Genomic DNA, 72089 nt, shown 5'->3' with positions numbered 1-72089 from the left:
GACAGACTGGACTAAATATTGCCCTATTGAAATGAGCAGAAAGGGCACTAATGAGAAAGAATAGCCTTTTAATAAGGGGATACAAAGAAATAATTAGGGATTAGAAGAGGTAGGTAGATGCATCACAAGATTTTCAAAGTATTTTCAAAAATACTTCAGTAACAATTAAGCACTGAGCCTCCTATTGCAGTCTTTCTGGGTACTAAACTAGCACAGTTATAATGCCAAGGCCTTGCACTCCATACACGTGGTTTGCATTAAACCAAGTTAAATAACTGGTTGAGGTAGCTCTGGCAGCACTAACTTTTCTTGGATTATTCCACACAGTTTTACAGAAAGTCACTGCCCTAGAGATTTGAGAGGCTGCCTAGTGCTGCTTCCTTAATACTGTTGTGAATGAAAACACATGATGCTTGTGTTCCATTTCTCTCAGTTCTAGAGTATTTTTGTTACTTTTTCAAGAACATAAGTTCTGCTCTTACAAGTCACCTGGGACCCCAAGCAAATGCATCTCTGGCCATGCCTGGCTATGCTGTGACTAGGCAGTTCACAAAGGGTGAAGAGCATGAAGGCCAGAAACAGAAAACATTCAGAGTTAGACAGGGTTAGATGCAGTCAGCTTTCAGAAATATCTGACCACCATCAGAATGCATGAAAAATTATATTCTCCAAGAAAGCTTTTCCACTATAAACAGCATGAGGAAGACCTAGCAAGTAAGAAAAATGAAGAGAGGGGGGATCCTGAGCACTGGCTCTCTACTGGGAAAAGAAAAAGAGCATATGATTTAACTGAAGTGCATTAACACCTCCACAAAGCAGATTTAAATTACTTAGGGTACACTTAGGCATTACAGTAATAAGGACTACAGGAAACTCTAATGCAGATATATAAAACATTAAATAACTTAATTTATTTCTAATTCCTGCTTTTACCCTGCTACCTTATTCCAACCTTTCTACCACATTTAGGGCAAGCACCAAATAACACCAACCTCTTCCAACAAGCATAGCATTCAGGAAGCTGTATAACCATTTCTTCTGCTTTACTTCTGTCACATTAACTGCAGTATATCTAGCTCTTCAGCAAGTCTTACCACAGTTATCAGACATCAGAATCATGGTATTACTTGGAATCTCAGTTTACATTAAATATAAAAGTTTCTTCATTCTGGGAATCAGAAGCATGAATTCTAAATACACCAACACTAAAAGAAAAGAGAAACTGCTCCCAAGCTTAGTTTTTTAAGCCCTCTTTTTTTCTATTTACTTTAAAAAAAAAAAAAAAAATCACTCTGGTAAATTATTAGACTGGTTCATGACTTCCGAATGCTTGAGATTCAAAATCCCACAAGAGAATGGCATGTGAGTTAGTAGGTGGCACTGATCATTGCAGAGGGGTTACTGATGCCATTATTGACATCTGAACTAAGATAACCAGCAGTGAAGTTCTGGATCTTCCACAGGAAAATGGTAGGGTTTAAGGAACCTGTGACCTGAGCACTTCACAGACTGTGGGATGCAACAGGGGAGAGCACCTAGTCACCATGCTGTGGCTGTAGCTAGCCCTGTCCTGATTTCTAGACAGCTAGAGAGAAAGCTGTCTGTTTACACCACCTCTTCAGAGTTTCAACACCCAATATTCAAATGTGATTAATATTCTTCAGATTCCTCTTACATTAATTTTCACATTGTTTGAATGTCTACAGACAGACTTTTAAAAAGTCTTTATGTGAGTCTTTATGTAGAGCTTATGAAAATGCCAAAATACCAATTTTGAGATTAGCCGAACAAACGGATGACACAAAAAGGTACTAATTACTGTGGACTCATTTCTGAATTGTGAAAAACTTGCTAATCTCTTTAATCACAAAAAGAGTGAGAAGTGAGATACTGAATCTTTCAAAGATCTGCTAATGCTTAATGAGATTTAAAAGAGAAATCTGAGAGCTAAAAGTAGTAGTTATCAGGCAAGCATTTGTCATCTGAGTCAAATAAAAGAAAGAAAAATCGTTTTAAAGTATTTTAGAATTTTTACTTTAAAGCTGCATGTTGATTTGTTTTCAGCTACCTTGTCACTTTGTTTCTGCAACAATAGAAGATTAAGTAGAGTCAAGGTGGTGAAAGCTTGGTATATTAAAGGTCCAAAATAATGCATATATAGAATATCATCAGTTAATAACAGTGTTTCTTTCTCGGGAATATTTATTAAACAAATACAAAATAAAGCCTTTTTAAGGCTTTCAGATCTGCATCATTTTGCAAGAAGCATGACATGTCAGATAACATTTTTGCATTAACCGTGCTGAAAGTTTGACTCCTTCATGTTAAGTATTACTATTCCTGGCCTTGGAGAGGGATACTTTTATCAGATGCTAAAAGACTCACTGCGTCTTAGAGGACTCTCTAAGAAGTCATGGTGAAGAGGATCTAAGGCAATCAATTCTGCTCTTTCCTCTGCATCTCTCCTAGAGTAAAATGCTGCCAGCGCAATCCCCCTTCGTCACACAATTGGCCAGAGCAAAGTGGCACCAGGTTGTCCCCTCTCTAGCTCCACATACCAGTAGCAACTTGGTCCCTTAGAGACAGCATCTTATCACTTGACTGAAACATATGAAAATCAGAAAACCAGTGCAGCTGTTCAATATATTTAAGCACTATCTTTGCTTGTGGGACAGTTTTTTCTTCTTTTTGGGGGGATTGGGTTGGGGCTTTTTTTTTCAATTAATTGCTGAATTTTTTTATTTGCTTCAGAAAGAGTAAATGTTGAAGTAGGACAGTTCACTTTCTCCTTATGAGGCACTTGATTCAGTGACAGATGTGAATATTTAGCATTAGATCCTGAATCACCCTTTTGCTCAGATGGGCTGCTGACTTTATTCTACTGTCTCTAAAGGTTTGTTTGGAAAAAAGCAGGCACAAACAAGGTAGTTGCAAATTTCCCAACCAGAAATGTGTGAAACAGGAGTAGCTCTGAGAAACCTGGAGCTCCACTCCTTTAATTTGCCAGCACAACAGCTACTCAGGCAAAATCCTGCAGAACATTATTCCTTGTTATTCTCCAGAAGTATGTAAAATCATGCTATCCAAAGACCAAACAGGTGCTAATTCATTCCACTTGCCCTCTAGCTTTTGCTTCAGCATGTCACAAACTCCAGTGAAGCAGTAACAAGTTGTATTTAGCAAATACACTGTTTAATTTAGAAGGTAGATAACTCTAAGGCAGGGGAGCTGGAACTTGCTGTGTGCTTTAATTAGTTGTCTCTTCAGCTCAAAGATGCTCTTGGCCCTGCAGTCACATTTGCACAAAACAACAGGTACTGCATACTGCAGTTTTAAGTGTTAGCTGCTTGCTCTTCCCATTTTTGAGAAAACTCAGGCTTCAAAAAACATCATTGTTTTTTGAAAAAGAAAGAAAGAAAAAGTGTCATTTCTAGAAGAAAAATAAAACCAAAAAACCGCATGAAAAATAAAAAAAGAAACTGTCTTTTAAAGCAACTCTATAGGATTATAATACCTAAAGAAATACATTCTGAGCACTCATTCTTCAGATATGTGTTTGTGATAAACTACTGTAAAGCCATTTCCTAGAGCCAGAACTATCATCACAACTTGGGCTTGTTCCATCGTTAATTTATTTTTCATGAAGAACTACTGCATATAAGTGACTTAGATTTGTTGCTGCTTTTAATATTTTCCCGGATGGAGGCACAGCCAAGACTCGTTATGCTTTTTACAGAACAAACATAAATGGCGAGGTTCTCAAATCCTTAACCCCAAAACATCTAGCTGTCTCTCTCTCAAACTGACAAAGGGGATTTGTCTTGATTCAGTGGGTAACATACCCAACTAAACTAGAAGTATGCATATATATGGTACACAAATATAACATCTACATACATACACACATTTTTCTCTATGTATGTAAGGAAAAACTTGTGTTTGGTCATGACCATTGGTATGACCAGCAATGGTCAAGTCTTACACATAAAATTGTACCTGCTCACCCCAACCTGTACACTTCAGCTTGTCTGGCACAGCTTTCCAGAGTGTTGTTACAGACAGTGGACTTTATTTGCTATTAAGGAAGCTGAAGTTTGCAGAATATGCAAAATTCAGAACTCCCTCTCTGCCTTGTACCTTTCCTAGCTGTAAAGCTAAAGGAAACAGCAAGGTGGAAAAAAATTTTTAGAAAGGCAAACAGACACCATACAACCCCTGCTCCCAGACTGCACTATTAAAGTGAAAATAAACTCAACAAAAAACCAGCAGAAGACATGGACAGCAGCGCACTGCAACAGCTCTGCTGGCTAAAGGAAATAAACTGTGAAGCCAACAGTTCTGAAAAGGTGGAAGATATCCTAAGTAAGCCAACTGAAACTGTGGCAGGAAGGTTAGAAAGCTCCTTTACGTCTAGAAGTAGCATTCTTTGTCACAGTCTATCATTGTTCAAACGCAGACGGAAATTAAGTACCACACAGCAACTCACTCACCACAGTAGGATGGGGAGAGGAGGAGAATCAGGAAAAATGTAAAAACCTGTAGGTTGAAATAAAAACAGTTTAATAACTCCATCCCAGCCGAAACTAGGACACAGTCATTTTTGCCCTTAATAAAAGCTATAGTCATTCCGGAGAGTCAGTAACTCTGTGTGCTAAAAGCCAAGGGGTATACCTCTAGGATGTTGTTAAGGAAATTCCAATAAGTTTTTCTTATTTTGATACACATTACTTTTAGAGTAGCTAATCTACTGTAAAATCAGTGCTGTGAGAACTAGGTTCCAAGGGAAGATGAGGTGAATTCCTGATGTTCACTCACTCTTTGCTAATAGGATCCATTTACTTTTTTTTTTTATATCTGGGGCATTCCAAACAGAGGAAAGATCCAGAATCATTGGTCATATGTAAAATCTGACTGTTACCCTAGAAACGTCTGTTACAGGTGTTCCCCCTGAAAATTTATTCAGAAGACATTTACTGAATGGGTATCAAGCTCCAAGTCATAGAAAAATATCCCATCTGCAATACAAGACTTCAGAAAGTTTCACAGGTGTATATTCTTGTGTATATTCATATATACACAAAGGGGAATTCAGTAGCATTATTCAATTTATGGTTAACTGGGACTTGCACAGCAGATTTTTATTCCTGATTACTAGTGGTGGCAGGAGTTTAAAACTTGACGTAATGAAAACGACTGATATAAAGTGACCATTGGTCTGTCATGATCACGAAGTAGATTTATTAATATTTGTATTTAAGAATATTTGCTCACAAATGGATATGCTTTGAAGAGAAAGCATAATATTGCAGGAGTGCCAGCAGTAGTTAGGAAGGCTCATAATTAAAGTTTTCATGGAAAATAGGAAGACATTATTCTTGTTATGTTATCTTTGTTTTAACAGTCCACTTGAGGTAAAAAATATGTACCTGCACATCTCTGGAACATTTCTTGGGTCACAGGTGAAAGGAAAAACTGCTTGTTTGCAGATCCAAGAATTGCTCCTGGAAGAGCTCTAGCACCTCTAAGGACTTGGATAAAGACCTTTGTTTCTCACACCCCGAAGGAATTTTTTTTCCCCACTAGTTCCTCCTTCGCTGCGACCTGTCAGTGTCACTCTGCTTCTGATGCTTCTGCAGTATTTTGAGATTTCCCTTCAAAGATTTCATACAGTCAATTAGGGCAGATGGGAACTTCTGCCACTGCACAGCTTCTGATTCACTTCACTGAGATATGAAAAAAGCTGAAACAGCACATGCAGTCCCAGCCAGTACCTCACAAATAGTGTTAGCCTTATTCCACTTTTGCAGAAATACATCTAAGTCCTCCCACAAAAGAAACCAACCCAAATGTGCTTTAGGTCTGCACCCCTAATTACCACTGAATTGCTGTGAATACACATCATCTCTAAATTCAGCTTCATGGTCTTCCAGAGGAGTAGACTTTTGGGTATGAAGATTTTCATAGATTTAACATCAATGTTTATGACATGCTCCATTTTAAGGAGGTGTGCAATAAGAGTTTGCTAATGAATAAAACAGTGTCTTCATCTCCAGACTCTACAACTTTTTTTGTTCATAAGTGCTACGACACCCCTTTGGCTCAACATAATAAAGGAAGCACCATCTGTTGTGACACAATCAAGAGATGAGCTTTCCAGGTGTTGTTTCCACCAACAGTGTGGCACTCAGAATAGTTTATTTTTTTAATCAATGCCGTCTTTGAGACTCTAAAGAGCAACAAGGGCCTCTGAGGCTTTTTCTGTCACTCCACAGACGAAAACAGCATTCCTCTCATCAGTACATTCTTCTGTGCTGTGGGAAGTTTAATGTGCTTTCTTTTCTCCTGTCGAACATGCTTTCCAACATTATTGCTGATGGCTTCTATCCAGTGTGACGGTTTTGTAAGGTTGACATCCCAAAATGACAAAATATTGCCCATAAAGACAGCAAGGATGGCCTTTAATTTCTACATGAGAGGCTTTCTATTTTCTACACTCCCCACCTACCTGGGCAGTCCTATATGTCTCCATCGCTGTCCTGTAAAACTGACCAGAGAGGGAGGGATGATGCGTTTCTGTACATTACATAGGTCCCTACATCTGAAGGGGTGTTTTCACAATATGAGACTGAAGGTATACACAATTGCCCTAGAGCAGAGAAGAAGGTATGTCTGAGGGTACAAAGCCTCCTGACACAGACCTGTGGGATTGCAGAGAGAGGAGGGAGCCAAGCCTCATGTAGTCTCACCCATCCTGCCTTTTGTTAATCCTTAAACCAAGAAAAAAGTGCATGTATGTGCGTTAATCCAAATAAATCTCCAGGCAAAATAGTCTGTAAACCAAGCTCAAACTCTTATGGCATTTACAAAACTCCTGAGTTTTAAACAAGACATACATGCCATGAACAGTCAGCCAGATGAAATATATTGCATAGGACAGTTTCCATCTGCTCCACACACAGTTGTTACATACAAAAGGAGAAAAGTTAGAAAGCATTTCTACTGCCTATTTTCCCATCAGCAAAGATAAGGGAGAATGGTAAGAAATCAATGTATGCAAAAGAAAAAAATGAAACATCCATACCAGGGGAGAAAATGTTTAAAAATTACTACAGAAAAATTTTCAGTTAACTTCAAAGGAAACAATCCATAAAATTCAGACTGTATTTGGCTGAGGGGATTTATCTAGTTATAGACTGATCTCTTAGTTCCATTATTAATAATTGTTTATATTAACATAGCTAATTAATACCAAAAGCCTACTATGTTAGATCCTAGAATACACAGGACAAAAAAAAATCCTTTCACATCATAACAATCAATCTGTTTCATTCACAACTATTAGAACACAAGGAAGTTAAGAGTAGGTTCCTTATTAAGAAAGAACCAAAGCAACTTCAACAGCTAAACCTCTTTCTCCCTCTTCTACTTCCCGCCCAGCCTGCTTTTGGAAAGACTATTTAAGATCTCATTCATCACTGTGATTGTTCATGAACTTGTGTGCAGGGATAATTCAAAGGAAAATATTATTACATGATGTTCTGAGTTTTGTTCAATAATTATTAATTGATGCATTCTTTAACCATAGCTGATAACATATGGAAGCTCTTTTCCATCACATACTTCTTTCAGTACTCCAGTCCTTGATGAGTGCTTTACCAGCATTGTCAAGAGGGTGAGATCTCTTTGCCAGCCCAGAATTCAGATCTCTTCAGTAGGTCACCAGACTTTATCTGGTGTTCAGAAAGACAGCATCTCTACTTGTCTTTGCAATAGATTTACAGCTTTTCTGTCTGTTTCCTGCACAAACCTGACAGAAAGCATTTATTAGCAAAGTCTGCAATTCCTACATTAGTCTTTGCATAGCTCTGTCTCTCATGTGCTGTTGTTGGCCATGCTATATGACCCCATTTCCTTTAAAGTTGTTTTTCTGCATAATGCAGTTTTGGTGGGTCATATGGTTTTATAACTATGGCATGAGTAAGATGACGATATTTCATTGCAATAGTCATATCAGTTGTAAATGCACAGTACCTAGTTTCACAGTAGTAAAGACCAAAAGTACTTTTAGTTTCATTAAGTATTACCACTGGGAAAATAATACCACATGTGGCTTATTGAAGTATTCTGCTGGCAATACCTGGAGTACTAATTCCCAGGAGGGGATGTGAAGTCTTTGGCCCTGGGTCGCTGATTCACTTTCTGGGAATTTCTACACAGACAGCATGTTTGTTATTAAACTATATATCTCTTTGACTTCACAACTTGAAGAAATTAGAATGCTGTGAGTTAGGGAGTTTGGGAATTGTGAGTTCCTTCATGCCACTCCCTTATCAGCTCATTGCAAAGATCAACTTTATGCTTGGAAGAATAGTCTGCTAACACTTCTAATAGGGAACGAGAGAGAGAGAGAAGAAGAAGCATATCTGTTACACCTATCTTTCTTAGTCTCCTGTTCTGAATCAATTTCAGGGATTAGAGGGACTCTGTCCCCATGAGTATAGCCCTTAGACCACACAAAATTAATTCCAAACTGCGAGAATTTGTCTCGCAGACAGCGGTAAGAGGCAGAGAAGGTGAGAGAGAAAGTTATCACATCAGTTGAACTGGAAGTTAAGCTCCCTGAACTCTTTTCATACTCATTGAGGGGGGGCTGGGTAGGGGAGAAAGACGAAAAGAGAAGGGAGGGCAGGAGCGGGGGAAGAGGAAAAGAGGTTTTTCTGGAGTGAAGATCACAGTATATGTCTAATTTACATGCTCTGAATCTCCCTTTGCTTAAGACTCTCTACTGGCAGTGCAGAAACCTGGGGACACCTGCAGTTAGGCAAGATGGATAGTTATGCTGAGAATGCCCTCACCTGGAGCTAGTGCAAAGTAAATCATACTGTAAATTCACACTGTAAGTTATTTTTCACCAGCTTTCCACATAGACAAGTCATTCATGGCAAAAAAGGTATCTGTGGACATGTTCTTTTGTAGACAATCCTGCGATGTTAAACCAAACTTCTAGATGCTTTGTAGCCATTGATTTCAAGGAATTTACGAAAAGAGATGAGCACAAGTGCTGGTTTAGAAACTGAGACTGCAAGTGATACAATTCAGAACTTCAGTCAGAGACGTGTGACAACCCCCAAATCTCTGGGTTTACAGTTGGAGTTTAGCGTCAGTATTCAGCTCAGTCTCTGTAACAAGGAAAATTAAGCAACACTTTATAGTGTTCACTCCTTTAAAGGAAATTACATTTCAAGTATAATTGATGATGGATGTATGCTCTATGTAACTCATATTGGCTGTATGAAAACACAGGAGATTCTGATAGATGATTAATTCTTTTGCCTATGTTTTTATACTACATTCGTAGTATACATATAGTATACACATAGTATACATATAGTATACATATAGTAGTATACATATAGTACCCGAGACCAGTAATCCCCAGTAAGGGTTCAGGATTGATAAAATCTTACAGATGTATGGAACAAAGTCTTGAAATACTAACACTAGACGGCAATTCGCACAGAAGAATCTTTTAATGTCAACTAAATTCAAATTAGGTCATGAAATCAAAACAATGTGAATTCAACAGCAGAACAACAATTTTATATTTGCATGTGTAAACCATGGCTCAGTTTGTTGCTGCAGTAGGCAATTTACAGTAAAGTATAATTGTCTTTTCAGTATCAGGCATGCAGATAACAAAATAATGCCTTATGTCATAGCCAGTGAAACTTTGTTCAAGAATTCAGTAGCACACAAAGTCACTAAAGTACAGAGGCTGAAGACCTAAACAGGCAAGGAGGAGAGAACAGTACGGCAGTAAAACCTTTCTTTCCATCAGTTGCTTGTCAGCGTTATGCTGCTGTAACAATGACCAATGATGGCTTTGAAACTTTCACACACTGCTTTGATAACATGCTACACTAAATCACAGTGTAAGAACTGCAGAGAGGTACGTGATAGCACTGACATCACATATTAACTTCTGTTGAAATAGCACATAACTCTGCTTCCCAGCTCACTGAAATAAAGTTGTCAGGAGTATGAACAGGGTGAATCCTTGCCCACCCTGAGGCAGAGCACAGCCACTCACTACCACCAGCATCTGTACATTTTGCTATCAAATAGTTATGTCAGACACAAAAAATCCTGAAGTTTTGTGCAGACTGGAAAGTTTCCTGAACATTTCTTTCTTGCCTTGCCTTCACTGCCTGCACATATGGATATGCAAATTGAATCCCAAGTCTCTTAGGTGGTCTACCCAAGACAGGACAACTCCAAAAACTGGCTGAGATATCCGAGCATTTTCTTTTATCTGCTGCTTACCACCAACACTGTATTGAAGCAGAGGTTTGTGACAAGCTTCCACATTCTGTGCTTGTTAGTATGTTTAATGATAACCACTGAACTTCAGAAATGAACCCAGCACAATTGCCACAGTAAAGACAGACCTGCTGGTGTACATGATCTCTTTGTACATGATCTCTTTGACTCCCTAATATACACTCCTCAGTGTAGCTCATGGCCTGCCTAGGAAGAAATGCCAAGTATGGCCATAGACCTCTATATGGATTATAGGCGCCACGTACCTGTGCATTATATCCAAGAACCTATCCTTTTCTCCTAAATTTTTGACCTTTGGACACGTATGGGTGTTCACATAGCAAGAGCTACCATTGCAGAAACACTCTTTGCAGGAATAGGCCCTTTAAATTAACTTAGCGGTAAAAACGAGAGAACTTTTAATTAACACGAACTGTTGATGACCTCTCACTGCAACCTGTACCCCGACTGTCAAGGGGTTGGAAGCACCTCTGGAGCTAGGAAACTTGGACTTAAGTGTGGAAATGCATGGTTTAAGAAGTGGAAAACAACAGGCTTGATTTTTTACTAACTGGCAGGCATTTTATGACCTCTCTGCTGCAAAGTGGGGTGCTTCTAGCATCTCCCTACTCTGAAGACTCGATAAATTTCAATGAACAAAGTCCTTGTCACAGAACACAACTGAATTATGTTCTTCAGGTCAGTGTAGCCTTGAACTAAGTGACTACAGCTCCACAGAGGCATCTCTTTGTTTACTGTAGACCACTATGACCACCACGTCCCATAACGCCTAAACAGTTGGCTACACATTTTCTGAATATTTTAATATTTTATGGCACTTTGTGAGAATAACAGTGCAAAATAACATAAAATCTTCGGAGATCACTGCAATATTCAATATTCTTCTCAGGGGTTTTTTCCATGTTATGCTACATCCACTGGTATTCAAATCACAAAGCTGCACTCCTCTTATCCACCACTGCTCAATAAAGGATAGTTGATTCCCACTTATGCTTGCTACTTTTCCACTAAGCCGAAAGAAAGTCTTCACCACTGACCCTGACATATCCTTAACCACAACCTCATCTTACACTTTGCTCATCTTTTCTCACGGTGAGCACAGCTGTCAGAGTTTGGAAGCACACTAGCTCCATCTGCTGAAACTGCTTCTGCGGAGCTTTACTCAAATACCAGTATAGATAAGGGATTTATTTGTAGCAGCCAGCTGATACGAAGATGAGTACTGAGAGCAGGTAAGATTGCAATGAAAGTCCCCTTGTCAAAGCTAACTCAGTAGAAACATATTAACAATGTCACCTCACGATCTACTTACTTTTAATTCAGAAGATTGTGCCTTTTCTATGTAAGATAGATTTTATGTCAAAATGAATAATTTTCATGTTACTCATAAAAAATTTGTAAATCAGCATTTTCACTTCCTATGCCCACGAAATAAAATGATCTGAAGTACTGTTAGGATGGGAATTTTGGATAGAGGCTTGTGAAACATGTATTTTACAGCTTCTTTCAAGAAAATCTGGTGGGTGCAGGGGGCAGCAAACTAAACACAACCGATGAGAGAACTCTTCTTAGGAGACCTCAGGTTGGTATGTAGCCAGTAAGTCATCCAACACTGAATCCAGTTCAAGAGCTATAACACCAAAGATGGAGAAAGCATTTTTCTGACCAAGTCCTGGCAGTTTGCAGATATGTTAAATAATGATTTTTTTCCTGCATTATTAAGCTTTAAGAGGTCAAACTGGACAAAAAAAACCAAACCAAAAAAGATTAAATTCCAAAGTAAGGCTTCTAAAAGCTTCTGAATCATAGTATGAATAATTTAGAAGATACCTGGAAGGTACTGGGAAGTACCTCCATCAGGTAAAACCAAACAATCCTACTAACATTGTTTTTACATGCAACTGTCAATGAAACCAACTTTGTGCTAGTCTTTCTGTGCAGTTTAACTTTAACAGAAGATGTGTGGGAGAACTTGCAGTTTTCCAGACCAGGTTATTGAAGAGCACAAATCAGTCCTAGATCTTGCTGTGGGTGTCCTCTAACCAAGTCCTGGCTGGCTGCTGCCCCCAAGGGCAAAAAGAAAATCAAAAGTGGCATAGATCTACAGGGAGGGAAAAAACCAAAACAAATCCAACAACATGATGATCGCAAAGGCAAAGAAAATAGCGTGCACACAGAAATTTAATAACAAAGTTTTGTACTACTTCTGAGAAATGCAGTCTTAACAATAGACTCTTTGGATGGAGGTTCCCAAAGCTTTACCTTTGCTAAGGGTACATGAAGTGCTTTTTTCCAGTATCATCCACTGGTGCATCTCTGAAGGCACAGTGGCTATTAATATTAAACACACCCCACATGCAGCAGGTTGTCTTATTAGCTCCTGCTGTACTTACTCAGGTTTCTAATTACCAACATCCCTGCTCAGAGTCTTCTGTTAGCTGTGAGGGCTGTGTCCCACAAGGGGTTGATGAGGAACTTCTTCCTGTGCTTGATCTCAACCAAGTGTTAAGTGTCAGTTTGCAAGACAAGAAAAAGGAACTTTTTATTTTCTTTTTTTTTTTTAAGCATACTCCAGTGAAATGTTTGCTATTTTGTGCATAAACTTTTAATGGATACTGGCTTCACCATCTCTGGGACTACATGCATACTTCTCACACCCCAGCTGTTAATCTGGTGGAAAATCTAGGGCATTCAATTACAGTTACTTAGCATATTTTGCCTAGCCATTGTGCTAATTCTAATACCAACGAAGCTGCATCTGAGGTTGTGGTGAAGCTTCTCAGTAACCTCTGGGTGTTTCCTTTCATGAATATCTCCTATTTAAGATAGAATATGATTCCACACAGCAGGAGAGACAGCCTCTCCTGAAAATACAGTACAGATCCCTTAGGATGCAGTCAAAGGAAGGGCACAGAAAGGAAAAGGAAATGAAAAGAGGGGGGGAAAATAGTATCAACCAAGCATCAAAAAAGAACACACTGTAGTAAGTGCTTTAAATATTACTTCAACAACTAGAGTTTTCTAAAGTTCACAGAGGAAGACCAAAGTCTGTCTCACTTTCCATGACTGCAAAGGTGAGAGCAATCCCACAACATTACCAAAGGGACTGAGTTCACCCCAGGAATAGGTTCGAAGTTTTAAGGTGTTGCAAAGGCACAATGAATTTACTCTGCTGTAACCCACAGACTGCAGAGGCTGCATTTATCCCACAGCACCACAGAGCAGCAGGACAGCAAGCTGAGGGGTGAGAAAGCAGTTTTTTTGCCTGTACCACTTAAGGGAAGATACATGGGTTTATCAGCTCTCAGCAACACAACCCTTCTCCTAAGGATATGACCTTTCTTTGCTGGATTGTAAGCAGGTACTAAATGAGTTGAATCAGCACTTAGGCTTGGTGGTATCTCAGCTCGGAAGTAACTGTTTGCAGCTGAATATATTTAAGCTCAAAACCATTTTTAAATAGAAGCCTGGGATACACATTCAAAAGAGAGAATGAAAAAAAAATTAAAATTAAAAGAAAAAGAAAAGAGGGATAACACCAGAGGATTAGGTAGGCTCTGTTAAGGCAAAGGAGTGATTTATTTTCCTTCTGTGTCTGCTTGTTTTCAATAGTTTTCAAGCTATATGTAGGTTACCAGGCTGCAACTGGTTTGTTTGGTCTGCTTATTTAAGTAGAACAAGCTTTTAGTCAGGTAAAAATAAACATCTCCAAGCAGTGCAGTCTAGCAGTTCATTTTGTGGTTTACGTTGAGCTTTCTTTTATGTTTCTCTATTGTGCTTGTTTATAACCTAGGCCTTGCCAGGCATTTGTGTGGCCCTTACATTCTTGAAGATTTTTCTATAGTTGGTAGAATTTCTGCAGTAGTAAGATCCAAATACACAGCTTTTTAAGGAATGACAGACAAGGCCTAACCAGCCTGCCTGCCCAAAATTATTAAATTTGTGACTGAGACAAAAAAAAAAAGAGAGATCTGCAGAAAACATGATGACCCTTTTCCTAGACTGTTGTTAAAAACCCATAAAAAATGGGTCCACTTTAAGAATTGTATTTCCAAGACTAAAGAAGATCTTATTTAGAAGACTTGGATCAACACTGAAGCCAAGGCAGCAGTTTCAATGGGGGGCGAAATCAGTATCTAGCAAATGCACATGGAGAGGGGAAAATAAACATAGAATCAATATAGCTTATGAGCAATCAATTTGCTGTGAATGAAAAACCAAACCTAAAGATCTCGATGAAAAAAATTGATCTCTATGCCAAAGAGAATTAAAAAGTTTAAAAATGTGCTAAGAATAAAAAGAAAAAAAAAAAGTTAGAAACCTAAGAAACAGACAGTACAGCCAGTCAGGCCATGGGAAGTGCAAACATGTTCATAGCTAATCTGGTATTCTTTCTTTAATGTTTCTTTTTTTTTTCTTGTGATAGTATTTTATGCTTCTACTCCAGGCATTATAAAGTGTTTTTTTCCATTAGTAAGCAGCAGAAGTGTTAAAATATTTATCCATAGAGAATAGAATAGACAAGTGAAATTGTGGAATACTATGTTCAGTTCTGGGCCCCTCACTACAAGAAAGACATTGAGGTGCTGGAGTGGGTCCAGAAAGGGCAACAAAGCTGGTGCGGGGTCTTGAGCACAAGAGGAATGGCTGAGGGAACTGAGGTTGTTTAGCCTGGAGAAGAGAAGGCTCAGGGGGGACCTTATCACTCTCTACAACTACCTGACAGGAGGTTGTAGTGAGATGGGAGTCGGTCTCTTCTCCCAAGTAACAAGCAACAGGACAAGAGGAAACAGCCTCAAGCTGAGCTAGGGGAGGTTTAGATTGGATATTAGGAAAAATTTCTTCACCTAAAGGGTGCTCAGGCATTGGAACAGGCTGCCCAGAGAAGTGGTGGAATCACAGTCCCTGGAAGTGTTCAAAAACCGTGTAGATGAGGCCTTCAGTGACATGGTTTAGTGGTGGTCTTGGCAGTCCTGGGGTAATGGTTGGACTTGATGATTTTAAAGGTCTTTTCCAACCTAGTTGATTCTATGATTCTATGGGGAACACAGGGACAATGGCAAAAAATCTGAATAGATTAACAGGATGATTGAACTAGATTAGTATTTGAGTAGACACTCAAATAAAACATCTAAGCAACCTTTTAATGCTAGAAATCAAGTTCAGGCTTCAAAAAAATAAAGGACCAGGTATCATATTGCTAATAAATAAACAGCTTCACATAAGCTCCCATGTGATGCAGCACTAAAAAGGACTGGCAGTCACGTGATACTTAAATTAGTAGTAGGTGTATGAGAAACTAAACTAATTTATTTTTATCTATGCCATGACTGACACTAATACTAAGAAACTGTGTACAGTTTAAGTGCCTGCATAATAAAAAGCTAGCTTGGAAATCTCTAGATGAAAACCACATAAACAATTTAAAGGCTGAGAGAAATTTCTTTGCAGTCAGAGTCTGAGAGCCCAATCTGCTCAGCCCAAGAACAGGGGGCTGAGAGGTGACTTGATTACTGCTTGCAAGTGCCTTCACAGCAATAAATCATCTATTAAGGGGATAATTAATATAGTAGGGTCATAATAAGAACATATGAAGAGAAAGTAATGCCAGACATTTCTGGCATGACATTTTTCTAGCAATGAAGATGATTAATTTTTATAGGGAAATCCTAAGGGAAATGGTGAATTTGTAATTGTTTCATGTCTTTGTATCAAGATTAAATGTCTCTCCTGGAGATACGCATTTGTTAAATGCAACCTGTTTGGTGTTAACTAGGTGAAAGAAAATTATTCAAGATCCTGTAATGTCCATAAATCCTGCAGATCTATATGCCAGTAACCGTTTCTTCTTCTGAAGCTATTAACCTACATAGAAGGAAGTATATGGCTATACTCCTGTTTCTTTAGGGATGTCTGAGAACACCTGGTAATGCTAACAATTCACATACAGTACCAATGTCACATTTTATGTTAGAGTGAAGTCCCCTTTTCTATTTGTGAGCCTCCAACTCTCACTGCTTATCATAATAAAACATTTTTTGTGAGTTAATATATAACAAACTTTCAGTTTGGTGTTTTAGTAAGCCTGGAACTTCAACAGATAGAGGTAGATTATCATCTTTGCTGGTTACATGAATTTTATGGGGAGTTAGTAACTCTTCATTATAACTTTCATTTTTATGTGTATGGACTTCTTGTGTGTTTTTTCTTCTGTTTCACAGTGGAGCCTGGTTCTAGGGTTGCTGCAAAGAGCATGAATTATTCTGCTCCCTCAACACCTTTGGATTCCACAGATGAAGAAATTTGGACTATTCGTATACATTTTCAAGCCATCTAGAGCTCCAGTGGAAACTTTTGTTGTTGACCATGTGTTGGAAATCAGTCTTCAAATGCTGATCTTCACATCTTGTACCATAGAATAAGGGTTATCAAATTCATTTCCAGTATGGATCCTGTGGTAATGAACAGCTTTCTCTAAAATACCAGTCAATTAAATGAGAAGTATCTTTGCAGTATCTTTGGCAATGCACAAGGCTTACATGGAAAATAAATGCTGATGGCTTGACTAAATATGATGGAGCTCATACAACAATCACCCTCCTCCAGATCACGACTGGCAAGAAATTCAACTACACAGCTTGTCTTCAGGAGAAGTAGGAGAAAACGAGGAAACTGTTTCTCTGACAATAAGAGGAATAATCTAAATCTTCTACTGTCAGATTTGTTCTTTAATAGATGCAGTGTTCAACACATTTCTGTCCATGTGAAAGAGGCAGAGTACACAGACTAACTTGCATAGGGCAGAGCACTTCTGATATCTTCCCTGAATTCTTTAAAGAATTGAAAGGGTGCTGTATATGTGGAGTTTGCTGTAGTACAGCTGGTTTTGATAGATATAAGGGGAATAGGAGAATCCAAAGAAGAAAAGTAAGCAGAATCACCTAGATGAGAGGTCTAAGCTCCTGAAAAGAGTGATTGTAGAGCTGTACAGCTAAAGAAACAAGGTGTTTTGGAAATTGCTTGCGGGAGGGGAAATGAGGAGGGGAATGTTGAGCTAGATATAAAGCAATGTGCTGCCCAGCAAAAGTGACGAAAAATCCTGAGCGTGTCGTTCTGAAAGGAAAGCATTAGAGTGCACTGGAGATATAAGACATTGTGAATGTACAGAATAGCCTCTTTTTAAAGCCTTGTTAGTATGTAAACTGCTGGTGCTCTCGTTCAGTTAACTGAAAAAGACAACTTTTTATCCCTTCTTGCATGTAGAAAACAAGAAAGTAGCTGCCCCAGGGAAAACCAGTGCATTCCTAGCTCTGCTTGCTGCAAGCAAAGCTTGGTTGGTTAATTGGGCTTCTGAGGATGCGGAACACACCAGTGGGAAATTACACTATGACAATCACATTGCAGGAACACAGCCAGCCCTGCAACATCTGTCTTTTCCCAAATTTTGCCGAAGCCAATTAAATTTCCTCATTACCAGCTGGTCTCAATGTGACCACACGGATTCAGTCAATGCAAGCTGAGCTTTCCACGCTGGGACAAGGCAGCTTTCATTGCCACCTCTTTTACACAACTTGTGTACAGAAGCCTCAGTCTTGCTCCCATGGGCTTCCTTCACCAAAATGCCATTGCCTTCAGGGTAAGGTCAAAGCCATCCTCAAAATGTTTTCAATCTTCCCTTGTGTTTTACAATGTGACCCAGATAATCTAATGTACACAGCCAAAAATACCTGTCTCTTCCTGTGTTGCTATAATGATTGTCATATTGATGTCAGTATCTCCCAGTAAATGCTAGGCTGACAATGCTTTCCTAGTGCTCAGAGCCTGCAAAGCCTCATTTTTCAAAGCAGTGTCTTTCATATGAACCCTGCTACTCATGAGAGCAAGGGCTGGAATGACTGACCACCCCCAGCCTGAACAACATATTTCACTTCAGGTGCCTTTCTAAAACATCTTTGTAGATCTCTGCTGGTTAAGGTTGCTTGCCCTTTAGCTTATGGTCTTTTCAAAGGCCTGTAAGAATTGTTTGCAAAGGTGCTGCCTGTCATTTTATTCCATGTTACTGAGAGCAGAGGGCAAAATAATATGGTGTCATATTTCTGTTGTCTTTCTGCTCCTGTATATCAATCAATTAAGAACACACAGTAAAGAAAGTTTTACAGTACAGTAATTTTCATGAAAGTCATAGCCATACACTGATGAGGCTGTTGACAGAAATATAAGTGAATTATATTCTGGCAAAGGATGAAACTGTTAAAGGCAAAATGTCCTCCAAGTCATCCCTAAGGATCAGCAGGTTTTATACCTGACAGCTTTTCTTTATTCAATGGTGTTTCAGTCAGAGTTACAGGAGCCCAGTGTGCTTTACAGTACTTTTTATCTCACATTTGAAGTGCTGTGCTTGGTCAGTGTGGGGTTAAAAGGCGCAGGAAGGAAAGAAAAGGAACATGAGAAACTAGGAAATTAGGAACTGAAACATCTTTGTTCCCTTCATATAACCCAGCCTAAAATCTTGATATACCCCAAGCTCAGTAATTACTATCAAAACGTTTATCTGATTGATATGAATTTATCATCACTGCCAAATTAAAACTATATTATCAGGATTTGATGTTACAGGAGAAAAATAGAAATTACTATAAATATTTTTTTTTCCATACAAACACATTTTATTTTACATTTTCATTCACAGTTCGTAGTATCATCAGTGATCAATATATTTTCATGCTTTATCTGTATGACAGGAATTATTTTTTTATTCAGAGACAGCTTTACCTTTATAACTTCCTACATGAACTCATCAACATCTTTATAATCTGCCATCTCTTGCCAGAATGCAGAAATGCCCTGTAAAGATCATGTTTTAGTTTGGTTCTGTTTCAGAGCCAAGTCTGGAGGGAAAATAATCTATGTCTTACTAAATCATGAGCAGTCTTGTTTATTGAACTCTCAGAGGTGCTGGAAGACCTCAGAAAAACTATCAGATCATATAAAAATAATATTATTTGTAAATATTCTTGTTATTTATTGTATTTTCTCCAATAAAAGTGTTTCACAGAAAGCATAAGGGATGATTCAGCATCCTAAAGTGCATGCACTCTAAATACAGGCATGATGAATAGTTGATGATGCATATCAAAGCATGAAAGGAAAGGCTTACAGAGACCCATATGGTTGCTCATGGTGTAAACATTATTGTTTCTACATATGTGTATACATACAGATGCTATATCAATAGTATATATATTACACACACACACACATACTTGTGTATAATGAACATGCCCATGACCTACTTAAGATATTCTGAGGCATGATTTCAGTTTGAAAGATATTATCTGCATATATTTACAGTTGCCAGAAGAGTATAGATCCGCTCTTACATTTTCAAACCTGCTTATATCATCCAAAAAACCACAAACATTTTAAAAATGTATTTTCATGTATTTTTACTAGCTTAAATGCAGTAATATTTTCATGGGTCAGAAGAGGAAACACCATGGCAAGAATCTATTTGTTTGTTCCTCTGGGTTGAAAAAGACTGACTTGCTGAAGAAGCCTATTTCTTTGAAGAAGATTCTTTTAAGCTGTGGTTTAGACATTAGAGAAAAATAAGTTGTTCCCTTTTATGTTAGTACGTAATTTGTCCCTTTAATTTCATTCTGGGGTGCCTCTATTTCTGTGAATAAAGGTCTGTGAATAAAGGTGAATTGCCTGTGAATAAAGGTCCACAGCTTATGCTGATGCTCACCAGACATCTCCTTGTCCACCAGTAGCATGGTCTGGATTGTCTCTGTGCAATGTATTTCCTGTGAAAAAGAACAGCCCTTTTCCACTGGCAACTAATTATTCTTGTGACAACACAAACCCACTGTTCCAGAGCTGGAGGCTTTGTCCTTCACTTTTAACCTTACCCTGTCCTGAAATTTCAGGAGCTGTCATGACCTTGTTTCTTATTCAAACAGAAATTTTCTCTCATATTACTGTGCCTTCTTCTTATGATTCATTTTTGATCAAAGTGACAGAAACTTCTGAGCAACAGAATAGGGAAACAGGGAATTGTGCTGCCAGCAGAGAAAGCAGCAGGCAAGTAAACAGATCTTTCCCCCTTACATCACTGTACACAGCATTAGCTGTGAGCCCTCAAGAAGCAAAAGCAGCTCTGGGAAAAGCAGTGACACTTTTGCTATCATGATAAAAGAGAGCTTGAGGCTGAGGTTGCAGAGCTGCATTGCCTGGGATGGAAACAACTGGGACTGCTGAAAACACTCCCAACCAACCACCAAGTTCAGCTAGCTTCTTGGCATTTTCTTATTCTTGTGCATTTTTTTATTACCAGAAAAGGCAACAATATGACAAAAGCATATTGCAACACTGTATAATGGCATGTCTGTGGTATCACTAGTTGTCTCAGTGTGCCTACAAATTTTGCTCAACATGTGAACAGTATGGTCATTAAGGAGCTTCCCAACTGTTTTGAATTACTTCTGATATCTTGTAAAACTGCTGACAGTGAAATGCTTTCAGGACAAAAGTTCACTGATAATATACAGCATATCCCATACAGGCTTCTACTTACTCTGCTGGTTTTTCATTTACAACCATATTACGAAGAACATTGTCCTCTGATGTGCTCCAGATGCCGTTTCCATCGTTTTTATCAAAGTTGTGACATCACACAAAAATCTAGTCTAGTGTGTGGTTGGCGATACTTCTACTGATCCCTGCGGTTCATTGCCAGTATTACAGTGTATGTCATACTTCCAGAAATGGCTGTCATTGGGATGCGAAAGTTCAGAGCACAAACCACACATAGCAGGTTTTGACTGCAATTCTACCTATGCATAACTGTGTGCTTTCTCAGGGAGGAATACTAAGCATGGGGCACTCATAAGGAATGGTGCAGATCTAAAGGAGGCATTAGACTCTGGCCTGCCACAGGCAAGTTCTTTCCTGTCTTTTGTCCACCTTAATCAGGATTCAGTACAGCAGTAAGAAAGCAAAGGAAACCATTTCAGCTCTCTTACACCGTCACTTTGGACTTCTGAGTGGTGCTTCAAGAGGTCCTCCAAAAGCTGCTTAAGCTAAAGGCACTCAGCATCTCTGCCAGCAGGCCTGGATTTGTCAAAAAAGACTAAAGAAGTGAGAAGAGAATAGCAGCTTCAGCTTTGAGAATCTGGAGCTTCTTGGGGCGTGGGGGATGGTGTATTTATTTATTTATTTTTCACTTTCTTTAAGCCTGTCAACTTAAGCAGGATATTCCAAAATGAAATCTGAATTTCCTTTTTCCCATGAGCAACCAATCTCTCATATCGCCTTACTAGTAAAATCCTATATATTTTTTCATTATTATTCCTCAATTCGAGATGAAGAAATGGACTTTACTTTGAAAATCTGTCTCTTTCACAATTGTCAAGTATTTAGCAATAGTCAAATTATCTATCTTCATTCCCTGATTCATATCATCTTATCTCTGAGGATGGAAAAGTAGACAAATACCTAAAATATTCTAAAACTTTCTTGTTGACTTCCAGGCCTATAATAAATGTGTGCCAAAGCTGCCAAGGTACCTTCCAAGCTGAGACCAGCATCAGCATTTTGGTTTTTGACAGTCAGCATTTTATTCACCTTCCACAGAGATAATGAGTTGCTGAGATACTGGTTCCAATGTGTGTCGTATTACAGAGGTTACATAGTTCCCTTGCGTCAAATTTCACATTGGCATACCGGGTAACATGATAGGTTCAGGCCTGTTGTCAGTGCAGGTACTATGGACACGTGTGATATTAGGTGTGAAATATCTAAGCAGAAAGTATTTTCTTCCAAGAAAAATACAGGATCAAGTGATGCTAAGGAATATTTTTGCAGCTTTGGCATCTGAGCTATTGCACTGGCTCACCAGGAACCCTCACAAAAGGGATTTCTTCCACCACATTAAAATTCAGCCAACTCATCTAACTGATCTCTTGTGGTATATGATATGCACTTAAGTCATGAGCTTAGAGCAGCTTAAATTAGAGTGAGTAAACCCCTGGAGTAAGAGAAGTACATTAACAACCAGCATCTACTTTTTAGCAGGAACTTAAAATCCAAAGGAAAGCAACATTTCTTTCAAAACAGGTTTCACTGCCTGTTCATTCCTGCTCATCCTAGTTCACATTTACAAAAATCCCCATCTTATTTACGTCATTCATATAGACATATCGTTAAGCAAGGTTAGAGAGAAGCAATGACATCTTTTGCCTGATCTTTGTTTCTCAAAGGTATCCCTACTTTCCCCAGAATGAAATAACACTTCTGCCCCTCTATTTGTAATACCAATTACCTTAGAATTGCTCTCAAAGTCAACACCCCTTTTGCTGTGCCACAATTTCTGTTGCATTCAATCATGAAGACATGTCCTCTTCTCATGATTACTACTGGCGGCCTGTCATTTTCCAGCAACATTTTTCAGGTTTCCATGACCTTTCCCAATGAAGTAAAAATAGAACCATGAATGACTGCCCCCAGGTCACACAACTGAGCACATCTAGGCAACATTTCTGCCCAGCCTCTGGCTTATCTACAGCTACTACTGTGTACAAGTCTCAAATATTTTCTTCTTTTAAAGAAATCAGTGTTGTAAAAATCTATCCAAAAAATGCATTAACAAGTTCAACTGCTGCAGAAGATGTCCTTCAGTAATACAAAGAAGAATTTGCAGCAGAAGATACACTGCTAAAAATCCTAAACTTGCTAGAATATCTACAAAAGGCCACAGGGCATAAGTAAAAGAAACTACAGTATTATGTGTCATTATATTTTTCCTGTCACAGGTCTCACAGTCTTACTGTCTACTCTGGCTTGCCTACTACTACTACTACCCAGACTACTTCTGGGTTAGGGCTATTTTGCTCAGTCCTTTTTCTCCACAGAAATAAAATTTATGCATAAATTATGTTATATTAAGAAGAAAGGACATGGCTTTTAGTGTAGCTATTATGAATTTCTTTGTGCTGGATGGTGATTTGTTCCAATATCACAGGACAGGAAAAAAAGAAAAAAAGGAATATACTAATTTCACAGCAAGGTTGTTCACATTTTATGCTAGAGTGCAAGTAGTTTTATTGTTTCTTACAGGCAACATGAGACCAGAGTGCCATCAGAGATCTCTCTGACTCCTTTAGTGAAGTTATACATTAGTACTACTTAAATACTATTTTTGGGATTGCTCTTAGTTTCAATATATGTTTAATATGTCCATTGACTTTGGCTTGAGACAGCAATTTCCATTTGTTATAAGGCTCTAATAGATTTAATCAGGTTAATTTTCCCTGCTATTTAAAACAAAACCAATTAATTCTAAAGGAAAGAAAAAATCTCTCCTTACTTGCACTAGAAGACTCTAATTCCAGAAATGCTTTGTATCAAAATAGCTTTTCACTCTTCAAATCATTAGGAATTTACTGTTATATAATGTAACTTTAATACAGGACACACAAATTTTGCTTATTTAATTATCTTAGCTGGATTACTGACACAAGGGAAATTAAAGGTGAATCAAGCAGACAAAAAAGGAACTGCTCAAGATGCCAAGGGATGATTTAACTTTCATCCTGTACTTCAGAGGGCCAATGTTCAGAGTAACAAGATAAGTGGCTGCTTTCCAGAACACAAAAATGTCCAGCAAACAACAAATTAGATGTGATTTCAATATTTCATGTAATTCCCTATCCAAGGAGTAATGAGTCTGTATGAAGTTCTTCTGCCCCAGCTCAGACCAGAAAGGTAGCTGTTTCTTTTTATTTTCTTTCAATAAGGAAAACCCAGATTTCTGTGAACAATGCAAGGCTCTGGTATAAAAGAAAGAAAACAAGTGAAGAATTTCCATAATAGAAAGAAAATCTGAGAAGTTAGAAGACACAGCAAAATGTAGCAAGGAGCCTTCCAGGGTTGAAGAGCGGAAGATATGAGGTCTATGTAGGTTTTTTAGTCAATAACTGATGTTACTTGTGGTAAATAACACTTCTATTTTTTCCATAATCTCCCTTTAAATGAAAGGAAACATACTGAAGAGAACGCCCATGTATCAAGCTATAGAACAAAAGTGCATGAGAGTAGGAAGCTAAATTGTAGTTAAGTTAATAATTTTAATTTGGTTGATTTAATTTAATAGCAAAACATATAAACTATTTCATCCATGAAGGGTGGTTGTTACCTTTCCTTCAATTATAGGAAGTATTCAGCTAATACAAATGTTATCATTAAGACAGGTAGTAGGAAATCTCCTAGACAGGACAATAGGATTTCTGGCTGAACACTGGGGCTATAAATCCTACAATAAGTAGACATACCAAGTTGGCTGAAGGTAAGCGTAAAGTGCAGCATGACATATTTGGCATTATTGAGCATTAGATGTTCTGCAAGAAGTATAGACCGCAATAGGAATGAGTTACTGCCATCATAGGTCTGATAAAGGAGTGGAGAATAAATGTGGAAAAATATTGCTCATGAGGTATGTCCTGGAAGATCAGATGTGGTTGCTATAAAAAGAGGAAAGGATTTTATTGTTAAATTTTCTCTGATACAGGATGTGAATGTCTGGTTGAGAATGTGAGAAAAGAGTGATAAACTTCGGATCATTCTTCCCCAAGCTGGTAAAAGAATGTGGGACATGGAAAAAGGCAGCACAGCACCAGTCATCTCAGTGCACTGTGTGCATTGTTGGGGGTATTGCAAGAATACAACACCAAATATCTAGAAGCCTGGTTGTGAAACTCTGCATCCCACAGAAAGCACATTAATGGGTCTCTCTAAAATACTGAGAAAGAGAAGAGTACAGATTAAACTTTCTGATAGGTTTGTTTGTCAGTCTTGCTTTAGTTATTCTTGCTTCTCCTAAGATCTTAACTAGTGGAGGAATATTCTACTTAAGTTTAAAAGTACAGTTCTGCCTTTTGGTAGTATTCTAGTAAACTTTATTCTGTCTTTATGATGAAAAGGAAAACTTATCAGCATCAGCTATTACCATTAAGCTGTAATGAGAGGCCGCTTGATTTTTCTATTATGCTAAAAGCGACAATTGTATTATCTCAAATATGAGATTATTGTTTACTGTATGTGTGCTTATATTTAAGAAAAAAATGACAAGTTTTCACTGAGTCATTTAATTTTGCAGACTGAGATATTGAACTGTCCTCTCTGTCTGATTAGATCCCTGAGGCAGTATAAAACACTCATTGCCAGTGCAGTTATTTTAATACATAAGGTTTAACACAAATATATCATCCCACAGGTTTAGAGGCCTTTTGCTGGAGTACAATGTCTCTGTCATACTGTGTGCTATTCTTACCTGTCATATGATGGGAAAAAGTAATGTGCAAATGAACTTTGGGGGTAAGACAGAGTCTAGATGTTCTTCAAAGTCTCAGTCAGTGGCTCAAATGAGGGGCAGAATACCAAACAGAAACAGTATAAAGTTGGTACCAGGGGTTAGCTCAGAGAGTACTCACATTTAGATGATGCTTCTTAGATTTATCATTGTCACTCATTTATAATTTACCTGACTTGACATCAGAGAGGAATTTCTCCCATATCTGACAGGCAAAAATGCATCCACCAGATTTAATACTTATAAAGTAAAATAGCCCTTGTTAAGTGGCAATTTGATGAGCATTCACATTTAAATGATGACATTTGATGATTTTCTATTGATCATTATTTGTCTACTTTGAACAAATCATGGTCAGTAATGAAAATAATAACTTGTAGTCGACCCTTCTGACTGATCACATAACCCTTGCTTATTTTGTACAGTTACAACAGTTTTTTTCTCCAAATCAAAATATAACTCTCTGTCAGCTACCAGAGAGCAGTAACCTGCAGCATATTTCTTTTATATACTTTCAATTTTCAGGTCACTAAAGGATAATGATTTTTATTGAACTTAGTATCTGACTGGGGGGAGGGGGTGTCCTTTAAATAAACCTTAGTTTTCAATAAGATGATCCTTCACTCAGTGGAAAAAAAATGAGGCCTCATCATGTCTTATTGCAACATGGTTTTTCTCGAATGGAAAACTTCTTGGCTTTCATAAATCTTTTAACTAATTTGAAACCAGTTTTTCAAAGTAGAGCTTATAAGCTAAAAGCAGCTTAAGCTGCAAGTATTTTTAACAGCCATTTCCTTCTAATGCAATTATTTCCCAATTCATCACCCCTAAGCAAATTACTGCAAGGAGAAAGAAAAATAAGATTAAACATAAAGATTCATTTCTAATAATTTTTACTTTTCAAATTATTGTTGGATTACAATATCCTTTATTGTCATCTCTAAATTATTTAAAGCTAACCAATCTAAATTCTTTTCCTCACTAAGTTATTTAGAGCATAAATATTTCCTGTTTAAAGATTTTGTGGTCAAATAATGTATCTCAGGCTAAGTGAATAAAATTATTTTTAACGCAATAATACAAAGGCAATAGCTAGAAGTACATGCACTGTCTTCCATTATGTATTTACTCATGAAAATTGTAAAACTCAGCTCAGTAAAATTCATTTCTTATTTTCATTAATAAACACCCAAAACTCTCAGGAATTTTTTGTTCATTTTTTCATGTGACACTGAGGTCAAAAATAGTAAGTTTTCTTCCAATACATATTTCCTTCCAGCAGAATGAACTTCTCTTCTTTCAAGACCTGTCAGGTTTTATTCATCCATAATTATGAGCTCCCAGGTGCAGCAAAATAACTCACAGAGCGATTGAGCACCTTGGAGAGCTTCAAGGTACACTGCATTCCTATTTTATAAGAGGCATTTATACTATACACTACATAGCATTAATTATGTAACTTTGTGTTTCACAGTGCTTCACTTGTACAGGGAAGATAGTCTAGACCAAATCAACCAAGAATTTAAACCATTAGAATGGTTCTTATTGATTTAAGAGGACTGTGTCTGAGATCAGCAAACTTTAGAATTAGGTAGGGGAGTCAGTAAGCTCCATGTCTGATATAGTTTTTCGATATGAACTGAAAGGCAACTTGTTTTTGTAGCATTGCCTGCAAAAACTCCTATCATACCAAATGAATATAAAATACTTTATTGCAGTAGGCTGCTGGCAGGTAAGACAGTCTTTCATCTCTTTTATGCATCTTTAGAAATAGTACTCCAAGGAAACAAGCAGAGATTGAATGGCAATCAACTCCCAGATGCACTATTTCTTATTGAAAATGGCTGGATTTTTTTCACAGCAAATGAATGTCCATTAGTGTGTTAAAAAAATAAGCTACTCCCTAACAGAGCAAACCCAAAAATGTTTATTAAATAGTGTAATATTAAATAGTGTAATATTAGATCAAATTTATAGTCACTAGGCTCTTAAACTGTACAAGTGAGAAACACATTGCTCTGAAATACCCCAATATTACTGCAAAGAAAATAAAGTGAGGAGGATGAACACTGCTTAAAATGGTTCTCCCTATTTAGAGTAACAAATTTGCTTACACTCTACTCTTACAAACAATAAAATCATCTGCGGAGTGGAAGACCAGTCATATACTCAGATGCCAACGTGAGACTATGTGAAATTAAAGTACATGTAGGCTTGTCAACATGTGATCGTCTGTTGAAATTCAATATATCACTAGTTTCTTCAGTATGACATGGCTTTTTACTTGGAAAGAAGTGCCACATGCATTAAAGACATTCATTCTTTTCTTAATATTCATCAGATCAATATTAATAACAGGAAAGGAAGAAAAATATTTTAGGTCAAAACCTACAGAGGAAAACCTTATACTTCAGCCTTGAAGCCAAACTTCAAGAAAAGAAATCTCAAAAGAAGCTCCTAATCACCATCTGGTCACTAAAAATTCACATACACAACTTCTCAGAGTACTTGTTTATCTCAGATGGGTCTGAACTCACATGAGTGAATGTGTGTAGATGCTGAACAGACATCTAACTTCTGCAGAGATCTTGGGCCAGGTGTGAATTCGGTTGCTAGTCCCTATCACATCAGCATTTGATTTTGTTTTAGAAAGTACTCATCTATGTTTTCCTCTGCCTCACAATGGGCAGTTACTTCCGTTCCAAAAATTAGTCAGAAAAATTATCCATAGCAGCCTAGTGTTTTCTGTCTAACTCTGTTTCGTTTCCCCCTCTGTTTTAAACACTCTTTTTAAGTTTTTCTACTTAGGTCAAGTTAGTTCAAAAGTTTTCTCCTTTCAAAATTGTCAGGAGTCACCAAAGCATGAGTATAGGAAGAAGTTCTTTACTGTGAGGGTGGTGAGGCACTGGAATGGGTTGCTCAAGGAAGTTGTGAATGTTCCATCCCTGGCAGTGTTCAAGGCCAGGTTGGATGGAGTCTTGGGTGACATGGTTTACTGCAAGGTGTCCCTGCCCATGGCAGGGGGGTTGGAACTAGATGACCTTAAGATCCTTTCCAACCCTAACTATTCTATGATTCTATGATTCTATTCTGAAGGTCATTATATACTGCAACATCATATTTGTCTAGCCAGTCAGAGTAATATATACAATCCCCTGATCAAGGGTCACAAAGTGTTTGTTGCTTATACCTGAAACAATTTCTTTATTCGTCAATCAGTAGGAGCCTTTGCTATGGCAGGGCATGCATTTAACCATGAAGTTTCAAGCACACAGGACCTCACACACCCCTGACGTGGAAGCCAGTTTCCTGTATTTCAGTTTCTACTTTCCAGTTCTTTTACATGAAAGTAACCACTAGCTAAAGACCATGAAAAAAAGAATGAAAAACTAAATTTATAGAAAAATCAGAAAACAAGTTGCATCATGTCAGGTCCTAGGATATGAATCCTGATAAAGCCAAGCCACCTGATGGCTGTAGCATTTCAGTATGGAGAACATAGACCACTGGAAAGCATGCTGCAAACTACAGGATTGAGAACTCAGGAGCTCAGGATCAAAAAAATTATTTTTCAAAGCAGACAGCCTACGGATTATCTTGCTCTCTGATAGTTGCTGTCATATATGTTAATATGCTGAGCTGACACCAAAAGAATACCTACTTGGATCCTTACTTCAGTGTAGATGAGGGACAGAAACAAGAGGAGCAGAGCTTGATGAATTTACAAATAGAAAGTTTCCTATACAAAGATGAAGCTGAATTAATCTTATTTATCATCTCAGAGGAGATTACTGCTAACTCCTTGAAAGCAAAGCTGCAATACTGGTGTAAATCAGACCTGAGCTGCGCTCCTTGTCTGTTGTCAGACTGGCTTGAAAGTTGTATTGCTAGCTTCCTGATACATACCTTATACCAGAAAGTGTCATATCCCTGAACTAGTTCCTGGGTTTGCCTTAGTAATGATGTCATTCTGTCACGTTCAGTGCTTGTAGGATAGAGCAAGCTGAGAAGCCAGACCCAAAACCTTAGCAAAGGTGGCAAACCATGCAGCAAAAACATCTCTCAAAAAAAAAAAAACCCAAAAAAAACCCAAAAAAAACAAAAAAAAAATTTTTTTTTTTGTGAAGGCTGTTACAAGGAAAATAAAGCTGGAGAGAAAAAGATGGTAATTCAGTTGCTGACAGAGGAGAAAATAGCTTCTCCAGTACTGGAAATTTGTCATTGGTTTCTTGAAAAATATATAGTGCCTGAAGAATGCTCTATTTGCGAGCACTACGTGTCCTGTGTTTTATTTTGTTATCTTCTAGTCTCCCATAAAAACCATCTGAAAAGAAGATTCTACAGAACATGACCTTTTGCTTTCATCATTTCTCCTGCTAAAAGGAAAACTAACGAGGTTTTGCAGTATCTTTGCTTGCAGGAATTAAGTGCCTCTGTTAGAAAAGTAGTGCTTTGACTAGGACTCTCTAGGTTTCTTGCATGGCCCCTGCAGACAAATCAGGAAATAAACTTTTAGTTTCTTAGTATGTTTGTCGCACTCTGAAAAGAAGTCATTTTCTGATTGCCTGAGAGGTGGGAAAACCAGCTTCAAAACCTTATTCCAGGTCAATAAAGAACATTTTCAATGAAACTGAAAATGCTTAACATACTTTGACCAGTTATAGAAATATGACCACCTGATTTTTTACTAGAAGAATGGTGATATGGACTATCTCATCAAGCAAAATGTCTTAGGGTGAAGACTGTGAAATTGCAGTATCGCAAAAAGACTGACATTTTCTTCAACAGTAATTTCCCTCAAGGACAAATTTGCTCATGACATCTTAAGTGCAGTATTCACTACTCTGAGTGTGCTCACTCCCTAGATCCATAGCATGTTAACAACTGAAGTAAATTTTCGTGCATCAGTAATGATGACATTCTAAGTATTGGTATTCATATTTATACTACATTCCATTCCTTATCATTTCAGTCTAGGCTGCAATATTAGGCAGAAATGGAGGCTACATGACAGTAATAAATAGAAAAAGGGAGTTGTATTTTCTTTCTTTTCTTCTTCTTACCCAGGCAGTAAGAAGTTAAGCACATCTGCAGTTCAGAGTTTTATAGCTGGGAGGATGCTAACCATTGTGGATGACCTCTGTAAAAAAATTATCCAGACACTCCCTCTGAGCCTCACTATAGAAGCTGTAGGAGCAGTAGAATCAAGCCTGCACATTCAATATCTCATAGAATATGAATAACTCCCTTAGATACACATGGTCGAAAAGATAAGTCAGCCCAGCTTGTCCAACACTTCAGCACAGCTGCCACCTCTAGACATAACAAGTGAGTGGAGGTGGAGAAAAGTTTGTTTTCTGTTGATTCAGGTGAGGGAAATAAGGCATCAGGAAACACAAACGTTATCAGAAGGGGCTTTTTTTGCAAGCCACACGTTGTGCAGCTGTAGCTATCCTACTTTATACCACAGCTGTATTGTGCCCAAAACACTGAAGGGAAAGCTGAGTTTCTCATCACAGATAAAGGAAGGTTGTATGGGGAAGAGGAAAGGAAAATGGGATCCCCCACCAGATTAAGCAGCATCTGATAAAGCCAATTTCACTTACCTAACCCCAGCCAGCACAGCTTTACAAAGAATGAACAAAAAGCGAAAATATTGACATGGCTTGACATTTGCTAATGCAGTTTGGGCAGGATAAAATGCCTAGCATGGAAGCCTTTTCTAGCCAACACCAATTTCAACAATATGCTAAACCTCTGTATTGTTTATGCCAGTACAAACTGACAGCAGGAACAGGAGGAAGATGTGCAACATCTACATAAGCAGAAGGTGGTGCTCCACCAAAGTACCCTATTAAAAAATACTCTGTGGATGTGCATAAATGCTATTCCAAACTGGAATATCTTCAATGTGGAGAGCCCACAGCGCATTCAGACTAATTGCTGTCTCTTTTGCCTGTGGGGAAACCCACCCAAAATGACAAAGGTGTGTATAGTGTTTGTATTGTCTACGGATAGAGAAGTGGCCCTCCTGGAGGAAACAGAATCCCTAAAACACTCGTGTCACGCTAGCCATCAAACCACAACAGTTACTAACCTGAAAAAGCAGAAATCTCATCCTCAATTGCTTTATATGCAATTTATAAAGCTATTTGGTATTCTCAATTGATCACTGTAAGGTCTACTGTGATATGTAGGATCATAAATCTCTGAGATGATAGTGCAACAATGGTTATCAACATCTACTATATTAAAAGTTTATGTAACTTTATCTAACAACATTTATTTAGTACAAAACACAAAGCAATACTGAAAGAGAAAACTGATTCATGGACTTTTAAGAAATGTTTTTGTTCTGTTGCCGCTTAAAATTCAGGCCAGAATTCAGCCATAGTAACTTTTCAGGGAAGTGCTAAGTGGAATGATCTTGGGCTAGTCCACATCATAAAATCTGTATTCTCTCTGATCTTGAAAGCAGCAACTACTCGATCATCTGAAGCTTAAGTTTCATTTTGTTGTAATCTTGAGGGCATGACACAGAAACATACACTATTGCTGACGATAGCCTATAGAAAAAGGGAAGACTTCACATTCAAAGAGCTGATTATAGAAGAAGTTTTGAAGACTACAAATGTCTTTATAAAGGAAGTAGAAAAATGTATTTCAGAGTTCATTATATAGTTAGCAACCTAAGTTTAAACAGCTGAAATGACCAAACAAGCAGAAGTATACTACAAATGGAGTTTTATTGACTGAATTGGATAAACAGATTAATTTTAAAAAATCATATTACAAACTGGTGCAGTGCCATAAAATCAGTTTGTACATGTGGAGATGCCATTCTTAGCCTGCACAGCTCCTGCAGCGCTGTAGCCCATTCTCATTACAAGCAGTACACTTGAGGGCTTTGAATGAGTCCGTAAAGCAGTTCCGAAACACAGACATCTTGCTCCCATGGCATGCTGAGCACGGCAGGAAACCAAAACCCCCACAAGAGGTGCACTCGTGAGGATGCTGGACTCTCTGCTCAAAGAAGAACGTGAGAAAGACAAAAATGTTACCTCATCAACTGCCATAAGCTCTACACAAGGGCTCCAGGACAGCTGATAATACACATTCTGGTTCCCATCTTGAGCAACACCCACTGCCCCATCCCGCCATGGAATATGGTGCTATACCTACCGTGGTATACCTACCATGGTATACCACCATGGAAGGCCAGTACATTTTTCTTTTCCTTTGGTCAGATCCACATGCAATGGTCAGAGATGTTCACTGCAGGCTCATCAGTCACACTATACCTTTGTAGCCTGTGTTTATACTTGCCAAAATAGCTAGCTAAAGGGTAGCTTTTGTACATTACTCTGATGTTATTTAGGTCTAGATCAATTCTGAGAAGTATTGCAATTGATTGAATTGAAACTCCAGGCAGTTTATGTCGACATTATATTTTCTATGCTGTACATTAAGATATGACTTTTAGCATTTGCATGCTTGTGCTGAACATATTGTTCCTATTACAGCTAGAGTTGATCATACCAAAAAGCAATTCACAGCTTCTGACAAGTACTGCTTGAGGAAATAAGTGGTGTATTCAAATCTATGGGTGTAGAATTCTGAAGCTTTAGGTGTAAAGAAGAATTTTCAATATTCAACAGTTATGAATGGAGAAAATTGCTGCAAGCAAGGCTTGGGTTCCCTCAATTTTCCTAGTTCCTGAGTAAAACAATAATTTTACTCTATTTTGTGTTGGATTAAAGACAACTGGGAACACCAGAAGAGATTTCAAAGACATTTGTAAGTTTAACTTGCTGAAAATGTTGCTAGTTTGCTTAATGATTGATTGCCTTAAAGTTGTCTATCGGAGAAATCAACGGTGCACCAGGTTGGGTACTTACCACAGCACAGGTAAGTGGCTTTAACATTACACTGTTGAGTAAAGACTTTACAGATTTATTTACAAAGGAAGAAAAACTCATACAATTCCTGGTAGTGTTAGTCTGAAGAATTATGCACCACTAAAAACTCAGTCACAAATTGTTACCAGAGTATACTAAAATATACACAGAAAAGAGAATCGTTCTTGTAGCTTCATAGAGAAAACTGAAGAGATTTCTGCAAAACCGTTTATAGTAGCATTCACCTATTGACAACTCAGAACATACATAGAAAGGCAATTTTTGGCCAGTAGCTCATAAACTTGCTGTTCTTCTTCACCAGGCAAACAATTCCTGTTACTACTAACTTTTTAATAAGTATTTAATGTAAAATTAGAATTCTTTTTATCTCAGAAGTGCCCACATCTTTTACAATTCATGATGGCATTTTACTTCATTGAACATTATTGAAAACAATCTCAAAATTTTAAGAAAGTGATATTTTAATCTCTACATTCGTTATTGCTTGTTAGGCTTATGAATAACTACCTTTCCATGTAGTTAAGAGAACAAACAAAAAAACAAATGAAAAATTGCTTTATCTCAGTTCCTTGAAAAATGGCCATTCCTTTCTTGACCTGATGATGATTTGTGTCATCATTTTCTGCATCTTCAGTAATGAAAAAACCTGCATGACCATTACAATTGAAGCAAATCCATTTTTTAAAAAACAAACAAACAAACAAAAACAAACAAAAACCAAACCAACCAAACAAACAAAAGCCAGTGAAGCAGTGATTGTATTCAATAAACAGTTATCAGTCTGCTGTAGTCTGGCATTGTTTGTTTTAGAGATGTACTTTCTGTCCCAAGATTAGGACACACATTGGGCTAGGTAATAATGTTATAGGAACCCACAAAGCAGGATCTGAGGAAATTTCATTCCAAAGTAATGAAAAATATTAAGGAAGTGTATTAGCTAATCTTCCTAGTCAGACAACAAGAATGCTACATATTTTAATCATTATCTGTACTTTTGTTTAATAGTTTCTCGTTAACTATCCAATGTGGTTCAATATGGCCAACAGGTTCTTCTGCATTTTATACAGAAACACGTAAACAGTCATGAGGCAAGAAAGGTTTTGCTGAGTTAAGGAACAGGCTACACCAATATAGAAGGTACCACCTGTACTGCTAAGGAACAAGGCAGTTCATGATTTGCTGGATAGTGTTAAATCTATCTTCTGAATAAGACAGGGATGAACAACCCTTGGGCTCAGCCTGACTGGAACTTTTGGAGGAGTTCAAGAAGGAGATTGGCTATGAGAGATCAACATGCTTCACAAAGTGATAAACTCACAGATGTATGGTATAACAAAGTTACTGAGATCATGTTAGGAAAGCATATGCTGTAGTTTGCCTAAATCCAGGGAAAGCAAAACCTTGGGGTTAAATTAACTAGATGTCTCTTTCTTTTGCTTTTTCATCAGTATCTTTTACAAATATCATATCCTCATTATGTATTTTTAATGTTGATGCTACATACTTCTGAAGTTTATGTGTTATCTTATTTCGGTTAGGGGTGATTTCAAAATAACAAGATAATTAATAGCAATACATTCCTTTTCTAAGGACACAGCTAGCAATATAATCCAAACATTATGACGCAGGTCTCCCCAAAATGTTCTTTGCTGCAGACTATCGAAAGGAAAACAGAAAATGCCTTGAGCAGCCAAGAGCACAAGACCAGCAGAAAAGTGGTGACCAGTAGAGCTCCTAGCTTACACAAAAGCTGTGAGACAGACCCACACTTCAAGAATCTTCAGAGAACGTGCACCAGCTGATCACAATAAAAGGCAAACTTGTCTTAGAGAATTTCAATGGACATGGCAAGCTAAGAGCTGGAAAAAGGCATGATAACCTGTAATTTGAAATCTGTGCAAATTGGTGTAATTGGAAACTTCCAGCATTTGTCCAGATTTTGTAGGTGCCCAGCTTTAGGTCTGGTCAGAACGCAGACATGCAGGTACCCAGCACATTCACTGCAGTACACAGGGAAGGGGTTCAGCATCCACACAACAGGCTTGACTCCCCCAGGGCATGGTGAAGGTTAAATACCAAAAACTGTGTCAAAAGTTATGGGAAGGGAAAAATGACTTGCCTTTTCTGCTGTGACAAAATCAAGAGAAAATAGGGATGGACATTGTGGTTTGATCTTGTCATTCACATTTTCTCAAACTAATTGGGCTGTGATACTCTGATATCATTCATTCAAAGAGAAAAAAGAAAAAGCATTTGGGATTATCAGTTTATAACAGAAGAAAAGGAACTGTTACAACAGGAAATTTACTCAATTGAAAATATCCAATGTACATTTCTTATATTTATTTGCAGAAATACAATTACCTCAATTTTGGTTAAGAGATCCTGCAGTTCCCCAGATTCATTCATTAGTAAAATTTTCTCAGCACCCTATTTGTAAGAAGAAGAAAAAGGTCAGCTATTTTAGCATGAAAAAACAGAGATGATTAGAAGATTTGGGTTTGAAAATTTTAACAAGCTGAGGAAAATTTGACTCAAAATAAAGTATTTTGTAATTAGGTTAAATTTATGAAAGCTAGAAGGAGAAGAGAATCGCAGTTCTGACAGTAGTGCCTGAAATTTGTTACCAAGTGTTATATCACGTTGCCTTTTGGGAAAAAGTGACACAGCTTGAGAATTCTGATTGTGTTCCCTTTATTTTACAAATATTCTGTTTCCTGACAGAATAAAAAAATATGTCTAGTTACCCTTTAAAAAAATTACAATTATATAAATATACAACACATGAGAGAATGTAGCAAAATGAAAGGAGGAAATTGTATTTCAAATATTCTGGCAGTCGAGCACTGAATTAAGACATAATATGCCTAATGTATAACACAAGGAGAGAAAGGGTAATGAAAACACTGTAACAACATTAAAGTTAGACACAGCAATGAATAGTAATAATTTAGTCTGACAGCATTAGGCCTCTGAAGGGTTCTGAGATCTGAACCTGGGCAGTACTGAAATGGTTTTTCTATTTTTCTCCTGAAAGTAAATGCTAAGGGATTATTTCAGACAAAATTAAAGTGTCAAAAATGACATAAAACTTGGTTTTTTTCCTTTTGTTTTATTTAGATGGCCACATTTGAATGCTTACACTTCACTTACGTAACTGAATTCACTGAATACTAAATATTACCAAGCGCTTACAGACACTTTTAATCAGTGGATCAGAAGAAATCAATAAAAAGTGAGGAAACTGAGGCTGGAAGTGAGGAGGGAACTGCACAATCCTTGCCTGCTGCTAAGGGTGATTGGCCACATCTAAACCATATGGTGGGTTCATGTCATCACCCTGTCCCAGTTTGCTAATCCCTGCAGACCCAGACTGTTCAATTTCATCTTTGAGTTTTCTTCTGGCATGAGCTGAGAGTTTTTATGGGATGCTCTACACATTTGAAGTGCAGTGGCATGCTGGTACACATCTGAAGTGCGGTGGGATGCTGGTACAAAGCTGAGGTGTTCTGGGATGCTGGTGCACAGTTGAGGTGTGGTGGGATGCTGGTACATGGCTGGGATGGGCCATTACTTTGAGCTGCCCGTGGTCAGCCAAAGGGGGTCTCAGGCACAGCTCCCGACCAGCACCCCTCTTCCTCTTACTGGAAGGTACAGGAAAGGTTGCTGCAGAGCACAGTGAACACATTCGGCTCACTAATGTACGTATTAGTGTCCAACCATTCATAGTGCCTTGCTGGGGACTGCAGAGGCTGCAAATGTGCAGCCCAAAAGCCAACTAAGGGCCACCAAAACATCGCAAAGGATTTTGTATGACACCCTACTAAGGTTAGTTTCCCCATAGCAAGTGTTTTGTTCTGGGTTTGTACAAAAAAAAGAAAAAAATAAAAGCAGCTCTTTTGACTCCGTTATTTATTCTTTTCATTTCAGTTAAAAAGCAAAATAGTATTTTGGTCGAAGTGCATGTCAAAAAGCAATTTAAAAAAAAAAATCATCTACAAGGTATTTAGTGTGGTTAATTAGTCACAGAAGATGACAGAAGACAGATCGTGGGCACAGAGTATACCAACGTTGACATATGCATTAGGCTCTCTGCGTCTCCAGCAGGGCAGCTTTTAGCAGTCTGTTGGCCCCTTGCACACTTGCCCTCTAATCTTTCTCTGCTTGCACACAGAAGAAGCAATAGGAGTGATTGGCATTACAAAGTGAGGGTTTGCCAAGGCAGCCCACAGAGTATTTGCTCTGGGCCTGAGTACACTGCAGCAGCTTAAGAGAAAGCTTGCACTGCCCATCTAATGCAGAGACATTAAGAATTTGCAGTTTTATTGATGTAACTGCAGAACTGCAAATTCCCTAAGCTAGACAAGCCACAATTTGCTCCTGTTTAGGAAAGGAGCTCTGCAGCAACAGTTGGCAAAAACATTGCTGTGACTTCTGCTCTATGTGACAGTGCTGCTGTATGATAACACTGACTGGCTTTTACTGCAGTATAATTAAAATCCTGACAGGTTTCCCATTATAGATTCATACTTTAAAGGATTTATATTTCAGATGACATTCAGTTGGCCAGTTGTGTTACTTTCAAAGTGGAAAGCCTTGTTATTATGGTTTTTAAATTAAAAACCAAACACCCAAATGGCTATCAAAATTTTTAAGTGTTTCAGCATATCTTTTCTGATAAAAGAATGCCTCAAGTGAAATTTGCATAAAAGATACTTTGAGGAGGTTAACCTTCCCTTTGGATCTGTGAATTTTAACAGAGAGTCTATAATTAACAGAATAATTAAAGCAGCTGTTAAATAAGCCCATTAGCTGCTTTCTGACCAGAAAATGATGACTTCCTTTTTCTTCCTAGATGGTGTACAGTCCACCATTACCCACAAAGGACGCACATAAGAAGCATGAGGGACAGTGGCCATGATGTTTAGAGAAGCAGCAGGGAGAATTAAGTTTTCAACTTTCTTAACCAGTTAAATTTCAAAGTACCAGCCTGTGAATCTTTATCTATTTACTTCAATAGCTCCCTACCTTTGTGGAGGAGCCCAGGAGCTGTGGTCAGGTCTTCACCCTTCTTTTGGCAAGGAAACACCAAATCACTCAACACATTTTCTAGACCATTTTCATTCTTCAAACTATTTTCCCAATTTTCTCTTGATAGCATCCAGAAATTAACATAGTATTTCAGGTATTGTCGCACTAATTGCAGAACTAGGACAAACCCACTTCCTGCTGCCCCAGCCCTGTCCTGTCGCTAAACCTGTCTGTTGCTCACCTGTCACACTTGTCAACCTACACCACTACACCTCCCACAGCGAGGTGCTCCTTGGTCACACACAAGCATGGGCATGATTAAATGCCTGGAATTCTGCCCATTAACTGAGAAAATTAACACTGCAGTGTAGCACCAGCACCAGAAATGTTTCATTTGATATGGAATGACTTTAAATAAAGAGCTGTCAGATGAATTGAACCCTGCTGTTCCTGAAATGTTAAACTGCAAAAAGGAGGAAATGTGGGAAAATGCTAGGCGACTCGTTGCAATAATTACATCATAGTTCCACTGCCACAAAGCTATTCATATGCACCCAACCAAGTGAACACCAGGAGAATGTGTCTACTCTAACAAAACCTGGAGGCAATTAAGAGCTACTAATTATATATGGCCACTGGTGGTCAGCAAAAATAAACTTATAAATAAAATATATAATAATTCTTGTGTAACTAAAAATACGTTACACAGGTATTTTCTAAAAGTCAGTAACAAAGATAGCTTCATCATTCTTGGGAAATAATCATAAGCAATGAGTTAAAATAATTTTACTGTAAATCTCATGCTGTTGTGGATTCATTACATCTGGGAAACTAAATAGGAAACAGTTTCTTCAGGAAAAAAATTATTGAATTCACATATATGAAAAAGAGTCAAGTAGGTTTGTATAGCTAGTGAATACCAGACTTCAGTCGTGTATTCAAAGTGGAAAATAAAATAAATGTATTTTAAATCCATTATGCAGTGAGCTAACATGTTTATTAAGGATGACTCTATTTGCCTTTTTTTATGTGCATCCGTTTTCCAGCAGAATGGGTCTTTGCATAACATGAACCTCTAACAAACAGTCCTGAGTGCCTTTGTAAAAGCATAAATGAATGTTCCAATTTATTTTTTTTTTTCTCTGCATAGCTGTTTTTTGGAAGTCATTTTTTATTCTGCTTTGGTGTCCCAGCAGATGGCATAATTCTATTTCAAATGGAGACAGCCTCAGGTGAAAAAAAGGGATTAGATCAGCTGGTAAAGAGCATGCTGCAGAAAGAACCTGCAATTTCCTGACAGACTGATTTTTAGACAGTATGTGTCAAGAAATACCATGACTCAATCATGAAAATATGAGAAGATTAAAAAACCTGCTGCACTGCATATTTAGCCCCTGTCATGCTTTGCTTGACAGGGGCTAAATATGATTTTTCTATTACTTCTGCCCAAGTCATGGGTTTGTTTCATTCCTCCTGTACAGGCAATGATTAATACCACAGCACTGTGAAGATTTATCCACACAGCCTGCAGTGGTCTAGCAACCTTGTCCATGCTTCTAATGGCTTGGATACTGTACACTCTATCAGATGCACATATGCTGGGTTATGGTGCTTTTGTTACATTTATCTCATTAAAAATAATCTTGTTCCCTTTCAAAACTGTTCCGTGCCTATTTTAATTAGGGGTTGTGTGTGGTTTTGTGTTTTTTTATTCCTTATGACTCATCGAAAGGTGCATGGATGGCTTAATATAGATTCTCCTTTGTGTTGTTACAGGCATACTCCTTCAGGGAGGAATTTGCCAGGAAATAAATATTCAAAATTAAAAGAAAAGAGAGAAAAAAATTATTGCATGATTAATTTACCAACACACCAGGCTTCTAAGCTTGTGTTGCATTTGCATATCAGAAGATAATTATCATAAAAAGCGTTATAGAAATGTCCACTGTTACCAATGAGACCAAATTTTGTAAATAGTTCTCAATTGCATATTAACGAAACATAAGCTCAGCGCAAGTTCCAACCAACTTACTGCCTTTGGAGTCACTGATGCATTGTCTTCTTAAGGTGCCAAATCCACCAGGTATTGGCATATCTGGGGGATGAATAGTTCATTTCCAGACCTTCTCAATACGCAGCATTCCCCCCTTCTTATTTCTCTACCTAAATGGATGAAGGCCAGCCTCTTTTATGAAGGAAAAATATCTGCCATAAAATAATGGGGTCTGCCACATTTACCACAGTGTGTGAACAGAGGTCCCTTGCCTGTGCAAGTGTTCAAAACAGGAAGTGTTCAAAAAACCTGTAGATAAATCCCTTAGTGACATGTTTTAGTGGTGGTCTTGGCAGTCCTAAAGCAATGGTTGGACTTGATGAGGTCTTTTCCAACCTACTTGATCCTATGATTGTATGACAGATTCACCCTGGGGGTCTCCTTTCCCATCGTCCTGCCAGTGCCCCATTGGCAGCCCCAGTGGGCTGCCTAGGTTAGCTCTGCTCACATTGAACTTGGTTTTCCCATCCTAGTTCATCTTAACTAAAACACATTAGAGAGTGATGCTGTAGCAAGCAGCAGTGCCCCCTCCAGTATGGTGATAGTTAGTGGAGAGCAGTGGAGGACAAATACCTTGTCTGCAAGCACAGGCTGGGGGCTGCCACACTGGCAGAGCAAAGAGCTGCTGCCATCCTGCTTGGCATCTCCTGGACTTCTCCCTGCCCGCAAAGCAGATTCTCTACAAATAATAACACTTTTACATGGAGTAACTTTAATCCTCTCCTGGACCTAATGTTTGTTCTATTTAACCACAGTGTCCCTCATGGATTTGATGAAAAAAAGAAAAAGGGGTGTGGGGGAAGAAGAAAGAAAACACTCCCCAAGTCTGATTTTCTTCTGTTATTTTTAGAAGATCAATACCTTCTGTTTTCTTGTGTTATACAATGTGAATGCAGTTGCCATGCTGTAATAAATGTCTCTTGACCAGAATATAAAATTCTTTCTTAATTTTTTTAACCTACAGGAGGTAAAACCTGATGGCTACCTGGCAGCAGGTAGTTGGACAACTAGATTTGTCTCTCCCACAGACAGCTATCTTCCTAATTTACTTGCTTTCTTTTCTATACCTCTCCAAAGAATCTAATACAATGCTAAAAGAGTTCCAATGAGATCATATTGCTTGTTACACTGTTGTTCCTCTGTTAAAAGACAAGTTTCCCATGATCTTTAGGAAGAAAAAAAAAAGAGAAGCCATGAATTAATGGGCCATCCATCATACCAAAATGACTGTAACCAGGTTTCCACTACAGCTGAGCAAATGATTTGTTCAATCCATTTCAGTAGTTTAACTGAATTCTTTTGACAAATTGATCACGCACAGACCGACATTTTCTTAGTCGGTCATAATTCATTACTTTTATTTTTAACATTATAATTAGGTGAGTGAATCTTAGTCTGAATCCTGCTGAATTTTAAGCTGCTTTTGAATAACGCACTTCTGCTCCTCCTGGAGAACTCTCCAATTCAGGCTTTTGCTAAAAGCATCTTCTATTATGAAGTAAAAATCACTGTCTGCTAGTATTCCGCATACAGGTGATTTTGAAGTTGCTGTAGCAGTCTGGTGAGTCCTGTAGCAGCAAATGCATTTGTTATGGTGCTCAGAAAGCCTGCTTCATACAGAGAACATAGAGAGCTAAGAAGGAAATGGAGAGGAAGGGGAGAAAGGGTATTCAAGTGTTTATACAGGCCCAATATCAATTAGGGCTGATCGTTGTTTACATTTGATTTCGTTACTTAAATCTTTTGCGAAAATGAAAGTGCTAAGTGATACAAACACAATAACCCCACTGTGTTCAAACATAGTTTGCCTTCACAAATCACAGTCTCGCTGTTGGAGCTAATTGCTAGATCTTTACCACTTGAGACAAACACCTTCTCTGAGGTCTCAATGTGGTTTCTTTATGCTACTTTCCAAAATCTTTTTCTTTAAAGCTCTGATTTTTTCAGTTTCTGAGAAATGCTAAAGTACAGGCTGGCCTTACTGAAAAGGTAATTTCAAATATCAACAGGCTTTTATACCCAGACTGTGAGAGAACAAACTTGGGCTGTAGTTATCCATTTGGAGTTTATATCTGGCAACAGGACAGAGTTGGGCTGGTTTTTTATCTCTTACTGCTAGACTTTTCTAAAAGGAAGTATTGATCAATTTTGTACTGAAAATAATGTTCATTTGATTACAGATCCTGATGCAGACTACGTCATATAAAATTCAGTATGTGTTTAAGGTCTGATGCCCCAGCTGTTAGTTTCATATTCCCAAGAGATATTACTAAATAACAGGTTTATGCTATGTGTATTCGTCTTCTTGAATCAGTCATACATACAAGTTCCCATAAGGGGAAAATAAAAAAAAAAAAAATCTATTTATTTCCCTCAATTTCCACAGTTTCAGCTACAAAGGTAAGCTATTACTGAAGAAACACAGGACAGCTTGGATTGTGTTACTGCCTCTTATTCTCTTCCTGATAGCCTCTCCTGGGTTATCTTTTGCATCTTCAGATCAAACCCATCAGTGTGGATCCGTGCAGCACATACCCCAAAGGGATCTCAGTCTTTGATTGTTCCCATCATTCCAGCATTGCAAGCAATTTTCTAAAAACCCTAAGTCATCAAGATTTTCATCTGTTCTTCCAGACTGCAAAATAAAACATAGGCTTATGCTTTACTTACCCCAAGATAATGGCCATCAATAAACACAACAGGGAGTGAGGGAACTTCACAGACCCTCTTACATCTTTCGTCTAGTTCTTTTCCATAATCGCTGTTCAGAGCAATGTTTTTTTCTTCAAATTTAACTCTGTGATTTTGAAAGATCTTTCTAACCAGTTCACATCTTTCAAAAGTGGTTCTCACCACACGAAGGCTGGTAGTATAAATCACTATGCGGCCAAACTCCAGCTCTGTTGATACCTGCAAAAAAAAAAAAAAAAATGGTTCCTATTACATTAAGATGTTAACAACTCCTAAGTATTAAATAATTCCTTTTAGAATATTATTTAAGCAAAAAAATAAAAAAAAGCATCTTGAAAACACAATCCAACATACTACTTTTTTCAAATATAAAGATGGAAGGGGAGGAATTAAGTTCTTGTAATGACCAACTTAAGGCAATTTAAGCTGTTTCTCTAAGCAAGATGCAACTTTACTTCTTTTGGAAAGTTTTGGAGGTGGTGAATCAAGTTAAACATTTTCAAAAAACAGATATATTTTAGATCCTGGTGGACTTCCAAATGTGAATAAATCATCACTGTTTTGTTGATGTCTGACTCTGTTATAACAGTGACTCATGTTTGCACAAACACAGTCTAGTAGTACCCAGACTGTCTAAACTTGGTAGCTTAGGTGCTGTTGACAGCCTCCTTTAAGCAAGGATTGGAGCCTAAGTCTAAGCCTCATCACATCCATAAACCAGCGTTAACTTAAACACTTTAGGTCTCTCCACGCTAAACTAGATTATGACTGCAAAGGGGACAGATTTTAACATTGATCCACATCAAATTACTCTAACATCCAACAAACAACAAAAAAGTACATTCTGTGTGTATTCAGCATCTGATTCAAAGCCCACTGCAGCTAGAGGAGGCAGTTCCCTTGGCTGTGAAAAGTTTCATACTACAATTGAGATTTCATTTTTTATGCACTTCTACGTATGTAAAAGTTTATATGTCCCATCTTTCCTTTCTGGGATGAAAACAATTAGGGAGTGTAAACACTACAGGGATTAGTTTGCCCAAGAGAGAGCGGTAGATTTTCAAAAAGCCTGAGACACATTGCCTTAAACAAAGATATTATGTTCAGATAAATAGCTAAAATTATAGCTTTTTAAAAAGGCATTTCCAAGCTTTTCAAATTATCCATTATATTCATCAATGGATATTTAATTATTTCAGCAGTATCGCAGGAGTAAAAACACAAGTTAGACAATAAAAACCAAAGATACCTGTACCGCACTGTAGCAGTCTATGGAAAATTAACCTTGATGGATGAATAGACAATTTTTGAACTGTGTCATGCAATAACTGTAAAGACACAGTTGTAAAATTGGGCAGATGTCACTGCAGATTTTGCCTCATAATGAAGTCATGATTTATCTTACTAAAAAAAAAAAAAGTCATTGCAAAAAGCATTTTCTGCTTAGAAAGGTGTTTACAAGGTTTGACATACGATGAAGAGTTCTCAGAAAAAATAGTTGCATTTCACAGATCATTTATAGATCACTGGAAGTGTAATTGCAAACATATGTAATGTAACAGTTTTCTAACTCCCATTCTGGAAAGAAAGCATGTTGTGATAGGTCAGTGTTTATTCCTCTTTGAATGGATGAAAAATTCCATTTAACAAATGGTATAAAAAAAAGTGGCTACTTCTCTCCAACCTGTTTTATAGGTTGAAAATCTGTTATACTGCTACTGCAGCACTGACTCTTCTCCGGCATATTGTTCACACATTCCAAGTGAGAGGATTAGCTCATCCTCTACTTAAGACAAGGACTCTACATAAACACTGCCAAATATTTTAGTAACCACACATAGGTTGCTGGAAGGAAGAGGAGTTCATGCTTTTCAGAAGTAACCAAAAGGAATTCTTAAAATAATCCTTAAAAAGGTAATTTAGCATACTTATTGTTTTCTCCTCTTTGGAGTGAAAATATATTTTGAAGTACAAAACTATTCAACTGGATGGAAATTCTGTTTGTTCCCAGACACCGGAGGCTGGCAGCATAGATACAGACAGTCATTATCTCGTGAAGCATCAGGACTATGGTGTCTCTACAGCATACAAATAAGCAGCTGAAGAGATGGAATAATGGAAAGTTGTAAAGCGATCTGGAAAGATATCAAGTGGAAGGTGTGTACGCAGAGTCACTTTTATGTTTATTCCTTTGTTTTTTCCTCATGTGGCAGTAGAGAAATATCCTTGTTTGCCCTGCAAAGAAACATCGAGCACACTGACTAAATAATTCTTTAGGGAAATATTAGTAAACACCCCTTTTTTGTCTGACAAATGCACAGAACTTGTCCTTGGCAGGACTTTATCATACCAGGAAAATCCTTCCTGTCACCTGCCTGGAACCACACTGGTAATTAAAAATAGGAGTCAAGACGGAGAGATTTACAACATTTTTATTAATGAGAATCTATACTAATTTTTATTTTGCTACCCAACTCAATGTCTACAGCCTGTAATATTTAGTTACTAGAATATGCCTTTGAAGTAAATTGGCAGAATAATGTTTGAACACTATGCTCTTCCCAGGTTTTGTAGCTCCTGTGGCAAAAACACAACAAATGACAAGCTATGTAAAAAATTAATAGAAAGATATTGTAGAAAATTAACTCAGACAATTTTGCATAACAAATTTCAAATTAGAATAATCTCATATAATTCAAAAATGTACATAAAACTTCAGCTGAAGTTAAACAGAATGTAATTTTCTGGTTAATGGGCATGAAAAAGCTTTACTTAGGCTGAGGAACAAAAGATTGGAGCAACTGACCACTTTCTCACACTTCCTCTAAGTGAGATTCTCATTGAAACCTGAATCTTATAGATATCATTCAGCCTGATGTGGCAACTTTTGTGTCAGATTCAGAAAACCCCATGCACATGGGCCTAGAACGTGCTTCAGAGAAAACATCCAGGTAGAAAGACCACCAAGGAAGAGATTAAGGTTTCAGAGGGAAATAAAGTTACTTTAGTAACAATCCTCTACAACATTCACAGCTGTTAGTTTAACAGTGGTACCATCTCTCCAAGGGTCCAAAGGCAATATTTGTTTTACTACATCAACCTGAAGAGCTTGTATTTTGCTTGGGAGCATCAAGCAGGCAGCAATAGCAGTAGCATGACTAGCATCACTTCACGGTACAGACACCACTCTCAGTACTTACGAACAGCCACCCCTTTTTATCAGTCCGGAGAGAAAAAGTAATTGTTGGACCAGTTCAAGTCAGTTCAAGGCTGAACATGAGAGTACATAAGACAAGATCTTCCTTATTTTGCACCTGACTCAATCTTTTCCCAGACTTCTCTACCAGGTGGATCAGGGCTTCTGCAAATGAGGAGTTAGTTACATTTTTGTGCACAACTGGAGGAAATCTATCCCTCTGCTATCCCACTGGCATCCATCTGACATGGTTGCAATTAATTGTAATCATTAACTGAGCAAGTCTTCTGCAAACAGTATGAGGGATGTCATCCCATGAGGCTAAATATATGAGCTTAGTATCAAGAGAGACCACAGAACAGAGGAAGAAATTACTGGTGAAATAGAGAAGGCTTAATAGGGTGAGCAGGTAAGCAAGAAAATGGAAGGATGCAGGGGACTTGAAAAGGGTGAAAAAGCCAGAAATAACAAAAACTATATAATAAACCAAAACCTGATATGTCAGGATACTGCCAAAGGAGGAGTAGTACAAAACAGATGTATAAACAAAAACATTAAAAATATAACAAAAAAGAGACAGTAAAACAAAACAAGGTAAATGATAAAGCAGAGAGAAGGTCACTGAAATATGACATCCTTTTTTAAAAGAAATCCTGGTAGTCACTGTAAGTGTCCAACAACAAGTATATTACACAATACGTGACTCTCCAAGTGGTTTCAATATTTTGAAGTGTTTTTTTAAAAAGCTTTGTGTATTACTGGAGCTGCAGAAATATGAAATATTTGGGAATTGTACTCCTAAAATATGTTTGAGAATGTACCTTTTCTGTATTAGCTGCCATGAAAATAATAACAGTCTTCTCAGCAGCTCTGAAAATACAGTGTATCAGTCAGGTGTTTCCATGGTCCTTCTGAAAGCCAGTTGAATACGTATGCCATTAAACTCTCCTGGACGTCACTGGGTTCAGGCCTTCCCCACTGTATCTTATCCCTGGCTTCTGGATCCAGCTGCAACTGAAGTAGCAGCAACAAGAGTTTGTGTTTCTCTCTGTCCCATAACTACCCTTGCTCTGCCCAGTCCCCCTAGTTTGAGAAGTTACCTCTCACACTTCTATTTCTGAGGGGAATTTATAAAATTAATTACTGAATAATAATACTAGATTATTTCTTCAGCATGTCTGACACAAATTGCTTTCCCAAGGCTATAGATTTTCTTTAATATCTTTCATGACATTTTTGTATCTTCCTTGCTGGCTTTGAGTGGCTTTTTGTCTTGGGACCAGAACTCATAATGTTTTGCAGCACAGCTAAAAGCTGACCAAATTCAGAACAGAGGAAGTGGTCCAAGCCAATGCTTTTCTACTCATGGTGTAAGGACCACTGCAGGAAGGACCACTGCAGGACCCTTGGGTACAAAAATATTGCTCATGAAACAGTGGTAACATTTTCTTTTTGAAAACCTTTTTATATGACCTGTCTGCAAGCAAGTAGATAGACAAGAAGAGTAAGAATAATACTCATGACGTTAGCCTCATTTTTATTTTGTTGCAAATGAAAACTATGACAGCAACACTACAAAAGTAGCCATGGACTATTTATTTTTAAATCTTCTCTCTCGATAGAAGACATAAACATGTTCTTTTATCTCATTGGTGTGAAAAAGAATAGCTATTTACCATCATATCCATATATAGTTTTTTCAACGGTGGTGTCACTCATAAATTTGCAATTGGTTTTTTCGAAGTACAAAGTTAAAAACGAAAAAAACCCCACCACCAAACCCACTCCATACATTATATGCATCATATGAGCAACTGTATTCTAGCTAAAACAGAATATTTTTCTGCTAAGATTAATGGGCTGGTATAGTACTTTGGCAAACCTGAAATGTTAATGCCAACCTTTATCACATATGAGATTTGTATAGGTTTTTACTACGTTCAGATATAACATTCAACTTAATGTTATTCATGCAGTAGCAAATTGCTTCTGTGACCTAAATCAATGGCTGATATGCCCTTCTCTGTCTCAGAATATCATCTTTCAACATCCCAGACTGTTCTACTGAAATACGCACCCCTTGGCTCTGTAATTAGATACTATCAGACCGGCAGAAGTATCTGCTGTCCACTAAGTAGGCTGAGACAGGAATCTAGAGCACATTACAATCCCTGTTCCAGAGATAGATACTTCAGTAAGAAAATGTGGCATTCATGATCTAAAGAAAATGTGAAAATATTGAGCAAGAGAAAACAAGCATATATATACGTATGTATGCATATATGTGCATACATATATATGTTTACATGGCCTTGCATTTGTAGAAGTTTTGAATTAAGCTGCTTACTTCGTAATCAGTATTGTATAGCTTATAGCTTGAATTAGTACCAATAACTGAGTGGCAAGAAGAATTATTGTCTAACACTAATTTTCTGACCACAATCTGGTTTGGACTTTTTATTTTCCTCTCAGAAACAGAAGGGAAGAAAACAGCTATGACTTTCTTGTTGAAGAACTTCTTCAGGGAAAAAAAATAAAAAATCAATTTAAACATTTCATTTCTGCAAGATTGGAAAGCTTTTACTAGCTTCTGAGTTTTAAAAGACTTTCAAATTGTATACTAAAAGTAACGAATACTTTCTGAAAGATAATTTTAAATTAAAAAGCTATCACCAAAATGTTTCAATTTTTTTCTACATGACGCTTCATCAGAACATATGTCTTCCAAAATGTATAGTTTTTAATGAAAAGCGTACTTTCCATCATGTCACTGTTTAAATGAAAATAGGCAACATTCTTTGAAAGAAATGGTTGGAGACTGAAGGTTTGTGTTCTAGTGAAAAGTACAATATTTGCCATCACACCACCACCATACAATGATAATGGAGTTGTGAACCAGTCCCTTCTGTCTGTCATAGTTGGTTGCCTGATTCAAAATAAAGGTTCAATGGCATTTTTCAGGAAGAATTTACTAACTTGCCAGAAGATCTCTTCCAACAAACAGACTTTATCAACCAAAGTAAAATGTTTTTCTTTGGCAGGTAAGATCTATGTACACATACATACAGAAGGAATTGCAGTCCCCAGCCACAGTGTGCACTCAGTACAAAATCACACTCCCTTCCACTTAACTGTTTGCAGTTCCAACCTTCCATGGGCTCTCACACAGCAAAGCACAGTGCACACTTAAATTTAAGTGCTCTCTTAAGTGCTTTATTACGTTAGGTCCTGTGTGCACTGTGTTCAAGGATCTGGCATTATATCAATATTTATGAAAATTCAGAACTTGAACTTTATTAAATTCAGAAAACTGTGCATTTCAGCAAAGCTCAGCAGAATAAAGACTAATTTCCACAACAGTGCAAGTCATATATCACCTTCTTTTAAATACATCCCTTCAAAAACACTACAATTTTTCTTATCCTGTTTTGGTAACTACAGGGACTATAACTGTAGGACTTGGTGTCTATATGTCCCTGAACAGTGGAATGATATAACCAGTTATCATCCTCATAAACCTCAGCAAGCTGGAAAAGTCTATCAATGCCAATTTACAAGTGAGAGCATCCAGAGCTGCACTCCTAAACAAGGTAGACAAAGAGTCTGGGACACTCCCAAATAAAGATACTAATTTTGCTTTCCCTAAGAAAGCGGTCAGGTCACTGCTTTTCTCAGCTTTTAAAATAGCACAAATACTCATGTGCCTGTATTCTGGCACTCACCTCCCCCACAAAGAACACCCTAGGAATATATCATTTTCTGAAAGCTGCGTAGGAGCTCAGGCTCCTCTGCTGGATCAAGGGTTCCAACTCGGGGAATGTACCATGTAACTCAGTTCATAGGGATAGATAACTCTGAGGAGCTGGTCACAGTTATACAGAAAGAATGTGATCCAGGAAGAACCTGAGTTCTTTGATCTTCTAACTCCTGGGCAACTCTTGTCTCTCTTATCTACACACCCACCACATACTGCTGACTGTAAAATAGCACAGTTTTACCTCAAGGTTGGCATCCTCAAAATTGTTCATCAGCTGCAGCATAAAATAAATATAGGATGTCATTATACCTAAGACATTGGTATGGTATATTTATATATGCCTGAAATTAATTCACAATTTTCAGCCTGTATCTCAATTTGGGTGGGTTTAGACGAAATAACAAAAATAGTAATAATATTGCATGTGATAATTATACTGTTCCTTTCATCCTAAAATCACTTGACTGAACACTAAAAAAAAAAAAATAAAAATCGGGAGGGCTTTCCATGCTCTGCCACCATGTATATGTGTGCTATTAACCTTTCTGTTCCTCAGATAATACAATGTAACATCATACCTTTTTTTCTGCCACTGCAGGCTTTCCCATGTATCTTCTGGTTCAGACTGCCGTTCAGGGAGTGTCGAAGTGTTTTCATTTCAAAGCAGATAAAATATTTACAATACCAGAGCAAAGGAGTACAGGGCATGACCCTACCTCTCCCTGTTCTTTGTAATGTTTCAGCTATCAGCAGGTTCAGAAAGTACAAAGACTGCAGCTGAGCTTGCCTCCCAATGTCCTTATTACTGTTCATCCAGGACATACACCCATACAACCAGGCTACAGCTTGCTCTCAGGTGACCTGAGCTCAGATAAGAGAACAGGTTATCTCCCTAGGGTTCATGGTCTCTGGTAGACCCTGGTGCCTCTGCTTGCATAGACTTTCTAAAGTCAAACTACCTGCTACAGGTTTGGCACCGACTCTTGGGAAAAAAGTAGTTCCTGTTCAACGAGGCACAGCAGTGCTGTGGAAGTCAGCCAGGGCAAAATCTATTACTGTGTTCAAATGAGCCAAAAGAAGATCCATATCTGTCCATGCCTAATTGGATTTTACTTATCGAGCATTGGAAGGATTATTAGTATTTTCTTATTAGTTTATTTATGCAATTCTGCATGTGATAGGAATAAGTAAAACTTTTGAAAATCAGAAGCAAAAGATAATCCTGTGACCAATCCTAAACTAGCCTGCAATTTTCCCAGGAAGAAACAACATTATGATATAATGCTTGTTTATCTCTTGCTTGCTCACTCTTTATCTCTCTCTTCATATTTACCAATCTCCAATACATTTTTCCCAGATTAAAAAGATAAATTGTCTCTAGGAAGATCCTTGGAAATGTTACACAGGTTTGTAAGAAAAGAGAAGCATTTCTTTGCTGTGCAAGGAAACTGCTCTCAAAGACTGAAGGGGAAGAAGAAACAGCTACTGAAAATCATAGAATCATAGAATAGTTTGAGTTGGAAGGTACCTTCAAAGGTCATATAGTCCAAATGAGGAGGTTTTGTCCTCAGCAGTTTACATGAGGCACTGGAAGCTGTTTGAAAAAAAGAGTGTCCAACATTCCTGTTTCACATCATGCAGATCTTTGAACTGTTCCTGTATTCAGCAGAAGAGGCCTGAAGCTGGACAAGTTGAGTTTCTGTCTTCCATACCTTACAGTCCTCACCAGATCAGTAGAACTCATCTTTCTTTCTCTTTCCAAAGGAAATATAGTTACTTAAAAGAAGCAGTAGTGTATTTTTGATGCCTGAAGTATCTTATGTTACATAGTTAGCACAGCAATGTATTTTATAGCTGAAAAAATGTAAGCATTTAGAGGATCAAACCACATCTCAGTGAAGTGCTATCTTTCTTATCCCATTTTATTATGCAACCAATTGCATCTATTCATGAAGAATAGTAGAAAAAATATTACAGCAAAGAGTAATAATAGTCAAAATATCATTCTAGAAACAACAGATTTCACAAAATTGCCAAAATTTGGTTTCCCTTTTTCAATTTCCATGCAAAGCCTTCCAATACAATCCTGGTGTGTTGTGAAAAACCTCCAAATGACACACTTCTCATCAAATACTGTTTATGTATCTATTAATGTAACTGCCTAAACCATTGCTTATAAGTGAAATATAATTTACAGTGTTGATTTACAAAATGCTGTTACATTGTCCTTAAAATGCAGTTGAAAAATCTTTCTCAGATAATCCAGTGATGAAACATGGATGTTTCTTACTTAATTTACTTTATTTCATGTTTTCGTTATTTAAAAATAATGAGATCTCTGTGACGCAGTTGGCTAGCATCCTCCTTCCCTCCTATCAGCCTTACAAAGATACCAAGAAAAATGCAATTTAAGGAAGCACAAAGCAAATAGCAATAAAATATTAGAGCCAGACAAATGGTCCCACAGGTCATCTTTTTACAGTTGGCCTGTATAAACTTTGGATTGCTAATTACTTTGAAACTGCCACTACCAGTACAAAGAAAATTCTTATGACTCTGTCTACATCAGAAAAATCTGACACATAATTCAGCACTTTTCTTAACAGCAATAGCCAGAGAAACTGATTTCATAAAATGCTCATAAACCAGTGCAATAACCATGCAAAAATAATGTGCAATTATTTTTTTGGAACAGGCAGATTCAGTTCTTTGCCATTTGCACAGAAAACTCTCAGTGCAATTTTAAGGCAGCAGTCAGGAAATATCTAAACCAAGTTTCAGCAAGGCATATAACTTTCCCCTTCATTTGCAAAGCGTGCTGTGGGATCTTACACCAAAATAGATAGTTGAAACCTGATATACTGTCTATCAGTGTTATGATCTTGCCTACAAAATGTGGCTCTGGAGACAAATATTTCTTGGATTAAGTGGCTCTTAAAATCAGGATTTGGGTGTTGTCCCATTGCTTTAGGGGTTTTCTGAGTATATCAGTCATTATAAATCATGGAAATCATTACTCTGTGATGATATTTTACATCAATTAATTCGTCTAATGATACAGATACATTTGGAGGATTTTAGCTAGTTCAAATTGATAACCAAGATTCAGCTATGTAAAAGTGATGGAGGGAATACTTTGCCATTTGTGAAGCATTCATTAAACAAAGTGAATGAAACAGCAGTATTTCCTAGAATACACTATCGTAAGGGAAAGTATTTGTCACTAAGAAGGTTGACTGGAAGTAAATTTCATATAGTGATTTTCTGTGTCTTGGACCACAATTCCTTGACAATTCACCTGGATAAAGTTGCATGGGAGTTCCTGATTGTATGCATTTTACCAAATACAGTGTTTGCTTGTCAGGTGAGCAAAGTGTCCTCAAACCACATGGGAAGTACACTTGCTTCTCCTGATGTTGATCTTCATTTTCACTGAGAGCTTGATTGCTTCTCAGCCTTCAGTGGCAGGGCCACAGCACAACGCAGTCTTGTTCTTTTGTCTCTTGGTTCGGTAACTGTAATATCAGTTCTGAAATGAACTGATGGGGAAAAAGGAGAGTAAAGAAAGTTAAAAATTGCTATGATGCTGCTCATCAAAGAGCCTGTTACCCTCCTCTTCCCTCATCAATTCATTTCAGAGTAACAAGACCTCTTATACAAGAGGAAATGCACTAGATTACTTATGAAGGCAGCATTTGCAAAATGGCTCTTTTAAGGCAATGACCAACACTAACCTATAAAACCTTTTCTTAGGCAGAACAAACTCAGGTTTTCAGTGGGGAAACGCTGCTGTTTATGATATATAGTTTTCACTTTTCATAGCTGTTTTACAGTATATTTAACACGAAAACAATTCATACCCACCTTCGCCTATAGAGAACACATCATGCAAACTTCAGCCAGCACCTGACCTAACAATTAATTTTCTTTGGCAAGGGTTGTTCCATATTTTCCCTCTGTGCCTACTCTGTGTTGAAAGACTGATTGTAGTGTGCTGTAACCTGGCATCCAACCAAGGAAGCAATTGTTTTCTACAGGTGCAGTGTTAGTAGAAGAGTTATAAGCTAATTTTACTGTTGTTTGATTATCTGCTATGTTTGATAAATGGCTTTCAGTTGAACAATCTGAGTGACAACATAAATAATTTCTCTTTGTATGATGTGATTGCTGGACTAGGAAATTGAAAACTATACTTCTGAAAAATTGTGTTACAGTGTTACAGGATATATAATCTCTCTGATTTGCTGCTTGGGTCTTTGAATGCATAAAACAAATGCTAATTAGGAATGCTTATTAAATTTTAATAGCACTTATTAAGAAACAGGCTGTACCAGATGAGGAGCTAATTTCAGGAAAATTAAATGACAAAAAATGCAAAATTTTGCAAAACTTCGAATTCCCGTGTGGTCAGGACTGAAGTTCTGGTGGAAAACTATTCTACAGCTTGTTCTTCTAGCTAAAACAAAGTTAGGAAGAAAATTCACCATAGATGTGGTTAACATACAGGTATTTTTAAGTTGTAATCAAAAGAATGAACAAAAGGATTATTCTGAATTTTGGTCACCAACAGGTGTTGTTGCAGTGCAGTGTGAAAAACACCTATGTCCTCCCATTCATCTGGCTTTGCCAAACCTTCTGACTTCAAGCTATAATTCAAACCTCATGTTTCCCTTGTCCTTTTTCTTTCTCTTTACTTTAGAGAACTGATCGAATTGCAGACTAAGTTTCCCTTCTCCTCTAGAAATCCTGATTACTCTTCATCTCTCTTCCAGGTCAAAGTAATCTCTCAGTACTTTAACACCCAGTTTTCCCCACTCCTCCAGGAGAGATCTGTACTTCCTCCAACACTGCTAGCATGCAGAAACCTTTCTTCTCCTGTCTCTCGCTTTCTGCTTCATTCTCTCAAGACAGAGTGCTTCACTGCCACACTTGACATTTCTGGTAGCTATTGAGGGACTGATTTAAGTGTAGCCCTTATCTTTTCATAAGATTTACGTAAGGTCAAAGTTAGAAGCCTGTGCTGCCCGCAGGCTGCAAGAATAGCTGGGAGATAGAGATGTCCACGGTGCCAGCTCAGAAGTAGCCAGTGTCTCCATCCTATGTTTCAGTTGAGCTGAGAATATAATGAACCAGCCAAAATGGGACAGAAGCCCACCAGAGGACCCATGCCACTAAGCAGAAAGACATTCACAAATCAAACCCAGGGGTGTTTGCAGTGAACACATGGCCTCTGGACATGCCTTACTTGATGAACGTGTCACACATATCTTAACCTTTCATATGAAGATCGTACAAATATTTTTGCAGTAGCATGTCTGATCTATGCAAAACTAAGGGCATATAGCTTTTAAATTATCCCAGTGATGGTTTATGATTGTGTTACATCAAAGAGAAAGGAAAGAAAAAAAGCTAAATTTCTACTTTGGCTGTTTGCAGCTGTTTACCTTGAGATAGCTTTCTGAAGACTCTGCTCCCAAAACAGCAGCATAACAGTTTATGCAACGTGCCTTTAACATGAGAAAGACACGGGCATTTTAAAATGTCCAGAAAATCAGGAATTCAAACAAAATTTGAAAATAAAAATAGTAGATTCACAATTTATAATTCCTACCCATTTTCTGTGCCTACTAAAAGACAACATGAAGTTAGAGAACAGGCAAATCGGAAGGTCACACTTACTTCTCCAATGTACCTTGCAAAGAGAAACTAATTAATGTAAGCAAAAAAAAAAAAAAGCCTACTGTATGTCACCTAAAGAAATGCTGCTGTCAGTAAATTAAAAATGTATGCCTTGAGCTGCATAGCATCTGCCTGCCTAAAGCTACGTCTGTAAATAGTGTGGAAGACCAGCGAACTGAAAAAATGGAGAACAGATGGATCATGAAAAGAATGTTAGTATTACTTATACAATTCCAAACAATGTGCAAGCCCTGGAAAGCTGAGAGTAATTCTTTATTCTTAGAAGAAGATTTGTCCTCCATTTAATTCCCTACTGCTTAACAGTAGTGAATTACAACCTGGTGATAACAGTTATATATAGGAGTATGAATAATAATTATTATTCAACATTTCATCAGTGTTTATTTCATTTCCATGTCTTTATATCTAGCAACAGGGAAAAATAGACTTAGTAAAATGAGAATAAAACTTCAGTAAAATGGAACTTTAAAAATGTTGTTCAATATTTGCATTGTTTTTTTCTGGGCCTTCCTGTTTTCTGGATCTACTCAAAACAAGAGGAGGTCTGGAAATAAAAGGAGAGAGCATGTAGGTCAACTTGAAAGAGTTATGACTACCACTTAGCGACTGGTCACTTACCCAAAAGGATTGTTAAATATATCTAGACTTGCTACGTTTCTATGAAACACTTGAATAAATGACTAGTTATTTTTCTTGTGAAGTTATTTCTTTTACTATCAGTTCAAATTTTAAGTTACTTCAAGGCTTGCTTTTCAGTAATACAAGTAGGATTTTTCGAATATATTTAATTGTCTTGAGAGGGAATGTTTTGTCCTGCTACTTACACAGACTTTGGTGGTAGTTTTACTATTTACTTATGTACCATTTCTCATGATGTCACTCAGAATTACTTAAAAAAAAAAAAAAAGTAAAACCATAATGCATTTGTCCTAAACAGCACCCTGAGCTGTGGGGGCTAAATCCTACTTTCTCTTGTCATAAGCAGCTTTTTCTTTTGCTTGTTATTTATCACACTGTTCAGATGTTTGAATATTTAGTTGCCTGTCTGGGGAGGATCACTGGGGAGCTCATGTCTTCTTTGAGGATATTCTATAAGTAAGGATGGCTTTAGCCTGAAGTAAACTAGAGGAGGACTTGCTGAGGGGGACAGATAAAGATAGAGGTGTTTGATAGATCGTGTGCACACTGGCCCCATCTGTCTGTAATGACTACTGCTTCACTCAACAAAATGTTCCATACTGCAGAGAAACAGACTTGTGTTGATCAGCAGCAAACGGCTGTCATGAAAATTACTATGCCTACCCTAGCCCATTTCTTTTTAACTTGGCAGCAGCTTTGGAAAACCCTGGTTAGTGTTCTGTGGCAGGCAGATGAAGGGGTTTTTTTAAAAACCAAAGGTTGCTATCCCTTCCATCTTTTTCTTTTCTCTTCTCTTTCACCAGACCCTCACTTAACCTTTCTAAAATATTCCCTATGTATCCTTATACTGCTGGAGACACTGATGGATGTTAATAATAACAATAATAAAATACATGGATCTCTGACTCAGTTATTTTACATATAAACATAGCCAGGTGCAGTTTACTCATGCAGTGATCCCCTTTATAGTTCTCAAATGTCGATTACAGTTTGGTTAATTAAAAGGCATTAGTGGTCTATGAAAATGAATTCTAGTCTCTCAAGCTTATTACAAATGCGATTCATTATATTTCTGACTGGTGAATAAAATGTTTAGCTGGTGAGATCCTGCTCATGATGTTACATGGCTCTTCCTTCTTTGCCAGGCTGTGCTTTGCGTGGTGAATGGGTCTGTTTTCCTGAGACTTACCTTCAGTATACCACAGTATCACAGGAAAGAGCACAAGAGTCCAAGAAAGAATGACTTCTTTCTTATTTGCACCAGTACTGCAACTGGTGATTTTCTTAGTGTTAATCAGCATATAAAAACTTGTGTTCAGGAAAGCTCTTATCAGTTAGACTCAGCTCAGTTGACAATTTACTGCATTTCCATTGGCAGATGTTTCCACCTTTCATCATGGACTAATTACACCTTAGAGTCAGTCTGGCTTATACAGCAGAACTACTTCTGCTCACTCAGAATACAACTAAAAAAGGTAGTAGCATAAACGAAATAAGGTGCCATTCTCAACTGCAATCTCAGAGAAAATTAAAAATTACAATCCATTCTTCACAATTGACCTTCCTAAGCAATAAAATCAGACGAAAGAGTTAAACGAAGTCAGGTTTTGATTTGGGATATACCCTGGAATTTTTTATGTTTGGCAGATAAAAAGGTTTCTGTCGAAAGTTATTTTATCTTTTACCGTATTCTTGTGAATGGAAGCTGGAGTGAGATGCACTGTGATCCTGAAATTCCCAAGGAGTGCTGAACACAACTGGGAAACCTGCCCCTCCCAGTATGCTTAATTATCGTTTCCAAACATCTGGCAAATGATATATTTCTTTCTTTCCTGACACTTCATACAATTGAAATTTTACCTGAAAATGTTACTCAGCTGGGCTGAGATAAAAACAGGATGTTGTGTAAAAGGTGAAGTCGTCATTTTTACTGCACAGTTAAGGAAAAGGACAACCATTGTGCAAGTGGACACAGAGCATTCACTCACATAGGGTCACAAAGCACTCTGCAACCTATAACGTATTTTGCACAGGTCTTTGAATGAGACAAAGTTAAGCCATGCTTAGTGCAACAAAGTGCTGATAAAGTGCATATTCAGTGTTTACTCCTCAATAACAGAGAGCCTTATCACTCAATATATGGGAGTGACGACATGGAATCTCTTGTCGTTATAGCACTACTTTGTTCTGTATTAGCACTGAGTGATGAAGGACCTTGTTTCCCTCCTATATTACTTAATCTAATTGGAACTACACTCTCAGTTATCTCATTACTTAATAATACCTAGCACTTTGGTACCTTCATTTTCAAACTCTGAGTAGTTAATTACTAGTTGTACGCTCAATCTTCATTTCTTTAAATGCAAGATCCATCTGCATTGCACATATACAGTGCTTCATTCCTTTTCTCATACAACAGATTCCAAAATGAAAGACAGAGGGCTTGAGGTTTTGGTACAGAAATAGAGGGTGCAACTCCTGGACAGCATATGCAAACCAGCTCTGTCCTAGAATAGCCTATACTGTGGCTGCTACCCTTTTGGAGTACAAAAAGGGACAGATGTCTCATCCACCATTTCTGTGTGAGCAAAATAGAACACATCTCCATGGAGCAGAGTTACAGATTTTGTTGCTGAAAAAACCCCTAAGGTGTAAGGGTTTTTTTATTTTTTTAACCAAACGGGTAAAATAAGAATGTACCATGTTGCATGCTTTGTATTGGCTCCTAAACCTGTTAGTCAAAATAACTGCCAAGTTCATTACTCCATATGTATCATATCTGTGACTGGGGTAATTTTTCAGGAAGGTCAGTGTGAGCAGCTCTATGCTCTAGTCTGATTCAGGATTTGGCCAAAAGACATATTTTTAAAATAAACCAAAAATTGATATGCATATAATCATGCTTTTCATATCATAATGTTCATATAATAGGGTTAAAATCTATATCATGTCATAGAGTTAAATGTGTTCTTGTCAAGGAATATGACTACATATGCAGATGCTGAGGTGATTGAGTTGGCTATCTGTTTTTCTTTTGGAGCAATATTTCAGTGGCTCCTTTGCATAGATATCATTTAATCCCCTGCGGCAAGAAAAATCAATAACAACATTTAGTCTAATATTATATTACACCTTCAAACAATGCTGAAACTCCAAACTGATTACATTTCTGCCAGTTGTGTAACCTTCTGCCGAAATGCGAATTGAGACAGCATGAAAGACAGGTCAGAAAATTCACTAGACAGCTCTCCTCTTTTGACAACTCTTGCCCTTATCTGTTGTGACTTCAAATGAGAACTGCTGGAGCAGCTAAGAATAAAACTACCTGGCTGAAGGAATTACATGGTTCGAAGCTGCTTCCAGTCAGTGGCAGCAGAAAAAAATAGTATTAGTCACCGGTATCCAGCTCCAAATACTGGCCTGTAAAAGTACCCTTCTACTCCACAGTATCTCACGTGCGGATCCACAAGAACATCATGTACCAAGCAGATAGGTTTGCCTGTTTGCCTGACTTTTTACTAAAAAACTCAGCAGATACAAAAACACTAGATGCCACAGCAAAATTTTGCAGACAAATTTAAATGAACAGCATTTATTTACTGAACAAGTCATTTAGAAACTTCTGTCTCTTTTAAATCTTCATGACAGCTGAAGTTTGGGCTTGGAGGGACTCTCTAGGTGGCTATATTTTTGGATCATGGTGGGATTTGGAAGAACAATTGGACTTATCCACTGCATGCTTGGGAATATGATTGAAAACATCAGCCCACACCTGGAAAAGGAAGTTCTCAAGATGCACATTAAGACCTGTGATAGGTGGAAGGAAAACCAGCAATAATGCTTAAAGGTCTCATATTTTACTATGTCTATCAATCTGTCTCTTATGATATTCTCCACTTGAACAGCAACAAAATGCTTCAAAGTTGCCTGTGGGGCTAGGAAGCAGAGACCTTTGCATTTAGTTTAAACCAAAAGCAGAACATGAGAAGCTGGGCAAGACAAGATCACATTTCTTCAAAACACTGTAACTTCAGTTGCAGATATAGAAACTGACTGCTTTCTGACTTACAGAAGTTATATGGAGAAATAGATTTTTCTTAAATAATATGTAGAAAATTAATAATTTTCTTAAGAATAGTGAATTTTCTTAAATAACAATAATGCTGTCAATTGTTAATATTTTTAAAGCTTGTTACATAATTATCAACTAGTAGTATTCCAAACAAGGCTACCAGGACTCAATCCCAAAGAAAAATTTCTTTGCCTTTGCACCAGCATTGACTGATTTGTCAATGTAGAGTATACCATGTTATTATATATATAATGTACAAATGTAATATATGCATGTTGTTACAAACGTGTGCAAATATTGGCCAGTAAGATTTTCTACATTTCTTTGCAAGAACTGGAGAAAGAATGAGCCTATGTGTGGTATTTCTGCAGTACAGAAGACATTCTCCTCTGACATTATTGATGAATGGTGTCTCCAGATATAGTTCCAAAGCAAAATTGTACTAAGGTTGTTAAAATGCTTTCCACAATGTGTACTAGCAATGAATGATGGCTTTCCTGTCTTCTTTCTGCCATGTGTGAAATGAATCTCTACTTCACTGACTCCAGCTGCTCATCTGTGACCATTTCTGTTGCTTTGTATGATGGAGGCTGTAAAGAGTTGTGCTGTGGCAGCCTCTCCACAACATAACTACTCTGTCAAGCAAAACCACAATATTGCCTGTTCGGATGGGGAGCTGTATTTTTCCAGCTCCTTTTCAAAATCAACAGGCTGGGGATGCTTTCCTACTATTTATCATCAAGTTTTAGAAAAAATCAGTGAGATCTGAATTTCATGCTTTGTACTACCTAGTACTGGATGTTGCAGCAATGAGGAAGGTTTTCATGGATGAAAGTTGTACCCTTTTCCCTCTAGCTGCAAATTCCATTCTGAAGCACATTTTATTGAACTTAAGCTACAAACTTATGATGCTGCCAAACACCGGCTAAAGCTCCAGCCAAAAAAAAAAAAAAAAAAACAAAAAAAACAAACAAAAAAAAAAGTAGTATTTCTTTAACTATTTCTTTATTTCAAGCTGTTAATCATGTACCTTGTGTTGGTGTAGCAAGTAATAAACTGTCAATCCTGGGAGACAAATGTCAGAGCAGGCTGCTGACAGATCAGAGAAGTCTAGCAAGCGTTATCTGCAAATAAAGCATGACATCATTTCTTTTCTCTTAGGGAGGCAAATAGTCCTCAATGACACCTATATGACAATTAAATTGGCAGCAGGTGACTCCCAAAATGTGGTTTTGGTCAACTGCTAAAATACACTTTTCCTGGGTCACTGTAATGAAGTAACTCTACGTCATATGTACATATATATTTGTCTAGTTTGTGTAAGATTTCTAGTGTCACTATTTGCAAATCCTAGTTCAGAACTCAAATAGCTCTGAGATCTGTAAATTAGGTGGAATTGCAATGTAATTAACTTATTAGAAAGTACTTTGCTAATGCCTTCTATGGCATGAAACCAAAGCATTAGTTCACGCCTGGAGAATCATACCACTAAGGTAAAGATAATTCCTCACTCTGTTGAACTTTATTTTTTTAAAAATAATGGAGCTGTGTTTCATCTTCATTATTACCCTATTTTTGCAATTGCACAACTGCACAGCCGTGCGATCTTGTGACAAATTGGCCCAGTGTAGCCAAATATTTGCTTCCATATTTGTAAATTTAACAAAAACACACCTCATCTAAGACACTCAGGTGCAATGAGGACCCTTAAATATTTGCTTGCAGTCATTTATTTGCATACAAAATAGGGTCAATGACCAAGAATTCTGCTAGCAGTTAAGCATAGAGGGCAGCTCATATTTGTAGGCAATTTATTTCAGCTTCATATCTTCCACAAAATTCGTGTTTGCTGTGTCAAATACATGAAGACATTCAGGAGCAAATGAGCTAGCAGGTTGGGAATAGCCCCAACTTTTCTTGACATTCCTAATTTTAAGAATACTTCAAAAAATATTTTCTCCTAATTGTCCTGCTGAGTTACTGAGTTGAGCTCCACAGCTAGAAAAAGTGAAGGGTTATTGCTACTAATAATGATTAAGACTAATCAGCTCATCTTTTTCATTTCTGTTGTAAGAAGAGGCCAATTCAGGAAAAAAAAAATCCTACTGTTAGAATAAATAGAAAAAATTCTGCACTGGCATCCTAAGATTTTTTCATAGACTGTTTATGTAACATTACCCTTTTTCAAGTCCGTTTGAAGTAAGATGAAGGATTTTCCATGTTAATTCAGCAGTTGAGCACCTTATTGAGCAGTTCCACAAAGGCACATTATGTAAGAGTCCCAGAGCAATACATAGGCTTGGACTCAGTGTCCATCTGGCATTCCAGGTTTTCTATCAGACAGATAATTAAAAGTTAGAGAATGGCAAGCATATATTGTATTTCCTTTTAATACTGTCTCCTTTTATGACTGTTTTCAGCTCAGAGAATTTCCTGAGGCCAATATGATTTAGGAATCCCACTTAGTACAACCAGGAGGCATCTTTTTCCATTTGGCATTCACATTTATTGCCTGAAAACAAGTACACTGGTTCTTTCTTTCAAAAAGAAAGCAAATTTATTTTTAGATTTAAATAGAGAGGATGAAACAAGGTGGCAGAACATGGCTATTTGCAGTCTCTCATGTCTTGGCTGCCTGGATTCAGTCTCCTTTCTACCTCTTGCCCCTAGCAAGCAAGTCACAGCTTTTCTAGAATTTTCATAGAATACATCCAAGCTGAAGTAATGCCATCACTATAATGCTTAAGAGCAATAAAGAAAGAAATGGAAGTCAAGCATGCTGTGTATTAGTAGTATTTGTTATGGCAAGTTGAGAATCAGCAGTCCTGTGTTCCCGTCCTTCTCCAGCAACTTAGTCATGCTGTCTTGTGACTGTCTAATCCAAAGCACAACTCCCACCACTGCCTCCTGCAGACACAACTTGTATAAAGCAGCATCTGCTTATGTACAATTTGTGTAGGATCTGATCCACTAGGCATGCTCAGAGGACTGCATCAAGTCCTCTGCAGGTAAAACAGGCAAAGGAATGCCTATTTTGTGGTTCCGTGGGACATCAGTGAGAGGTAACTGTCATGTCCTGTCAATACTGAGATACTGAGACACAAGGCCAAGGCAGATCATTAGTCAAATTTTCATCATTAAAAGGCTTTTGCTGCCTTTGAGGCAAGATGGCACCTAAGAGAGTTTGGAGTATCACAGTTTTGGATCTTGATGTCTAAAAGTCAGAAGTCTATGGGGTTTTTGAATCTATACCTGAAGTCTTGGTTCACTCTAGTACTACATATTCTGTGTATATATATATATTCCCTGCAGTATCACTGTACCTTCTTTGGTACAGTGCTCTTTGTCATGGAAAGGATAAGGCCAGGGGATGAGGCTTATTAATAAATCACTCTGTTTGGGAAAGTAGCCACATGGCGTAGACTTTACAGAGGGAACAATTTAATTTTGTTCTCCTTCACAGCCCAGGACAGCAGCTCTGTGTTTTCCTACAGGTTGCACAACCTACTTAGACTACAGGCACTGAGACCCTGGCTGGGGCAAGCCTGAGACAATACTACTCAGTAGCAGTCAGTTGTTACAAGCTGTTTTCAAGCAGCAGAAAAGAGAAGGTGCTAATGAAGTGCAAAATTATCTTTTCCTTACCGCTGCTTTTGTTCGCATCTACCAGACTTTGGTTATGCTTGAGACTCCAGTGTGTTTCACAGACCCTTGCTAGGAAGTGTGCCAGTTCATTCTGCCTCAGGGAAGGCTGGTGTGCAGATTCAGAACCGTACTGCTCATGCCACTAATGCTTGACATCTACTGCAAAATTTGTAAAAGTTAGTTCTCAGCTGTGTTGTGTTTTATGTAGTCATTACCTATGCTAAACAGATAAAAATATTGCGGGGAGTGGAGAAATATTAAATCAGTGTCATAACAATTTTCACTCGCAGATGTAGGTGTGATTTAAGAAGCAGATGAAGTACGTGCTTATCATATCTTCTGAAACAGAAACACATAAACACAGAACAGAAATGTTTACTGTTGCAGGGCTTCCCTCTGCTTTGTCTCCTACAGTGCACCTGAGTGTCTCAAGAACAGTGTCCTCATTTATGTATCCTCATTTAAGGATCAAGACACATCAGAGTAAGCATAACTTGGAGGCCGCGTGGTGCTCTGGAAATTTGTCCAGCGCATGCTGGTCAGACTGCCAGCATAGAAGTCTAACAATTTTTTTTCTTCAATTATTGATTCAGTCTTGAAGAAGTGGTAAATTTAACCATGGTTTTGTTGCTAAGCTTCCCAGTGCTGAGTGTACTGAAAAGTCAAGACATCCCATACGTACATTTTTAACTCAAATTTGTATATAATTTTCAGAGGTTTAGATAGCTTAAAGTCTATTTAATGATCATTTCAAGTCTATGTCAAATAGGTATTTCAAGTCCAATAGCAGCAAACCCTAAACTATCATGAAGAGTTTAATAATTGACTTGTCTGAGCTCACTGCTTTACAGCTGATTTATATGATTCTATGACAATAATAAATACCAATACAATATCCTAACTACTGACCAATCCCAGGCTCCAGTTAAAATCTCACAAACTCGAACATCCTCCTTTTTAAATCAGTGTGGCTGTCCAGCCACTAGCTCCAGAAACTGCCTGTTTTAACTGTGACTTAATGAGCTAAATTAGCTGAAACACTGTCCCATGCACTGTGGTCACAAATCAAAGCACTTAGGAAAGCAAAAAGGAAGTGGTGGAAGGACATGATGCCTGTTCCAGTGGTGATCCAGTTGTCCTTCTAAAAACAGTTGTCCTGTAACAACAAAAACCTACTTTTCATAATCACTTGATACTCTGCATCATTACAATTTTTCCTATTCTCCAGAGAATTTCAGTGTGACACTGTTCAGTAATTAGTTTTCCAGACTTGCTAACGCTAGGAGCATAGATTGGAACTTTATAACTCAGAGGAGGTACCTACAACTCACTAGGATTTATCTCCATCCACATAAGTGGTATTACCACAGCAAATGCTGTGGCTTTAGGTTATCGTCAGGTTTTCCTAACATTGCTATTAGTAGGTACAAGCATGTCTTTTCCTTTTACGAGCTATGCGTATTTGGGAGTCACAAATCCTATACATGGATCAGTGTGTATGGATAAGAATATGAAGGGAAAGTTCAGGAGACCTTTTACAATCTTAGTCCAGTCCTATAAGAGGTCTCTGAGTTCACAGTCTAATGATGCTGGAGTGTCAGCACTGATCATCTGCCAAAGAAGCAAGGAGGACAACATCACAACTTCTCCAGTGGAAGTGCAGACCTTTCTCTCTCCTCTCCCCAGAGTTTGGAGATTGTAGCGATAGATGCCCCAGGGACTGGAGTGGTATACAATGTGCCACTCACCCTAGAGCCTTTGCTTGTACGATTGCACCAGAAACTCTCCTCAACAGCACTTTGCTGCATCTACCTTCTTTGGGAGACAGTTGGTTTTGCTGCTGACTTTAATTTTATTTTCTCTGTGGTATTACCAAGCCCTGCTGATCCTTTAACTCTGCATGTCCTGCTGTATATTCACTTTTCCAGGTCACCTACAAGTAAAGAAACATGAAAGGGAACCTAACCACCCCAGAAGCTCTCCTCTTAACAAACTTCCATCTGATTCTTAACTCTTTCCTCTCTTTCTCTCTAAGCATTAACAAGCTAATTCTTTGTCAGGCTGAACATTGACTTGCACTTGGCAACCTTAAATGTAAGCTCTACCTGAGACACTGAGCTGGAAAATATCGTAAAGACAAGGTACTTTATGTCTGACTCTTGACCCATATCTCCTCTGATGCAATGTTCACAAAGGCATTAATCACTTTTGTTAACCAAGCCTGCCCTTTCGTAATAGACGTCATCAGGTCCTGCCTGAGAGTGCGATCTGTAGCTAATTTAGCAGAAGGTGACCTTTCAGAGGAGGCTGGAAGGCCAGCGGAATGGAGTACAGAAATGGAGGAAAGGACCCATGCTGAAACAATGCAAATGAGGGGACACCTGTGTAAAACCTTTGGCTGAGCTCCATTACATTAATGGAAATGCAGTCTGGCATGAAATGATTGCTGCACTACTCAGTGCAGGCAACCCAAGGATTTTTGCTGTCTGTCACCTGGAAGACATCATAGGGTTGGCCTAGTCATAAAAATTGGTAATGAAGAGAATTACATTTATTTCAAGGAAACAAGAACCACTTCTCTACTACTTTCTATGGGAAAATTTAGGAAATACTCATGCCCATCTGAATTTTAAAAGTATTCCAAGCATTAGAAAACAAAAATTTTAGTAATGTACTGAAATAAGACCACAATTGCTTTGGATATGCAGAGAAGGGACTTACGCTTCTTATGCAATTAGCAGGTCACATCCCAGGTCTGTTCCAGAGCTGCTGACACCATCAGTTTTGGTGTTTCAGCAGAAGATAATCTCACTTATACCAAGGAGGTGCACGAATAGGGAAACTGGGAGCTCTAGATCCTTTCTGTTATTCAGGCTTTTCAGTAGTGCACGTTTTTCACAAATAAAATGTTCCCAACTGTTTGGCTGCTGTATTGCCAGCCCTTTAGGAGACCACCCCTACAATCCTGGGATAGGTGCACATGATGGCTAGGTGGACATGTGTGACCATGCCTGCCCTCCACCAGTGGCCACTGACTGGCCTCCACCCTTCTCCACCAAGCAGGATCCCACCCCATGATGTGGTTGCCATGTCAACACTCTCCTTGTGGCATCCACCCCTGGGAGGGAAAGGCTGGAGAGATTGCCATGGAAACCATGATCCCCATAAGTATCAATAAGGCTAGTCTCTCATGCACCTTTCTGCCCACAGAATGTCCTGCCATGAAGCTGAGATAATGCCCGGTCATGTCCTGCTCTGTCCAACCCTATCCTCATGGCCATGCTGGTCTGAGCCGCACTCAGCTGCTCCTGGTGGGCTCACAGCAGCTTCACTGACCTGATGAGAGACCTTTGACTGTCACAAAACTGGAGCAGCTCACATATGGGGACACAGACAGTCATTGCAAGGGACTTCGCTTCTCTTCTCAAGGAACAGTAGAAATGGGAAATTACTGGTTGTGCTGGTGATAGAAGTGCTCACTGTAAGGATGTGGGAAAATGTAGTAGGGAATGCACGTCTATTTGGCAGGAGATACACATTCTCAGGCCAGGCTTGTATCACATAACAACAACAACCAAAATCACCTTTTCACCTAGAAATACTTCCTGTATTACATCACTCTCTTAAAATTCCCCAAACCTCCAGAAAGTGTGATTTTTTTTTTCAGATGAGTCTGTTGTGGAAAGAAACTGCCTGAACCAATTCTGTAGAAAGGCTGTAGTTAGAAAATGTGGAAAAAATATTCAAAACCCCAACTATTCCATGGAACATAAAAATACATAGGAGTGCTTTCAGCACAGATATTTGAACAGAAAACACCAAAGGTTTTGACTGCATGACTTAACAAAGCCCAGTTAATGAATCCCTGCTTATACCTAGAATATCTAAGCAAAGTGGTTTGTATTAAAGGATCTCTCCTCTATCACAGGAGGCATTTGGGGACTTGGTGTAATAGCATAGTAGAGGAGCTTACAAATATAGTCTGAAGAATCAGAATGCTGACACCGCAGAAAAACCCCAAAAATTTAGTTTCAGGGTCACAGGATACACACATACTCAGTATTTGGCTTCTTTCATACACATTTTAGTTAATAAGTGATCCATTAAATACTGAATAAGAAGTGTTTGCATTCGAGAATTTATCAGTGTTTAGGATTTAGGACTGTCAAGTGTTCATGTGCATCCTCTGAGATTATAAATACCTGCTTTGACACCGACTCTGAGAAACGTAGAATGAGTTCATCTACTGCTGAATCATCAAAGGGGCATAGATGGGCTCTTCTCAGGGATGAGGGACTTTGTACATATGTTAACTATTGTTATACACCTGCTGTTGTTTATCTAAGAGAAGTAAAACATGTAACTGCAGATGACCTCCCATAATTAAGGGGAGAACTTAGAAAAATGCCCAGATCAAGAGATTTTGAGTTATATCTTCTAATAGAGACATGTTTCTATTTTATCATATATTTGAATAAAGAACTCTTGTGTTCTCCAAGTGGCATTACTGTGCAATTACTTGTCTGGAACATACTTACAGAAAACTAGAAATCATCTTCTAATCTCATCCTGAAGGTCATTACTTCACTTGTAATTGGATGGATTTTGATTATATTTCACATTGGGATCAAACAGTTCCCAATCAGTCCCAAAGCCAACCCCCGTGCTTTGCTCTCCCCTGTATTCACCATGTGGCATACAAATTGGCTCACAGTATGACATAAAAGATATGCAAACTGTCATTCTTCTTCACTAGACTCTTATCTCTGGGGAAATGGGAACTTGGTTGTGTAGAAACCTCAAATCATTATGTTCCCTGTATTACTAAATATATGTCTTTAGGTAGATGCTTTAGGTAAGAATATGCAGCTACTTCTGGCAATCAGCCATCCAGACTTGCCTAAGCAGAAGCTGCTCAGTTTCCCATTTTTTTCCCTCATCTGTTTTCAAAACCTGCCTAGGACAAGAGGTAATGGCCTTACAACAAGAGGTAATGGCCTCAAGCTAAGCCAGGGGAGGTTTAGATTGGATATTAGGAAAAATTTCTTCACTGAGAGGGTGATCAGGTATTGGAACAGGCTGCCCAGGGAAGTGGTGGAATCACCATATCTGGTAGCTTTCGAAAACCATGTAGACGAGGCTTTCAGTGATATGGTTTAGTGGTGGTTTTGGCAGTCCCGGGATAAAGATTGGACTTGATCTTAAAGGTCTTTTATAACCTAGTTGATTCTGTGATTCTATGATTCTGCTCTTTTGGCCTTTACAATGCCTGTCGGGGAGAATTCTTAAATTTAATTATGCACTCGATGAAAAACTGTTTTGTTTGGTTTCACCTGACAATTTAATTCTTCTGCTTTCTTCTGCTGTAAAATATTGTCCATACAAGATCCTTATCATCTTTTAAACCATTCATTATTTTGCAGATTTTAATTATGGACTGTGGTAGACTAGCTACATAAAATTTCATGAAGTTATCAGATGGATATGCCTCCTCTCAAGCATTACTTTCTTCTGGCAAAACACTTCATGGCAATAGGGCTGGTCCTAGCTGTAGCTCTGCTAGGAATAAAAGAAACAACATTGCAATCAAAGTACATTGATTTCATGAACCCCATCTGAAGAACTTTCAACCTAAAACTGGGGGTAGAAACAGCAGGATGACAGGCACACTAGTAAGGTACATGGGTCTTCAAATGGGCCCATTTATTTAGCTGATTCAGATTTCTTATCTGGGTGTCACTGATGCAGCAGAAGAAAGCTTTTAGGAGGGAATGAGGCTAGTGAGACAGAATGGTGTACTCCATGTAGTGAAACAACACAGAACAGTACTAGGAATAGAGCTTGGAGAAGAACCCAGACATGCCCCAGTTAACACTTCCTAACTCATATCTATTTAGAGAAAGTGAGTTTGTTACAAATTTTATCAGAGTAGGGAACTCAAGGACAGACTCTTCAGTGAGTGGTTTGAAAGAGAGCAAACTGCTTGAGTGCTATGTGACATAAAGAAGAGAAATGAGCAGCTAATTCATCTTTGAAACATTCAACTTCCACAAAAACATCGGTCTTGACAAAAAGGTTATGTTAGGTACAACATAGAGGATAAATTCATACTCAGAAGAAAGAAACTGTTATTTTATAGCCATTCCTAAATGAATTATGAAATTACTTAGTCTCAACATACAAAAGAACTTTAGGAGATTTCATTTCAATTCACAAAAAGTCATTATTAATATCAAATTCCTCATGCTTTAAAACTGCGTAAATGTTTTTTAAAACAATGCCCTGAAGCCAATTATGGGTTAATTTAATTGACCATCATGATTTTGTATTATAAAAACCTTTAGAAAGAGTTTGGTTCCGTACTCGTTGCTCTTTTGATGGTATATTAATGATTTAAAGGCTTGAATAGTGTATATAGATAAATTATATATATAAGCTAAATTTTTTAGAACTTTCATCTTGATTTTTCTGAGGCCTCTGTTTCTCTGTTTGAAGCATCAGTATGGCATATACTGTTTTAAATACAAATATTACTAAGAGACCTCTGACTACAGTTTCGTTCCTCTGAAGTTTTCATGTGGGAAAACCGTCATTGCTGCCATCCTGCACCTAATTTGATCTACTTTACAGTTTAAAAATAATGGAATTTGCAAGTATACATATCTACATGTAAGGGACAGCAGATAACATTGTAAACTCATTAGAACTAATGTAACAGGAGTGGAAACATGACATGTCTGTGTACAGTGGATCTATAGAGATCTACAATAAAGCCCCAGTTAATTCTTATGTTTCTTTCCTAGTCCATACACAGGAAGCACAACTTACACATTTCAACTTGGCAAACCTTAGGTCAATTTTGAAAGAAAAGGTTCAGTCGGTTTGGAGTATGGAACTCTTGTACACCAGAAAGAGCAACGAGCCCCTTCTGTGCAACAGCAGCAAGTGGATAGCAATGGGAATGAGGCGTGACACTGAGAAATCAAAAATGAGAGAGTTTTGGACAAAGGTAAAAATAACATGGAGAGTTAAAAAGGACAGACACAGTGCTTAGAGACAGCAAAACCACATCACCTACCTGAAATGCTTTTGCCAAATTGTCAAAGAGGGCTTGACCAGCACTGACTTTATGCTTGACTCCCCTGACTGTGCCATTTTTGCTGAGGATGTTGACTCGCTTTGTACCAAAACCTCTCTCTTTAGTGGCTCTGACTAAAATGAGCAAGTCATCCTGCTCATTCTCATTTTCGTCACACTCAGACCCTACGTGTCCATTCTGCTGCCCATCCACTTCACTCAGCCGGCTGGTTTGGTCGGTCTCCGAGCTACTGGCATACTCAGAGTCCAGAGAGTCAGCAGCCTCCCCATCGGCGTACACCTCCTTCAGCACTCTCCCACTGTGCAAGGATGCAACACGGAATCGAACCTTCCGTGATAGTCTTTCGCTGTCTCCCTTCATCTCACTTTTAAACATTGCCTCTTCCATTGATATGAGCAGTTTGCATTGTTCCAGTGTGGTGCCCATTGCATTTGCCAGTTTGTCACACTTAACAACAATATCAGCACTGTTTTCTGTTGACAGGGGTTCTCATATTATACTAAAGAGGGTTCCCAAGAAGCTACACTGCCATTCTGCAGTTAATAATGGATGTATTTGTGCTATGGTTACCTTTAAACT

General features: G+C 38.0%; 1 protein-coding gene across 1 annotated transcript; it reads right to left on the bottom strand.

Moving 5' to 3' along the window:
* Nucleotides 1-32551: 32551 nt before the first annotated feature.
* On the bottom strand, nucleotides 32552-71885 carry GRXCR1 (glutaredoxin and cysteine rich domain containing 1). The gene is made up of 4 exons (XM_030492558.1): nucleotides 71490-71885; nucleotides 43382-43648; nucleotides 35992-36057; nucleotides 32552-32731 (listed from the first exon to the last, which is right to left on the bottom strand). The coding sequence occupies exons 1-4, from the start codon at nucleotides 71883-71885 to the stop codon at nucleotides 32552-32554; spliced, it is 909 nt and encodes a 302-aa protein (XP_030348418.1).
* Between the last annotated feature and the right edge of the window lie 204 nt (nucleotides 71886-72089).

Source organism: Strigops habroptila, chromosome 7 (assembly GCF_004027225.2).
Source record: "Strigops habroptila isolate Jane chromosome 7, bStrHab1.2.pri, whole genome shotgun sequence".
Lineage (NCBI taxonomy): Eukaryota > Metazoa > Chordata > Aves > Psittaciformes > Psittacidae > Strigops > Strigops habroptila.
This window is presented reverse-complemented; position numbering and strand designations above follow the sequence as displayed.

What these genes read in the sequence shown, in the direction of transcription:
- GRXCR1 (XM_030492558.1), bottom strand. Translation starts at nt 71,885, where the DNA reads ATGTTTAAAAGTGAGATGAAGGGAGACAGCGAAAGACTATCACGGAAG. An exon ending in ATTTGGCAAAAGCATTTCAG is followed by an intron (nt 43,649 to 71,489) that starts GTAGGTGATGTG and finishes TTAATGTAATAG; the next exon opens with GAACCATTTTTTTTTTTTTT. An exon ending in TTGATGGCCATTATCTTGGG is followed by an intron (nt 36,058 to 43,381) that starts GTAAGTAAAGCA and finishes TCTTACAAATAG; the next exon opens with GGTGCTGAGAAAATTTTACT.